Source organism: Amia ocellicauda, chromosome 5 (genome assembly GCF_036373705.1).
Source record: "Amia ocellicauda isolate fAmiCal2 chromosome 5, fAmiCal2.hap1, whole genome shotgun sequence".
Lineage (NCBI taxonomy): Eukaryota > Metazoa > Chordata > Actinopteri > Amiiformes > Amiidae > Amia > Amia ocellicauda.
This window is the reverse complement of record NC_089854.1, coordinates 38,396,941-38,469,029: the sequence shown is the minus strand read 5'-3', so window position 1 is coordinate 38,469,029 and position 72,089 is coordinate 38,396,941. Positions and strand designations below refer to the sequence as shown.

General features: G+C 36.8%; 2 protein-coding genes across 3 annotated transcripts; one reads left to right on the top strand and one right to left on the bottom strand.

The window, feature by feature from the left end:
• Positions 1 to 18,272: 18,272 nt before the first annotated feature.
• Positions 18,273 to 35,306, top strand: podxl (podocalyxin-like). Of its 2 annotated transcripts, none has more exons than XM_066705128.1 (8): positions 18,273 to 18,703; positions 28,484 to 28,810; positions 30,324 to 30,871; positions 31,630 to 31,650; positions 32,356 to 32,488; positions 32,604 to 32,647; positions 33,012 to 33,149; positions 33,490 to 35,306. In XM_066705128.1, exons 1-8 carry the CDS (start codon positions 18,664 to 18,666, stop codon positions 33,679 to 33,681), a joined length of 1,443 nt encoding a protein of 480 aa, XP_066561225.1. In that variant the 5' UTR covers positions 18,273 to 18,663; the 3' UTR covers positions 33,682 to 35,306. The 2 variants fall into 2 exon arrangements, with proteins under 2 accessions (XP_066561225.1, XP_066561224.1); XM_066705127.1 differs by having other exon boundaries at positions 18,275 to 18,703; positions 33,487 to 35,306.
• A 663-nt stretch (positions 35,307 to 35,969) lies between these two features.
• Positions 35,970 to 63,316, bottom strand: mkln1 (muskelin 1, intracellular mediator containing kelch motifs). Its single transcript, XM_066705126.1, has 18 exons — positions 63,219 to 63,316; positions 61,064 to 61,133; positions 58,688 to 58,830; positions 58,012 to 58,100; positions 56,226 to 56,335; positions 54,545 to 54,737; positions 54,381 to 54,458; positions 54,118 to 54,183; positions 51,570 to 51,682; positions 50,090 to 50,302; positions 49,130 to 49,351; positions 48,836 to 48,965; positions 47,239 to 47,386; positions 46,415 to 46,529; positions 45,366 to 45,505; positions 44,769 to 44,871; positions 44,363 to 44,417; positions 35,970 to 43,695 (listed from the first exon to the last, which is right to left on the bottom strand). Exons 1-18 carry the CDS (start codon positions 63,308 to 63,310, stop codon positions 43,574 to 43,576), a joined length of 2,202 nt encoding a protein of 733 aa, XP_066561223.1. The 5' UTR covers positions 63,311 to 63,316; the 3' UTR covers positions 35,970 to 43,573.
• Positions 63,317 to 72,089: the final 8,773 nt, after the last annotated feature.

Below are 72,089 nucleotides of genomic sequence, written 5' to 3'. Positions count from 1 at the left end.
GTGGAGGTGGCCATACTTACCCCCCACCCCTGGGCCCAGTCAATGTCCTTCCGTATTGCCCCCCCAGGGTCCAGGCTTCCCCAGGCCATCACCCCCACCCCAATGTCCGGGCTGAGGCCAGCAAACCCAGCTCTGATCATGGTCCCGATGCCGAAGGAGCTCTCTCTTGGCTTGCCTCTGGTGGGTAGGGCAATTCTCTCTCCGCGGGCCATCCCGAGCCCGCACACCCCTCCGCGGCCTCTGATCTCTTCTTTCCCCAGGATCTTGTTGGCCTGCGCGTAGGACCTCTGCTGCCTCAGACACAGCTGCCGCTCTGGGTCAAATCCTTGGCCTCCTGTTGCTTTGCGCCGGGCCGGACCTCCCGCACAGGAGACCCCCATCTGCCGCTGGAGTGGGCCCCCCTCACGGACGCCACTCTCCCTACTCTTACGTGGACCCCTCGTACGGGTGACCACTATCTGCCGCTGGAGTGGGTCCCCCTCTTGGACTCTACTCTCCTTACTCTTATGTGGACCCCTCATAAGGGCGACCACCATCTGCCCTATCACCGTGCCCCTCTTTCGGGCATGTAGAATCAGCCACAGGAGTGGGCCCCCCTCTCGGACACCACTCGGGAGACGCCCTTGCACGGGCAACCACCCTCTGCCGCTGGGGTGGTGCTTTTAGTCGTCCACCACCCATCCGCTCTCCCGCTGTGGCCTTCTTTCGGGCATGTTGAATCAGCCGCTCCGGAGGCCGTCTTGTTTACACTCATGGCAAGATGGCCGCTCTTCTGCTCTCTGTCTTCCGGCATCGCTTCGGTCATGTCGTCGCACCGCTCTTGGTCGCCGACGTTCTCTTCCTCTGCAGCACCTGTCGGCTCTGTGGAGGCCTCCTCCGGCGGAACATCGCTGTCGTAGCTCCATCGCTGCGGGTTCTCCCGGTGCTGCATACCCTTTTCGTCAGCGGTGAGCTGTGGTTGAGCTGTGCCCTCTGGCCCTGCATAGCCTCTCATCTGCTAGATCTCTTCACTTTTCATCAGCTCATTCAGCTTCTCCATGTCGCTCCAGCCACTTGCCTCCCACGGTTGCTGGACACTGCTCACCGGCGCAGCAGCTGCCTGCCTTGGGCACTCTTCACCACCGGTCCGCGGTCCCTGGAGCCCAGTCTCTGGCTCTTCACCACCGGTCCGCGGTCCCTGGAGCCCAGTCTCTGGCTGTTCACCGTCGGTCCGAGGTTCCTGGAGCCCAGTCTCTGGCTCCTCACCGTCGGTCCGCTGGGGCTTGTCGGCTCTGTGGAGGCCTCCTCCAGCGGAGCCTCTATCATACTGCGCCCGGACTAAACTTGCGGTCAGCTCTGTTCTCGCCGTGGGGAAGGCTAGTCGAGCGCAAAACAGTGCATGCAAATGAAATGAAACAGAAAACCTTCCCTTGTCTTCAGTATTTCCTTGCGAATCGAGTTTGAATCCAAAGTTTAGTTTTCCTATTAGCGGCTGTAACCCTGTAGTTTGAGCACAGATACTGTACTGTACTGTGATGAGATCTCTTGCGTGATTCACCTTCATCATTTCACACTAAGCGCAGGGCTGGTCAGTTTGACAGATTGCATTTGAATAACTCTGTGTTCCTGAATACACTGTAGATAACCATTCATGACTTTTCCTAAATTAAATATGCCAACGGCGTTTTAGCTGCAGAAACGCAAATTAAGTTGAAGTTGCAATCTCTACCTCACCTACAGTCTGCAGTCTTTCATGTGCTTGAAAAACACACGCATTGTACAGCATTACAAGTGTCCTCTTACAGCTGTAGTCACATTGAGTGGACACAGCGTGATTAACTGGCAAATGAACACTTGTTTCATCTATGCGTTTTGACTGGGCAGTGTACCCGAAACAAAATGTGATGTGTTTTATGTTCATATTTCCATTTAAATACACTACCCATTTGTGCTAGTTTTATTTGATTGTTTGCCTATCATTATTATACTATAGTTTTGGCTCTTGTAGGTAGTTTGAAATTTCGGCACTTCTGGTGTTAACCGTATAATCGCCAGTCATTATAATGGACATTTTTATTTGTTTAAAATCTGCTCCATTAATTATCTTTTATCTTTTAAGAAATATACTGTGACGACTTTGTGTTGTTGTACCTTACCGTTTCATATAGTATGCCTTCCAGATTTATGCATACCCCTGATTCAATGTAACAAAAATAGTTTTAGCAAAGAAAAGTGTACAATGTTGTTTTTTGTTTTAGTTTTGTATAAATACATGCACACATGAAACAATGTAAGACTATCAGTTAGATATCGCAAAAATATTAAAGTACAAGTTTTGAACAAATATGCAAATATGTTGGACAGATATATTTTTGCAAAGTATAATACTGAAACTAGTGTTGCTTTAATGAATTTCTGCAACAAATACTGAGTGTACACTTGCATAGACATGAGTGAAGCCGTCTGAAGCTGCCATAGCTAAATATGCCTATACAGAAAGAATTTACACTCTCCATCACACACTTCTTCATTGCTTTTCTCTTTAAAAACTCCAAACTTCACCACTTAGTCTCTCTCCTAAACGCCTTTTATATAGCGTGCGATTGCATCACAATTTCATATGATTTCACCTGTTGAAATCGGATTTCATGGACATTTCATAGTGTATCGTGGCCTTAAGGGTTGCCTCAAGCTGCTAAAACAACTGTGCCCAGGATGGAATTAAAGTGGATGGATGAGTAAAAAGATTTGAAGACACCACAGGTAGTTTCTTTCCTACTGGTGGGATGGAGGGCGGTAGTTAAAAGGGAAGGAGATCAAGGTGCTGGTTCTTGCTGTCCAGGATCACAAATATATCCCTCAACATACCATTATATCAATTCAGTCAAATTCTATTTCTGCTGCAACCGAGATGTTTGAATAATTCACATGTGGTGGAAAAATTATGTTGTAAGACTGCTTGTTCTAGATCAGTTTGTCTTGGGCCAGGTCCACGCTGGTACAGACGTGCTCAATATTATTTACATTTAGTAATGAGGTGCACTGCATAAGTCAGCTGTGGAGCTGGGAAGACGTTTTTGGGCAATGTCCTCGCACACTGGCATCTGGGCAGAGGAGCTGTCATCGTTGGCTGCCAAATGACGACCCTAGCAGAAAGTCTCTTCATAGGTTTTAACAAACTGAACTCCAGTTGCACCTTCCCAAAATTACAATATATCCCTATGAGATAAATACACATGTATGCACCGACCAAAATATACAATTTTATTGCCAAGCCCCTTCAGACCTCTCAGCATCAATGAGGCATTGGAAGACTAGATATTCTGATCATGCTGTGGCCAGACAGTTAAAAAAAAGAATAATAATAAAAAATAAAGAAAGGAGCTATGTTGCATAAAGCGTCCAGAGTGTCAAGAAGATGTGATCAGAGCAACCACTTGCTGCATTACTGAGACCAGCCAAAGGAATGTGCTGAATCGAAGGAGTGTGTCAGGGAGTTACTATTAGCCATGCAAGTCCTCTCTCAGGAATGTGGCAAACAAACAGAGATTGGGAAGGAGTATCCGGGCTTCTGCAGGGTCAGGCCTGGGAGCAGCTTGTGAGGAATCGGCTCATCTCACGCCTCACTGCAGAGACAAGAGGACAAACTGCAGAGGCCAATCATCACACACCTGACCGCTGTCTGTATTGACACATCTAAATTCCTACAACACAGCTGTTATAAAGGCCCATGAGTTCAATACTGATCGCGGGAGAGAGAGATTAAATACATCACTCTATAGCATCTCAAACAAACCATCTTTTTCACTTAGGCTGGGATTAGAGAAGAACTTTGATAGCTCTCTACATTGCAAATTATAACCCTGTACTTTTTTCCACATGCTGCAGAAATTATTATACGACAAAAACAGAAGTTGCTATTGAGTCTAGGTCTTTAATTTGCAATTAGAGGATGGGACAATCCTTTGATTTAATCCCAGCCTTGGTCTTATCAATTCAGGTATTTCTAAAATACACAAAAAAGCAGGCTACTCAGAAATTAATAAACAAGTATATGCATAGCTATGGAAATGGCCATTATAAATTGCTTATTGCAGAAGCATTTTCTGCCGTGTTCATGCAGAATTATCTTGATAAGCCTGATAAAAGAATATAAACACATTTGATTTATAGCAAGCCTTTAAAGATTCAGTCAACACTGTCAGATGTATACTGTAAAAAAGCTGCGCTGGCTTCCTTATCAACCTTCGGCATTTGTATAAACAGTGTGTGCACTTGTGTGCTTATCTGATTTCTTACCAAGAGATCACTTGAGGCCAAACTCAGATATCAGAGCTATTTTAATGCTATCTGTAAAATTGATTTACCCTCACCAAAAAAATTTTAACACATGTAACCCTGGATTGTAGATTGTTGACCCCAGTGAAATAAAGGGTCACAGTGATATATTTGAATATACAAGTAAAGTATCCACAATAAAACGTGTTTTGCAATAAGTTGATCATGTGAGCTCCAAAAACACTGGGGTGGGTTGTTTTTTTAAATACCTTGTGGTTCTGGATGTGGGCATTAAATATGTTTAGGTTTTTGTGATTGAACCCTGATATTTAAAATGTTGGGGGAGGGAGAGGGTCCTATCACAATTCCGCTTTAAATCTAAGGCCTTGAATTTCTTGATGAAACACTTTTGTTCTCATGGCTGCACGGAAAGCAGAGTGTTTTTCTTATTTATATGGGTTAGCTGCCAGACTTTTAAATAGTCAGCATCTTGGACGGACTGTTTGTCCATGGAAGGGAGCTGATATTCTCATATATCCTAGCACATCAAGTGTCCTGTAAAAGCTTTCATACTTTAAGACTCTAATAATAACATTGAACAACAGTTTAAACACAAACACAAATATATAAACAAAAAAGGTCTATTTGGATATATGAACATTTAATAAATAAGTGTCAGGCAACCGTAGTTTGTAAACTCGGCACAATTTTTTTTTTTTTAAATACCAACGCAGCCCAAGAAGTAACTAGTTGAATGTAATCAAACTATATATATATATATATATATATATATATATATGTAAAGTGTGCCTAAAACATTGGTACACATGTAGATCATAGATGTCTCTCGGTCGGGAACAACCCTCTGTTTCGACCCCATAAGATTGTATCTTTATTGTCTTTAGCGGCCCACATTTTCACGGGCGGGCTCAGACTGGAAACTGGCTCGCCGCGTCCACACCCGGAGTTTCCTCCTATAGAAACAAACTGGTGGCGCAGTGCACTGGGAAGCTCCCATTGCAGCTTCCTGTGCTGCACCCAGATTGTGCATAAACAGAAACTTTCTGTCTCTACTCTAGTAATAGTCTGTCTCTCTTCCAAGTGAATATGGCCATGCTAACAGTACTAAATCAGACTTAAACAGCAATTAAATACTTCTACCTCTTTTTTGGCAGAGGAACCAATATGTTCTTGTGTTTGTGTCGGATGAACAGCTGCTTTAGATCCCATTGAAAGGCAGGTAAACTAAAAATCTGAGAACTTTCCTTGCATGATTAATACCAATGAGCCTAAAGATCAAAGGCAATCCAGTGGCCTTCACAAAGGCAGCATTTCATTTCCCACATTATTCCTGTACAACATCAAGCTCAGTGTGAGCTCAGCACCATTGGCACCTCTGTATCAGGAAATCAGCTCCTAGCTTAGGATGGATTTGCACGTTTTAACTTCACTTGCACTCTGGGTGTTATTTTCTTTTTCATGTGCCCATCTGCTATGTATTTGGTGACACCTATAGGTGCCACTTGTGTATTTGGCTTTATCGTATAGGCCTACAGTGATTGTAGGATGTGTTTTGCTCATCTAAATATGTGTTCTGCCTTTGTTAATATTCTTCACTGCCATTCCATTATGAAGCACCTTGCATAGAGCAAAACATTTTTTTACTGACTTGAAATGAATTAACCCTTTACACTAGGGGTGTAAGGTTAACCGACAACTTAAATCGAAAATTGAGCCCGCAATATCAAATCGATCAGTTAAAAAAACGATATTTTTAGTTATTTTTGTTTGACATACAATACAATATAAGGACCCTCTGTATTATACTCTTACAACATTTTATTATCTTCGAAACCCTGAAAAACATCTGCATTTCCCCGCAACAGGTGATGGCAACACGAGATGACGGTCAAAAGTCAAACTAAAACAAAAATTAGTTATGAAATGTGCGTATGTATGGTTAGCCAAGTACACAAAATATAAACTTTCAAATTAAAAAAGATAAAAGTTAATGTACAATATTTAACTTATTGCGTGTTGATATTTCAGGCCTGAATTTTTCCACCATTGAACTGGATTGCTATCTGGTGAGAGTGGTGTCTCCTTGACATAGTACGCCATCTCCTGCATCAGTTGTATTTAATAATTCTCCGTTTCTTCTTGCTCGCTGGTGTAACTGTCCCCAAACAGGTCACCCATTGCAGTCAGTGCAGTTTTTCTGCTAGTTTCTTTATTTTCAGAAGTGTTATGTTCCTTTCACAAACCAGTTTTATTTCCAAAATGCTGTATCAGTTCTTTTTGAATATCTTCCTGCACCTGACGCTTTTCATGTTCAGATAAATGTATCAATTGGTGAAAGCGTGGGTCAAAGAATGACGTTTTGTTCAAAAGCATGAATGTTGATCATCATTCTTCTTTGTTGTACCTCAAACTTAGATCACTGTAGATTTTGTTTTTCACCTCCTTCATTACAGGAATTTCAAATGATGCAAAGTTTTTAACTTGATTGATCAGGATATGCTGAAGGAGTGAAACCACTGAAGCTGTGGGGTATTTGTCTGGTGATAATTCAGCGGTTGCCATTTTGTGAAGGCTTCAGAGTGTCACAGATATTTTCAACAACCATTGATTCATTAGTGGTTAATACCAGATGTGAGAGCTTTTTTTCAAAGATTACAGCAGCCACTGCAAGCCTGTTGTTCTGATTCTCGGCAAATCATGTTGTATGCGCTGTTCCAATGTGTAACACAGTCATTGATTAAATTGTCATTTTTTTAAGCCTAGCAACTTTTGCTCATCCTCCAGAAGACATTTGTCAGTTGCTGACTTATTGAAATGTGCAGCCGTATGTTTAAGTCGGGTAAGTGTTGTTTTGATCAGTCTAGTATTCAGTCCCTTCGGTACAGCAAGGTAAATTGTGTGAGCCCCACATGGGATGTTGACCAAATTGAGGTATCGTTCTACTGCGTTAACGTAGTTCAGTGCATTATCAGTAGTGACAGCAATTACTGACTCTCATATATTAAAATCATCTAGAATTTCGGAAATACACCCTGCAACATTTTCTGCTGTGCGACTTCCTCAAAGCTGTTTGGTTTGCAGAACAAAATCTCACATTTCCCAACAATCAGTGATGCAGTGTGCTGTTACAGTAAGATAAGCATCGGTGGCTAAGGAGGTCCAACCATCTGTAGTTACAGCAATGTCCTTACAATCAAGCAGCATTTGTTTTACATTTGCACAAGTCGTATCATACAGTTTAACTATGTTCCTTGAAATAGTTGCGTGACTTGGAATTTGGTATCTCGACTCCACTTCACTGCAAAATTCCCTGAAACCATCACTCTCGACAATGCTGATGGGTCTCATATCTTTGCAGATTAATTTTACAAGAGATTTTGTAATTGCTTCAATCCATTGTCCGGGTAATGCAGCAGCAGAAGTGTGTTGAAAAATCGTTGTAATTCGTGGCTGTTTATGACGTGAAGGCCCAGCCGTTTCTGATCCCTCTTCCTTACCGCGTATTTCGCTGCACTCGAGGGGGTGATGTTTTTCCAAATGGCATCTCATGTTCGTTGTATTTGAATGGTAGGGGAGTTCACGTTTGCATAATTTACATACAACTTTTTGTTTATTTTCAGTCTGTCCTCCAATCATCCAAAATCAAGACAGTATTTGCTTTTCATACTGGGTGATGTAACAATTGACCGCTCGGGAGTAGTACCCGCCATATTATAGGGGTTTCCCCTGCAGTGTTTAATATTCAACATATTACTCTATATTTAAGGAAACAATGCATGGCAATTGTAAACTACAGTCTGGTACAGAAATAAGGAGGATGGACCGTGCCTAAGCTGGTATATGTCAATAGTTTAGGCTACAAAGCATTCCGCGGCTTTCGTTTACAGTACAGGGTTCATTATTTACATCCCACTGGCTCCTGTGGGCTCTCCTTCGGCTCGCCGTTCCACACCGTACCAGTCTGCTGATAAGGAGAAACACTGTGTTCTGTGTCTTGTCAGAGGTATGTAGCTCCCCCTCTCTCAGCAAGGCAAAGCTTACAACCTCTACCTGCCTCCCCTCCCCAACCAGCCCTTGCATACCCTGGTTAAGAGGTAATGACAGTTATGAGATCGTTAGGCAAGCATGGTGGTTCAAGAAACAAACAATCTGCTAGGTTATGTTGGTTCACAAAACCGAGACCCTCATTAGATAGGATACATTAGGGTTGGGAAACTGAACAAAATCTCATCTGCCCAACGGAACTGAAAAAGGGATAGTGGTTTATTATGCACTCATGTCTGATTAGGGATTATGGCGGTGAAAGTATAAAATATATTGCTATAGTTCAATTAATGTTTATGATACTTTGGCATTTCAAAAATGCAATTACACTTAATTGAACATGACACCAAAGTATGTGAAATTACACACCACTGAATAATTCAGCTGTATATTTTTGCATCTGATACAGCGGTTGAACTTCCATAAAGTGTGTTTATTTTTGTTTTTAAACCTACTGCTATGTAAGTCCACACATGCAATTAAACCAAGCTTTCATTTATTGTTTCTGTTAGGAAGCACAGATTTTTATCCAAATGAAACTGTATGGTTTATAAAATCCCTTGCATAAAATGCTGAACATCTCCAGAATATTGCAAGGGAGACAAAATCATGGTTAAAAAAATAAATAACTCACTCATTAAAGTGAATAAAATTAAGATGTAAGATAAACAGAATGTTCTAAAGGTGTCATTTAAATAGATGTGTGTAAAACCGGTGTAGACAAGACACTGTGCCAACCTCTTATTCTTTGGCAACTCTTCAACATGTGAAAGCATGAAATATTTCAGGATTACCTTCCTTTAAGAAATCTCCCAACACCTTGGGAACTTTGAACCATCCTGAGCCAAGGCTATCATTAGAATAAAATAAAAAAACACAAACACTTGCAAGTTGGGTCTGTATGTACTATGGTGAAACGAGCAAGAAGATGTTTCTTTTGGAGTCTGTATTCATGGATAACCATAACCAAGCCCATTTCTCTAAGTCTTCTCATCTGTTCTGCCAATATCAGCATTTATCAAATCACACTTTCAAACATCAAATAATATAAAGGTAAGTCAAACTTCCCCTTGTATTTGACATGTTTCAGAATTCAAGATTCACACATGGAGCCTCATTTCCGAGGCTGTTTAATTATTACCCTCCTCAACCATCATGCAGTGATTGCAAGTACTTAGTCAAGTTCTTAGGATGATAATGAGGTTTAAGTAAGTTTCACATTTTCCAAAATATTTGAATACATATACACACACACTACATACATTTAAATATTTTGAAATAAATTAATCTATTTATTTCAATATACATATTAAAATTCTTCAAAAAATGTTCTAATGTATTCTGCAAATACCTCTCTGTATTTAACCTAGCATAAACATCTGAGTTTGATCTTACAAAGACTTTCCTTCATACCATTTCACATATTTCCTGCCCATTTAAAGAGCCAAAAAACAAGTGATAGCATAACAGGTGCAGCTGGAAGTCACCCAACATTTAAAGTGACAGCACATAAAAAACAGGACTGTAACTCAGTAAAGCATTAAACCAGGGCTCTACATCCCTGGTCCTGGAGGGCCCCAATCTACATAATCAGATAGGTCACCCTGAATCACCAGTGTCTAAATACTGGGAACACATGCAATGTTATTATTCAAATAAGCAAGCCAAGTAAAGGGCTCTCTGGCTTTGAGAAGCTGAAGATATTCATAATTGCTCCCAATGGTTTCTAAATGACTGAATTTACCAAACCGCCTGCTTCACTGATCAGAGTGAAATATGTTCAAGTTTTAATAAACTGGTGATAGAAGGGCAACCTCTAAACCCTGCAGGACCAGGGTTAGAAACACCTGCGCTACACAGAATGTTTATTATTATTTAGTTCTACAAAGCATAATTACTATAATCATTAAAATTACTATGATATCAGAACCACATAAATCATCCATATATGATAATGTACATAAATATATAGAAGCAGCTGAATATATTCATGTGAAATACTGGGTTCATAATTTATCTGGAAAAAATAAAAGATGTCTATTTAAAAAGAATGAAATTATGAGAAAGTGTCCTGAGGAAGATCTTTGTCAATGTTTTCCCTCAGATTATTATTTCTTTCACAAGAAACATTATAAAGCTTTACAAAGTGCAGTAATAAAATCAGTACAAAATACAATAAGCATACATCCTAGTACAATGAGTTAACAAGTGTAGACATAATAGTTAAGTCCTAGGTGTGTGCTAAAGGGAGGGGTAGGCATAGAAGACGTTGCAGTAAAACAAAAGAAGTCCCAACAATACAAGTAAGCAGGAACACAAGGAAGCGTAAGCTATTTAAAGTGTATAATAGCAAGAGTGCTGTGCAGCCCAGGAGATTATTAACAGCTGAGATTTTCCATCAGAGTTTAGGCTGAGTTAAATAAAGACAATGCTGAAGCACACTGGTAAGAGTGACAACATTATTTTCCTACTACTGATTAAAATGTGTTCCCTGCACTTTATGAAGAACTCTGAAGCGAATATGCTTTTTCCTTGTTATTACGGGTCAAATTGTGTTCTAGAGTGCTTGACAATGAGACACAATTATTTATCATACTGAAGTAAATTGAAAAGAACCAAAATGGAAATTATTTTTATATCAAAATAACTTTTAAGAACCATTAATTAGAAGGCCTTCAATTATTTGAATTAAATAATTATTTATTTATTTGAAAAAATAAGAAAAGTATTTATCCTATGTTATCTTAAATTCAATATTTTAGGCAAATGAGCCCAATGTGGTTTCTGTTTAGTTCAGATATAAGAATCAAGCTATACTGTGAGGAGTGGGGGAGACATGAGAAGAATTTAAAAAGGAGGGTTTATATCTCTGCGATGTATGAAGGAGACATTTATGGGGGAGTATAGCAGCTTAAACTGCTGGAAAAAGGTAATATCAATCTGAAGAATTCAGTTAGGAATTAATGTGCAAGAACCTTTATTTGCAAACAAGACCAGGTCCCCAATGGGCATCTAAATGTACTTTTTAAAGGAATGAGTCAACACTATTATTTACATAATAAAAACTAAAGCAACAGTATCAATATAACATGATAGGCATTTTTGTTTTCACAACTGGTATTCTTTAAGTAATCTTTATAATATTTTATATTTATTCTCAATAAACAGCTAACTGTAAACTTAATGTCACATTATGATTTTTTTAATATAATGATTCAGTTCAATAAAAAAACTTCACCATTACTTTAATTTAATGGTAATTAAATTACTTTGTCCGATTATCACTTATTGTAATTATTATACTTTTTTTCTTAGCATTGGTCACAGATTTAGAAGCTCTTTTTCTTTTGAAGCGCTCTAACTTTCTGCAGTCAGGGCAGAACTTGTCTACCAAGATGGTGGCAACCCAGAAGTAGGTCACATAACGGGTACGCTCTATTCACACAAACACAAATACACACCATATTGGCCAAAAACTGCATGCTTGTCCCATATGACATGCACCCTGCTTGAACCTTGCCATCCAACAATTTGATGAAACCAGTTTTATTTAATTTAAATCAAAGGCTGCTGTTTCATACCTTGTTAGAAAGCAGAGACATGTAGCTTTCAATTGCTGCATGACATATATCTCTTTCATGTCTCCCTTTCTCTGTTTCCCAATCATGTATATCATATCTCATCATTATATTTTAAAATAAACACATTTGTGATCATTCATTTTGTATTGTTGATTGTGGTTACTATGGACTTTTATGCACTTTCGTATTAAACTATGTTCCCTTATGCTCTTGTTTTATGTTTTTATTTATTTATTTGCATTTACTGTAACTTCTCTTATGCCAGCTCCACAGCTTAGTAACACATACCACAGACAGAACTCTACTATATCTACACTGTTATCTCATTTGTACTACAACCCCAATTCCGATAAAGTTGGGACAGTATGGAAAATGCTAATAAAAACAAAGAGGAGTGATTTGTAAATGGTCTTTGACTTGTATTTAAACAAAAAAACATATAAAGACAAGGTATTTGATGTTTTACCTAATCAACTGCATAGTTTCTTGAAGGTAAACATTGATTTTGAAATTGATGCATGCAACACGTTGCAAAAAAGTTGGGACAGGGGCAATTTAGGACTAACAGCGATCATGTAATCATGTATATAAGGAGCCTCCAAAAAAGGCCTAGTCCTTCAAGAGCAAGGATGGGTCAAGGCTCGCCAATCTGCCAACAGATGCGTCAGCAAATAATCCAACACTTTGAGAACAACATTCCCCAAAGACAAATCGGTAGGATTTGGGGCATTTCACCTTCTACAGAGCACAATATAATTAAAAGATTCAAGGAATCCTGTCAAATCTTGGTGCGTAAAGGGCAAGGCTGAAAACCACTTCTGAATGTGCGTGATCTCCGATCCCTCAGACGTCACTGTCACTGCCATCATGAGTCTGTAATGGATATCCTGACATGGGCTCAGGAATACTTTGGTAAACCTTTGTCAATCAACACCATTCGCCACTGCATCCACAGATGCAAGTTAAGGCTTTACTATGCAAAACAGAAGCCATACATCAATACTGTCCAGAAGCGCCTCCAACTTCTCTGGGCTCGGTCTCATCTGAGATGAACAGTAGCACTGTGGAATCGTGTTTTGTGGTCCGACGAGTCAACATTTCAAATAGTTTTTGCACAAAACAGCCGTCGTGTTCAAAAATAAATTCAATTCACAAAAGTAAAACATCAAATAATATATTAAAAATGTGTTTTCAATATAGTACAGGGTGAATTGAATTTTCAAACTACTCTTTTTTGTTTTCTTGCATTTTCCATACTGTCCCAACTTTGTGCCACTGAATGTCTTTACTGACTGGATATACTGCACTTCATTGTTTTGAAAATGTTTACCCAAGTCACCCTGGGTAAGGTCATCTGTGAATAAATAAGTAAATATTAATTAAAGGCATGCATGTGTCATCGGTAATAGGGACCCTTACCCCTCTATCACTGACTACACCACCCCTTTCTATACAAGAGGGGAACCTCAACCATCACCCTTTTAAGTCAGGCCCAACCCAAAAGCAAAGAAAGCCTTTGCACATCGGGACTGTCCACCCTCTGCAGAGTTCAAGGCAAGCTTAAGTCCAGGTAAGTGCCAGAGTCCCATTTTCCAAATTATCCCTGCATCATATCCTGATGTGTGGCTCCTCTCTCCCTCCAGCAGTGTCCAGCTGGCTGCTCCGTCTGGCGCTTGATGAAGACAAACAGGGTCATCAGGAAGAACAGCAGCGAACGGATAGGGCTATGCGTTTCTATCGATTTCCTATTCACTCAATCAGTATAGTTCTTTATGTACATTACCATCTCCTCTCCAGGTATCTGCACTAGGATCTGCCAGGAGCCCCACAACCACTCCTCACCATTGGACAGGAGCCACCATTCAGGATCTGCAGGGAAGTACTAAATCAGTTAGCTTAATAAAAGAAAGCCACAGACTCTAACCTTTCCTCTTCCTTTTTCAGACACAGTACACAAATACACAGTGAGCAACAGCATACGGAGCAATAAATAAATGCTTTTAAAGTCACTCTGGGTCCTGGGTCTTATTCAAGAACCTTGATTCAAAAAGACATCTGGTCTCATATGTGGAAGTAAACTTTCTGCACCAGTAGAAATCCAATGCTTTTCTTCCATCTTTCTCATCCAAAGTCTTGTTCTGCCACGTCCAGTGCAGCTCTCAGGTGAGGCTCAAGGATCAGGGAAGCCTGTTGCTAGGTAATGCCCCCACTAGCAACAGGGGAAGAAATCATGGCTCAAATAAACAAAATGTGCACATCATGAATCAATTATATACCAATAATACACACAAATAAGAAAAAGGACCCCCCCAAAAAAAAAAAAATATATATATATATATATATATATCAAATAAAGCATATAAACCCATATTAATAGTGATAATACCCAAACATATAAATAATAATTCAAGCAATTAATAATTACACAATTAGACACTGTCACCTTCTGTGGCACACGGATGACAGTTTAACAAATTATACCTTTTAACAGTGTGTAACACTGCACTATACTTGTCATTGTTAGTTTTAAATCCATGAAAGCACCCTGTGACAACTCATTGTGAATAACAACTGAAGAATATAAAATTGATTGATAATAGACATAAGTACTACTGTCAATAACCACCAGAGATAAATACATCTGAAAACCAGCACACACAAATGTAGTTATTACAAAGTATTTTTGACTGAGGTTAAAAAAGAGCTTTACAATAACTTGATCATGATTTTGTCTGAAAGTAATATTTTGAAATACTGAAAGATGTCATTTTTGCCTTGATTTAGACAATACTCTGTATGTGCAGTCTAGTGCACTCAGACAGACTCTACTATAGCAAGGGAAAGTAAGGAATTGTGTTCAACTCATCATCACATGCCGATCAGTTAGGCTATGACTCAAGTCTGCTCTTAGTAAATTAAGCTGGCGCACACGTTTTATTTGAACCTGATTAATGGAAAAAAGTTTATTACTTCCTGGGATGCATGACAGTTTGTCTTTTCAACCCACATCAGCTCATTGCTTGCTCAGCATCCCAGCAGAGCTGCAACAAAAAATGAATGCAGCATTGGCTTACCGGGAATACAGTTACAATGAGTTACAATGTCAACCGAGCATTGTTCAGCTTCATCCAATAGCAAGTGAATATTGAGAAGCACTCAATATTACCGTGTTTCAATATGAACATATTACGTATTTTACCTATTGAGCTTAAATTAATTGTGTTTGGGGGTAATTTGAGTTGATTTGTTGCACTGGTTTATCACTTCTTATGAGCTGGCCCTGTGAATGTGGTTAAGTGTGTTATGGAGCTACTATGAGGGTGGTTTAAATTGTCTTTATGAAGGCATAATGGAGACCACGTAGAGGGAGTGTAAAGTAAAATGTTAAACAATTGTGGCAGAAACTTGAAAAGTGTTTGTGGATGTCTACTTGGTGATAAACAGATTGGTGTCCTCTCAGCCAAAATCTGCACAGAGATTTCTACAGAGAAAATTGGACAATTTGCGTGACATGTCATAAAAATGTTTTAGGTGAACAACAAAAAATGCACTAATTGAATTACTAAATACATGTTTCTGGCTGACCATTATGGTGGCCCTGAAGTGCGTAACACAAACTAAAAACTCATATCCACAGTACATGCAGAGAAATTCAGAGCCACAACACAAGCAAGCAACCTCAAAGCAACAGCACAAAGGAAACCGAAATGGCAGTACAGGTATTGCGACTATGGGGGATAATTTGTGCCCAAAATTAATTAAATAAATATTTTATTTTCATAATCAATAAATGTATTTGAGACCAACTGCAATAGTTTTTACAACTATTTAGTACAATTGTTTGCAGGATTGTTTATTCTTTTTATTATTATTATTATTATTATTATTATTATTAGTAGTAGTAGTAGTAGTAGTAGTAGTAGTAGTAGTAGATAATGAAAAGTGTTAACGGAATATAGTCTATGAACTGTAGGAGGAGTTAATGTATGGATGAAGGGAAAAATAATAATCATAATAATAAAGATTTGCAGGTTATTATATGCAAACTAATAATGTAATGAAATGTAGAAATCAACATTCATTCCTAAGAGAACTCCACACCCAGCCTTCAGTGCCTGGCACTACTTCTCTACATTTTCTAAGCGAGAGCACGCAGGAGAATGTGAGCTAAAATTCCTCGCATTTTCCTGTATTGTTAGAGTCTAATGAAGCGAGTCTATTTGCTACTTCTGTATTGAGGAACAAAACCCCTGAAATACAGAGAGAGACTGAGCTAACAGAACACACATTGAATATAAAGCAGATTAAAGCATGCAAATTAATTTTATATGAAAAAAAAAATGGATTTAAGATTTGAAACCATTTTGTTTTACAAACTGCTTTCCTTCGATTTCATTAATTACTGATTGTGTCCGTTGGGGAAATTATTGGGCAGCCTTCTGATTGGTTCAGAAAGTGTCCCATACAAAGAAATAACTATATATTTTGAACTGCCACTGATATGAATTCTCCATTAGTCAACTGCAACCACCAATGCCAACAACTACAACATACCTTATATGTGTGCAAAGGAAAATGGCTAGTAAGTAGTGCAGGTTTATGTCTTTTCTTGTTTTCTTTTCCCATGCAGGTTTAACAGGGCAAAGAATCAATGCATGACATGTTATCACTGCCTTAAATAGCACCCAGAAAATCTATGTTTCAGTAACATTTGTGGAGGAGAATAAATGATGATGATTTTGCACCTGTCAATAAGCTGAGGGAGACAGAAAGACTTTGATATTTTGCTGTTATGACAGAATGATGGGGTAATGGAGAGAAAAATTGCAGAAGAATGTGAAAGTCTTCTGCCTTTATCTCTTAAATACATAGGGAATTCCTTTGGCCAGCTGCTGAAATTAAACAGTGATTGCTGTGGCTATTGTGGCAGGTCCTCTCACACACAGAGACCTGTTACTGACATGCTTTTTATATTTCTGTGTCTAACCTCCCCCTCTTTATAAAGATACCTGCTTACCAGCCTTTCACCAATAAATGCTGTTCCTAAATCAATGTGCTATTCCTGATACGTTTAAATTGTTGCATTACATACACATTGAAACATAATATTTACAGAGGTTATTTGTTATTCTACAACTGTATGAATCTGCTAAAATGTAACCTTTTCACTGCCTTAAATCTATATACATTTATTTTGTTATTTTTCTTCTTACAGTGTATCCCATAGTATCCCATATCCCTTTCACATTACACTGTTGATACCCACTATTTAAGTACAGCAACTCAGTAAAAAGTAAAATACTTTTCTAATGGCTTTGGTGAATTAAACAATAGCCTGATCAATAAATTGGATGTCTAGACATTTACAACCACAGGTGTGCAGATTTGACCCTCTAGATCTGAATAATTATACCAATTCAGTCAAAAAGAAAGAGACAAGATAAAACTAAACAGCTTTCTGGTACGAAAGTATTTTTTCAACGCATTACCAGTGTAATCCCTTTAAATTCCTCTGAATGAATTGTAGTGAGTTATCTAACTATAACTTACCAACAAGGCTTTAAGGATTGTGGGCACTGACACATTTGAGACATTGGCCGTCTATGTGAGATTGTCAGGGGCAAACTTTACTGAAAAATGACATCAATTTGCACAAGTAAAGAATCACGTTTGAACTATTAACATATTAAACTGTTGAACAAGTCAAGAAAACACAACACATAGGAGATCAAAATTATACTAACAGAAAATGAATGTTTAGGTTAGGGTTGGGGTTAGGGTTAGCCCCTTTCTTGCAGTTGTGGCAGGAGATTTATATTCCTAGATGATATCGACTATGCATGTTTCATTACTGATCATTTATAGAGGATTAACGACCTTAGACAGAATTGCCTCCTGGATCTACCTGTTATATTTCTATTGCAGCATCAGCCACCCCAACCAAACCATATGAAATTAGGTGGCTCTACTGACTGGATCGGCATCTGTCCAAGTGTGCTGTTAATCTGACGTGAGAGAGCTGTTTTCAAGTCATACTGGCAAACATCTTTCTGGGTGAATTATACCACCTCCTGTGATGTCCTTTGGCTTTAGTAATAGTATATAGTATTATTAATATAGCATATTGTTTTTATATGAAGTCAAAGACAATTTCCATTGTTCATCTCCCATGAGGACTAGCAGGAGCAGGCAAAAAAAAAATTGTTTAAATGACTTGGCTATAGAAATAAAATGTAGTGCAAATGAAGAAAGGTGTTTTTCAGTGTAAGCAGGGGGGGGGGGGGGGTAGTTGCAGAGGAGTTGTGTCCTTGTGGGCAGTGCCAGGACAGGGAACAGCTGAACTCCTAGCTCTATAAAGCACACATCCCGCCTGGCCACTAGCTTGCCTTGTGAGCACAATGACTGTAGAGGCTCTATAGCCAGCAGCAGATCTGCCCTCTCCACATGAATAGCGGGAGCCAGAGAGCCACAGAGCCACAGACGGCAGCTGACATTCATCGCAGCCAAGGAAACCTGGAAAAGCCTTCACTAAATCCTCCGGGGGAGAAAAAAACAGGAACAAAAGCATTCCTGGCTTTCAGCAAAAACAATAACCTCGAAGCAAACTCATTTGGCGCAAACAAAATCCAAGGAGATAAGCATAACCGTGCAGCCCCCTAGCATCAGCAGCAGCAAAACAGCCACTGTTTGAACTGGGGACTGAGCTACAAGTGTGTCCCTGTACCAGTGCTGGCATCTGGGTGGAAAACAGGCACAGACCATGAGGACCGTACGGGTGTTGAGTGAGATTGCGTTGATGGGTAAGTTGATTTTATGTGTCCACTCGGTGTGGTGTGGGATCTGAAGTCGTGGAAAACGTGTCTTGGTCAGCAATGCTTTAAAAGCGTCAGGGCTCAGTGATGCAAGTGTTGCGTTTTCTAACACATGAAGCGAAGTATTGTTGGCGAAACGTTTGGGGGAATTCAAATCTTTCAAGACACGAATGTGCTTGGAAACGATGCAACGTGAGTGACTCGGGTTTTAGATTGATAAAGGGGAAAACAAATAGTTGCTGATATACTAGACACACACGTTTCCTATAGGCTATACAATGACCTGTAAAGCAATCTTCTGCACACAACTCGTCTGGTCGATAGTTTCCCACAGGCTTGCCATGAATATCCAGCATGGGGGTGTAAACTCTGAATTGATGAATTTAAGACGTGCTACTGTACCAGAGCATTACATCATCTGAAGGTACACTTTACATCTGAAGTGCCCTCCCAATAAGTGTTTGCACAACACAACGTGTTTCTTTGGCCTGTATGCATAGATTATAAACTATATAAACTATTAGTATTGTTGCTTTAGTTGTAGTATATCCTGTAGTGTTTGGCATATACAAAGAATATGAAATGATACATCAAAGTATCCTGAAAGCAACTGTAAGTTCCTAATGCTGGGTATAAATGCAGGTGGTATTTGTTAAAACAAACAAAAACAGACACAAAACTGTTCATGCACTTAATGATATAAGTGGGTCTGTAAAAGCACACATACAGCAGAGCAGCACATTCTGGAATTTCTCATTTACAGCAAATTGGTCCCAGGATCTTGGGAGTTATCTGCAAATCGCAGAGTGGTCAGCTTGGGGGAGTGCTGTGTCCAAGAGACAGGGAGCAGCTGCCCACTTGAGTGTTTAAGATCTGAGGCAGTTCGCATCAGTGCTGTGATGTGAGGGGGACCTGGGACTGCTGAGGTGGTTATGTTCAAGAGCTGCTTAACTAGAAATGGTTGACAGGGGAGTATTCTTCTGAATTTAATAAGACGTGTTGCACCTGTCGCAAATAAATGCCAGGTTTTGCAAGATGTTTGTTGATCTTTCTTTCACTATTCTACTCAAATGTAACAATTGTTTACTGTGCCATGTATACTGTGATATATTGTAACAATTGTAAGTATGCTTATAAATATTATAATAATAATAAATAGCAATATATCTTTATTAAATCTCTTGTTACATGTTTCTTATAAGCTTTTATAATATGGAATTAAACATTTGTAAAGAACAGTCCACTTCTGAGAATCTTGCATTGGTAAAGTTTAAAAAAATGCAACAATGTCTTTGTGTTTCTTTGTATGCACCTTTTCTGCCAGAACAATTAAAGAGGATGGGATTCAACTGTCAGGTGGCCAGAAAAAATATACTTAAAGAGTGCAGTCAACAGTGAGCAAAATAAATAACTTGCATAGGAGAAGCTAACATTTCTGTGAAGTTGTTTGGTCAGATTAATGCAATTGTTTGTTTGTTTGTCTTTGTTTAACTCGGATTCAAGATTCTGTCTGTGGTCCATTATCAAACAAGGTAGCAATATTACAATTTCGGAGTGCATCACAGTTTCAGACCCTGGATTACATACTAAGAAAAGGCAACATAAATGGACCGTTTTCCATAACAGTCCAGTTTGATGCGAAACATCTTAGTTCAAACACTTTATGACAAAAAATAAGGGAGACTTTTGAATACTAAACCCCAAATTAATACAAAATTCTCAGCGATATTCACATTTACATAGGATTACCAGAAAGTAAGAAATATAGTACTGTGTACACATTTGTTGCACACTATATATATGCATTGCAGTATTTATGTTTTTTTTTTTTTTAATACATTACATTACAACAATAGGAAGATATTGGACTGAAATGTTATTTTTCTCTTTCAGTGTAAAGAGTGAGAACAATAGAAAGGAAAGGCCTCCGTTATCAATGCTGTAATAAGACAAGGTGTGGCGTGTCCTTTTCCAGCTATTTAATAGAGCTCCTCAAGTATTTCCTTGTGTGTCCAGACAGTAAGGATATACACTCTCTCTGTGGGCTGTTTGAAAGGGTGCCACATCAGAATGGCAGGTCTTTTTGTGAAGTATAGTTAGTTTGAAGTATAACTTTAAGAATTTAGAAGTGATTTACAACACAAAAATAACAATATAGGAGTAGGGCTGTGGCTGTGTGCTATTAATTTAACCGTATTTATTAATGCTGCAAACATTGCTGTACAGTGTTCATTTAACATCATTATTTACATCATAATGTTCATTATTTAAATTGCAACCTAGGACTATTTAATATATTTTGTTATTTTGTGTTTTTGTGGGTTTGCTCGGAATATACCTGCTTTTATTTTTCAGATAAAGCCTCTGGTTCTTTTTGTAAGATTATAAAACAACTGTAATTGACCGTAAATCTGTATTCTTGAGTAACAATGTGTTACAATGCAGGGTTTGTATGTATGTTCCCTACTTATCAAAATATCTACATTGCCTCCAGTCCTGAAGATTTTAAGGCTGCTTCTCTGAAATTATTGAATCTAATAATAATAATTTACAATAATATACATTGTAATGTACAGTATATACATATTTCACTGCAAAAAACATCAGTGGCAAGTTTTAATGAATGGCTAAAAACTTTGCTATGCACGGGACAAATGCATGTTAAGCTGAAGTGTAAGCTATAAGAACAAAGTCATTCTTATGCTGAACACTGTGCCACAGAGCAGCAAATACCTGAAATCCAATCTTACATTAAACTAGAAAAATTGTAAGTATTTACAAAATAAAACCATAATTATTGTAAAAAAAAACCTTTGCAGATGTTTAAATGTGCAAATATTATAAATTTTGCTTAATACATCACATTCTTTTCACCAAAAAATTCTGATATTTTTCCAGCAATACGTTATATTGAATCAGTGGCAATCTCTCCAGGCTTCACTTAGCTTCATTGACTACAGCTTTCATAAGGATTGTCACCTGTGTATGTAAGAAATCACACCTTCCTGTAGGAATTAACAAGGCGGTTAATAGGTACATTCACTAAGAAGTTTAATAAAAACCTGCAGGCCCCATCCCAGAACTAAATCGGAGAAAATAAACGGACAATAGAGAACATTTTCAAGTTAAACAGCACTTTGAATTTCCACATATTTGATTTAGTGATATTTTAACAAGTTTCACAAAAAACTAAGAGCGTGTCGGCCCTCCTTTAAGACAAACACATAAACCAGAAAAAAGACTGGGACACTCTTACAATCTTATTTTAAAAAAGGGCATTTAAAAGCAATGTCAGTAGCCTTTCTTCCTTGGACATATATTTGTTTTCTGTAGTATACTGCCAGACAGGGACCTGTGTGTTGGAGGCTTGTGAATGGACCACCAGTTGCAGCTTCTGACCTCAGAGAAGAATCTAGCGGCGCTTCGGCCTGACTGTAAATAGCCCTTCAAGGCCCTACCTGATGTGACTAACGACTGAAAGGAATTACTGTCTTTCAATGTGACGTGCTCAACACCCCTTCCCTCATTGTCTTTTTAATACAATGTTTTACACTTGGCGCCCATGCATTCCTGAATAGTGGCTTTATCTCCAACTGTAGGGTCTCAGATGTGTAAAGAAGGGCCCATCTATGGTGGGGCTGTGGAATTAATTCTCCATATGAACCCCTGAATGGTGTGCCTTCCCACTGACACTCACCAGGGAGGTTCTTCAGATGCCATGCGTCGCTCCACTAAAGAGATTTGTCACACCATGGGGCTTGGCTCAAAGACTATCCACTTTGGCAGTCACTTGGCAAAAAAAAAAGGGTTCATTGTTTCCAGCTTGCAATCTAACTGGGATTGTTTGTGACTGCGGGCTGTTTCACACGTGACACCTACTCTCATTATTTAATAAAGTTATAAATTAATTGATTAATTAAAGTATGAATGCATTTATGAATTTATTTATTAAAGGCGCACATTAAAATGAATCCCGTTGAGTTGTTTTCACACAATGTTTTAGCGAAGATTATTACATTATTTTTGTTTATTTGTTAGTTTGTTCTTTAATGATTGTTGGTAACATCAGTAGGGAAAGACCACACACATTCATCATTCTGGAAATATTAAGCAGGCTTTTCAACTCTCATTTGTGATTCTGTAAAATCCCAGTGCTACGCTGACCAAGCTAAAACTTTTAGAAGCATCAAGGTTACAAAACTAAACTGTAATTGTAATGTTTACAGATGTCCCTATCTGAGGGTCTGTGCAGGTTTTTTTTGTGGTTTTGAAAAAGGAGACTTCAGTAACTCAGAGTGAGGGGTTATTTTTACAACATACCCAGGAAAGCACACAATTGAATTCCCTCCCTTTGGCAGTGTCTTTCTTTAATTGTGTACAAACAAGCCTGACACAAAATAGGATTGAGTTCACTCCTGCTGTGCATAAACAGGACCTAACCACAAGGCCCTGAGCGAAGACTGGCTTTAACACACAAGGTTAATTACAATTGACCTTTATTGTTTCCAATATATAAAAAAAAGAAAAAAGTTTACAGTATCAGAAGACTTCAAAGAGTTAGTGTCTGCTTCTCGAAGGAATATAATGAAGATGGTCAGGTGACACCTCTCTGCACATTTTATTAAATAACAAAAATGTAAAAGAAACCAAGAAATAAAACAAGACTTGTAGGTCCTTTACTGAAGCATGATTATATCCTGCTCCATATGAAAATGAATTAACTCCTTAAATAAAAAAGTAGAGAAATGTAATCTGACACCAGGTCTTATGCATATTTCGTTTTATTAATCCATAATATAACTAAATGCCAGAACCTAAAAGTCAGGTTCCTGTTACACTACTTCATTATCTTTTCGCGTAATTTCAGATTAGCTGTTGATTTAATTCCCCCTGTGCCCCCGTCCCCCCGAGATAGATTAGATAGCATTAGATTTAAATATGAATGCCTCTGAATAACTGATTTAGACAAGCCAAATGAAAAAGCTACAGTCTTGTTCTCACATACAAGCCTACTAAAAAATGTTTGAGTGTCTCTTGTCAGGTGCAGCATGGTCTAACCTGTGGCCATTTAAAGTAATGAAAATGCACAACAGGAAGAATGCATTTTCGTTCTCCAAATTAACTCCAAGAATCAGGTGTTTGTGATGCACTGCAGGGCCCCGAGCTGTGGAATTCGGACAGCAGATAAAGCTGGTAAACTCCCGATCAATCAGGCTTTTGCCACCAGTTAAAAAACAGATGGCCCGGTAATTTGAGGGGTCAGTAAGGGTTATCTAAAAGATAACGGAAATCTGCTGGTGGAAACGATACAATACAGATATCTTCAGTTGACATGATATATAACTTCCACACAGCAATAATTATAATGAATGCAGGCCTATAACATGTTTGTACTGTTAATTCTTCATTTGTATTATTTATTTAACATTTGATCACAAATTTTGCTATTCATTTTATTTGATGTCAGAAATAATAAAATCTATTCTGTATTAAATCAGAGAGATTTCCTGACAGTATAGCGTGTGGAGAGCGTTTCAGTCTAAAATGGTAGTTGTTTACCCTATGCCTTGTGTGAACATCTGTACAATTATGGAGACTTAATAGTTTCCAAAGCCCGCTGTGCTGGATATTTGCTGGTATTAGAAATTTAGACCTGCACTCATTGGGAAATCTCTTTCATGGCACGCTACACAACAGCTCAGTATTTAAACTGCAAGGTGAAGGTGAATGTCTGCTGTGTGTTTTGGGTTCAGAGACCCTGCTTCTCTCATAGGGTTATGAAGATGTTTGCCACATTGTCCAGAGAGCAACAGTAATAGCTGTGATTAGTGAAGGGTGCAATGTCACGTTAAACAGGTTGCTACTAAAAGCCTACGAGTGAATAGACATGTGAATTGAGATGATAAGAGATTCTCAATGCGCAGGTTACAAATCACACACACAGCTGTAATGTTTTCCATTCTTTTGTCTTCTCCCAATTGCCAGGGCTTATCAGCAAAATCCCCCCCACCCCTACCGCTTCTGAAACAATGCCTCTGTGCCAGCTGTCCCTGTTTGATTGCCGAGCAGACAGCAGTGTTTTAATTGCACAGGGTATCTTGCACCAAGTGTCTGTCTGGGGCGCCAGATCTTATCTGTTTTCTTTTAATCGAATGGTCATTAATAAATCTGTCCCCTCACTGTTAGTCATCAGAGTATACAGTTTTAATTAATGTTTAAATACAGGCCAAAGACTGGAAGAATGTAAGACGTGGGTGCGTCCAGGCAGGAACACAATACGCACTTAAAAATGAATAGATGAGTGGCCATATGTTTTATACTAAGACATTGAAATACCACCCACTCTGTCATGCTTACTCAGGGCACCTAGTTTGGGATTAAACAATTACTTTGGTATGTTTATTGAAGAGGATATGTGGATTCCTATAATTATTCTAGTTATTCTAATGCTACGTCAGATTTATTTAAAAATAATTAATGTTCTAGTTTTGTAACAAAGTATCAACATTGCCTAACCTTGTAAGATTCTGATCCCTAGATGTATCAGATTGATCACTAATGATCTAAAATTGCATTTGTAAACCAGACTGATGGTCTCTTCTTGTTTAGGCTTGGAGTTTGATAGGGAAGTTCGCACAAAAAAAAGTTTACATGGGTAAATTTGTTCCAAATCACAGAGGCTGGGAGAGATAGGGGATGAAAATACAAGTTTTACAAATTCAAGCTACCTATGTTTAAACTTATCATTACTATGCCTATAAAAGTATCGGTTCAAAATAAAATGGGAAAATGCAGACGTTTTGTAAATGTATTGATATTAATTTTCAGCACATTTATAACGGAAGTGCCTAAATGATTGCTTATGATTCAGGCCCTTGATCCTGTAATATGAAAACGTCTCTGTGTACAGCTTGTGATTAGAATGCAGCTTGAATCATCTGTTTGCAGCTTCCCTAGACCGACCCGCTGCTTATGCACAACAGAGGTCGAGTCTTCTGGGACTCACAGCTTCAGTTCATCTCAAACTAAAATCTAGATTACATTTTACATTCTTACATTTTATATTTCATCCAGTCATTACAGGACGGGACAGCAAACACAGGTATAGATTTACACAAAGAAAATAGGGTCTCTTAAGTTCCACCATTTTGCAGTTAAGTTCACCCTTTACATTTTTTTATTTTACACACATTATTGTGATACATGTTGCAGAGTTATGATTAATGTTATCCCATAATAAAGTCTATGATTATGTTGACTGTTTTTTCTGATTAATTTATGTTTTATGGGTTTTACGGATAAAAGGTCGCCCTTCTGACGGTGGGGTTTGTACTCTCTGCCACCTTCTTCCCCCAAACGTGAATAACCTTTTTTTTCTGCCAGCTGCTTAATTGGAAAGGAGAGTTTATGGAGAGTCGTGGGAGTTTGGAACAATCTACCCTGCCTGACATTCTGTCCTTGTTTGACTTCGAGATCGAGAACAGCAGTTTTATTTTTCTCCTCTTCATGCTCGAAATGAAAGAAGCAAAGCTACTGTGAGGATCATAGGCAGCATAGTACTGCAACCAATACGATTGACATGGACCAGTATAGGAGAAGCATACTGTCTATATTTCCTCTCAAGGAACTCCTGGTATTAATGATACATTGCTTGACTATATACAGCCAATAGCAGTCCCGCCCTGCCTTTTTCAGTTATGGAAAAGTACATAAAGTACACACATGCTGCAAGCTGAAAAAAGACCAATTGGCCACTAGAGTTACTACAATGGTTTAAGAAATGTCACGGGTACCCTGGCCCCCACTTATTTCCTCCCTGTGGTATTCAACCCAGAATGACATTTGCACTAAATAAAATAAATAAAAAGAGTCCCTCCCTGGCTCTGTTCTTCTTTTCTCATGGCTCTAGGCACTATAATCTGAAGGGGAAGTAAACACAGCTGGGTGGTGTTTATCAAGCTACTTATCAGTGTGACATCCCATTTGGGGAAAATAGAAATAGTTTGCATGTACCTACGGATGGGAAGTGTCAAAATACATGTATTTGAAGTATGTGTTTTCATTACATTTTTGTAGTTTTGTCATTTGTATTTTCAAGACTATTTTGTAAGTAATTCATATTTTGTATTAAAAATACTAACTTGAGCATTTTGTATTTGACAAAACACTCAAAATAAATATGGTTGAAAACATTGATTTCAAATGAAAAAAGAACAAGAAAAAATGTTATGATTTCAGCACAGCAGGGAAGAAAAGTTACGTGAAAAGCATTTGTACATGCCTTAGTATATGGTGATAACCAGAGGGGGTGTCCTTTAAGCCAAAATGCACATTAAAAAGTGCTTTGGCTCTACAAATTCATAACCTCTTCTTGTCTGAAGCCATAATCAGCCACACTGTCTTTGTCAAGAACAGTGGACAAGTTTGAGGCGACCTAATTCCAGAACATGAGCACATCAGGGCCTTCCCATAACATGTGCAACAAGGTCCCAGTGGTCCCCTGAGGACATAAATTAATCTCCAAATGGCATTGTTTCAAATGGAGGGTGTGATTGCTAACAAGTATACCATTAGTGGCAGCAGTCAGTCAGTCTTTCACTCCTCAGTGCATGAAGCTTTGAAAAGACAAGGCAGACTCAGACCTTCAGAGCGATTATTTTTGACATCTTCTTTTGTTTGAAAACAACTTAATGCTTCTTTTGTGAATATACATTTGGTTTGAGTAAGACATTGTTCTAAAACTCAGGGGACCATTTAAGACCAGTTAGGAGTTCTTGCCAGCATTGTTACTATTTAGTTTATTAACGTAGTCGGAATGGGTGTGTTTGACATCACTTCCTACGTTATTATTTCAGACATCCTGTGAACTATAATTAGATGCATAGCCCCTGTTCCTTGGAGGAACCCTGTTATATTTTAGGTGGGAGGATTACCACTGTTACAGCTCTATAATTAAAGAGAGATTGCACAATTGTTCTCTAATTTTATCAAAAGATTTTCCTTACTTTTGGACTGAGTTAGAGTATAAATGTGGCGCCCAATGCACCCCATCTCTCCAGCAGGAATGTGACTGATGGTCTATGGCAGGAAGTTCATGTTCTCCCACACTCTCGCTTCTCCAAAGACTACAGTTTAGCTCTGGTTACCTATAGACTAGCAGCCATAAGAGACTCCAGAAAGATGATGCTGTTGGGCATTTCTTACAATACAGGCCCACCCTCCCTTTTCTCAAATACATTGATCTGTGCATTATGTTTTTATTGAACACAATAAAAAGTTGCTATTTCGGGTTTGAAGAAAAAAAGAAAAACACATGGCAGCTGTATGTCCTCTTCAGGTGACTGCATTTTCTACATTGCTCTTTTACAAGACAGTGGAGTCTTTTTCAAGTGTTTTGTGTGTATCAGTCACACTGGTTGTTGTTCTGTAAGCCTTTGATCTTTACTTTCCAATAAAAAGTGATGACAATATTGTTGAAACACCTTTGTGCCTTTACCAGTTGGAGGAGAAATCCAACGCTTTCTCGTACTTCAAAGAAGTGTCCCATTCTGGTTCAGATCAGAAAGAGAACATTTCCACAATGAGACTGATTGTTGTGGCATCTAGCTCACTGTACAGCTTGATACTCATTATCAAGACATGATATTAGCCCATGCCAGGTTTGTATTTTAAATAGAAGTTCTGTGTTCAATGATTGTTTTCTAATTTATATATATATATATATATAACTTACCTGAGATTTAGATTTGTGTCATTTATGTTTTACAGGGGTTTGGGTGCTCTATGTTTGTGCAGATGATACTGAAAATTCAATTATAACAGCTGGAACTGCCACAACAGCACCTGCATCTACTACAAAAAACATTTCAGCATCACCAAATACCTTAATGCAGTTTTCAACGAAGACACCTACAGTAACTATAAGCAGCATTTCTGCTGAATCCACCACCAACAATACTGCAGAAAGTACATTTGCATCTACAAGGGAAGGCCAATCCAGTACAGCAAAACCACAACTACAGGGTACAACACTGGCTTCAAATACAGCTACAGCCACCAGTAAAGCAAAGGACAATCCTACACCAGTAACTCCTTGTAAGTAGCTCCTTAATATGTTCTATTTTTTAAGTTTCACCAGTATATTCACACTATGATTAAGGCAAAATCCATGGGAGAATTTTCATAATCTCATAACTCAATTCAGTTTAATAAATACATGTTATTTAATAAACAAAACAAACACAAAAACATAATTTTGCTTATTATTTCTATTTTGTTTATTTCTATGATGTAATTCTGGAGGTAAGGGTTCCATGAAAACACATCAATTAGATATAATGCCTAAATTGTAATACCTTTCAGTTTATAATTAGCCAATTATTGATTACATAATATTTTTGTCACACTATACCATAATGATATTGTTAATTAATTGATGTATGAATACTACAGGAATAACACATCCATGCCTCATGCACTTCATCCAAGTTAAGCTGTTAATCACATGTATAACAAGGTGAGGGTCAGGGCTAGGTTTAAGGTCAGGGTTTATACATGTGATCAACATCAGAACTCAGCAGAAGTTCAGGAGGCATTTATACGTCACTCCTGTGGGAATCAGACATTAATTAAAAATTGATGCCCATTATTCTAAAGTGTTACCAATAATCCTTTAGATCTACTCCACTGGATTGCATACATTTCTTATGTAAACTGCCATACAGCTATCAAGTTATCCGAGATTATACTATTAATAATATGTTTTATATGTTGTTGTTTTTTGTAATCCTTAGTTTCTTTCTTGATTGTTTGTTTTCTCTTTACACATTCTGGATCTGTGTTTTTCATTCGGTTAAAATAAAATACTTAGGCTAAAGCAGACACAAGTAGCAAGGCATTGTTGTTATAGTGCCCTCTGTTGGATGAAAGCAGAGGTGCACCTAGGTTTTGCCATAGCATGTAGCTCTTACATAGAGCAGGGGTTCCCAAAGTGCGGCCCGGGGGCCAAATGCAGCCCTTGAGGATGTTTGGTGCGGCCCCCCAAAGCCAACCTTCAACCACCCCTTTTCTGAACTATATTTTTACACTTTCTGTACATTTTCTGTTACGAATTGCACATGTAATTTAGGGAAAAATAATAAAACAACAATTAAAGTTCATAAATGTTCCCTAACAGAAATGTATAGGAAATAAAAAAGGTATGATTTGGGACATATTTTGTTTTCATTGGTGATTCATTTTCTACTGCGGTCCCCGCATCCCATGCAACCCTGAAATTGGCCCTCCATCACCAGACATTGGGAACCCCTACTCTAGAGTAAGGATTAAAAACCTCTAAAACTGATATGGAAATACTAATGCAGCAGGAGAAGAGAGTGCACTCTAGCCACCAGGGCTGATCCTTTGATGATGCAGTCATATCGCCTCCATCTGCTATGGAAAACTTGAAGAAGAAAACCCAAGATTAAACACACCAACACCAAATGCAGCTTTCATGGGTGTATTCTGTGTTGCAAGGTGTTATATTTGTGCAGTGATGATATGTGATGTAAAACTGTAAACTGAACTGGTAGTAAAACCATGTTTCCTACTTTTTTTGTCCTGACAGCAACAACTCCCAATCCAAATTCAACTGATCGAAAGACAGAGACTTCACAGTCAACCTCTTTGGCTCAAGGTCAAGCTGTTGTAGCTACTGCTGTTAAAACTGCAGCTACTACTACTATTACTAATCCTAGTACTACTATTACTAATCCTAGTACTACTATAACTAATCCTAGTACTACTACTACTAATCCTAGTACTACTACTACTAATCCTAGTACTACTACTACTAATCCTAGTAATACTACAAGTAATCCTAGTACTACTACTACTAAGCCTAATATTGTTATCAATAATCATAGTTCTACTACTAATTATCCTAGTACTGGTAATACTAATCCCAGTACTACTAATATTAATATTAATAATGGTAATGTTAATTATGCTAAACCGACAGTTTCACACCCTTCACCAAAAACAACTTCTGGCAGGCAGTCTACTGAAACAAAAAATACAGAAATATCATCACACCCTACTTCTGGGAAGTGTGAATCTACCACTATCACAATTATTGAAAAGACATGGAAAGTTCTTCCCCTCCCCGGAGTAATGGTAAGTTTGCTGATTAATTAAGATGGTTTAAGTTTTTTGTGATGAAAGTATGCCCAATGCTTCTTTTTTTTTTTTTTTGCAGTCTTCCTTTCACAGTTGTATTTGAGTACAATTTCCCAGTGAGATCATCATTTGAACCACCTGTGTATATACAGCATTGATTCAGTGACAGTTAACACTCCAGGATTACACATTTTTACTTGCAGCTTTCAAAGTTAGGTCAAGGAAATACATGCAATAGAATGTGAATTCTAACGTTAGTTAGAATAGCTATGATATGCTGCAAATCTATCATCCTGTAGTAAAAAACTTCTGTCAGCAATGAAATGATTGGTGATTGGATTATCTTTAGTAAATGAGTGCAAACATTGGTAGATATTTGTCTCACTGGTGCATTTGCCTTGCTATCAACCTTTCAAGGCACTGGCCACTTGATCCAGATTGTCTCATTGTTGCACTTATTCTGTGATTAGGCCCTATAAGTTGCATGACTGAGCTTTTCTAAACTGTGTCAGTCATGCCAAAGCTCTCTGCTTATGTGAGGATCTACACTCTGCCTATGCTGTCTACTGGGGGAGAAAGGATTACCCAAAGTCTACTGTCTCTTTAATTTCTCCCTGTATTTATGAGATTTTTCTAGACTCTGCTGGAGCATAATACATTAATTATCTTGGAAAGAATGGATATTACAGTGTTGCCATGGGGATTTTAATTGAACTATATCTGTGTAACCCATTTTGCTTTTGTTGCCCCAACAGCTCTCCAAAGACTGTGAACTGGTAAGAGCACATTTATATAAATATTAATAATAGTTATTGGGAATCCCCACCCTCCTTGTTGTTTTATGTTAATCAAACTCTTTTTTATATAATTGCACATATACAGTATATTGAATTTTAGTGTAGTGATACTATATATAGGGTGTTTTGGGCGTTGTTTTCTTTCCCAGGACTGAATTTGAGTTGTTGCTCACTTTACTTTTAACACTTATTTTTATGTTGTTTTAGTCAGTTATAGGAACAGGAAAAGAGGGAACCATGTTTTTAAAATGATCCCACGCTCAGTTAGTGGAAAATATGCTTCCATGGAAAAAAAAAACAAAAACTGTAACTGTTTTTTTCCTTTTATCACATCCCACTGGGGGAGATTGATAATTTGAAACCTGCTGCGTTCAGATAGGATATTTCCTAAAAACAAGTGTAGCCACAGGATATGTTGTATTTCAATTTCTTGGAAGGAGTTTTTACCTGTCTTTGGTATGTTAAAGATCTGCAAAGTGGGTAATGCATTACAAAATACATTAATACTAATCACTCAAATTCCTTATTAATGAAACATTGTTTGTTTGTTTCATGGTGTTTTGGAGGTCAACTGTTAATGTATTGTCCAGTTCTTGAAGAGATCTCATTGTTTCCTTTGTCCCTGTGACATCACTTTTAGGCGTATACTACTTCAGGTTGTGCATTTCTTCTTTTTCTGTCTAGAAAGACAATGATAAAGAACATGCTATTGAAGTGTGTAAGGAGCTGAAGAAACAATGTACCTTTGAAGTGAATTGCATCATGAACGTTACAAAAGTAAATGGGACACTACAGTTTTTGTCTGGGGACATTAGAGGTGGGTTTTCTCCTCTTTTATTTTTTATTCACAATGATAAATAATTACTTTTACTAATAATGATTCTAACTTAATGTGTCATTAAGCTTTTTTCTGTCTGTTTTTGTCACTGCAGTCAGCCAAAGTCACCTGGAAAAGATCAGCCAGCAAGTGCAAAAGGTTAAAAGGACTGCTCACTTTGTGTTCAGAGTATTTTATTTGCATTTCTTTCACTACTAACAGAACATTAATGGTTTGAGTTTAGATTACATTTCCTAACTCTGATCCCCCCCTCAATTGTAAACTTTCTGTATATAGCTGCCTCTCTGTATATCACACTTTTCTTTCCCACACATTCCCAGAGGGAGTTTATATTCATTAACCTGTTGTACAGTAATCGACATTATAACGCATTGAGCATGTAACACAAACACATTTCAACACAAAGATACAGGGTTAATTCTTTTTCTACATGACAGGATTGTGTGTGTGTGCAGAATAGGCTGAGATCCATCGTGCTAATGTTCTGTGACTGTCTCCATAGAGGAATGAAGAGAAACAGAAACAGCAACAGGACCTGACACTGATCGCTATTCTTGCGTCTTGCGGCGGACTCCTAATCATAATCGTTGGATTCATTATGTATATTCTCTGCCAACGGAAATCCTACCGAAAGAATCAGGTGAGCACGGATTTGCTTTTAAATGTAGTAGTACAGGTGTATTTATGTTATTTTCAATCAAGTCATTTTATTTCACTTGTCACCAACATGAAGTACAACCCTTTCAATACTGTGTCTGGGAAAGCTGTACGTTTTTGTAACTAAAGAAAAGAAAATATATATGAAGAAGTTTATAACCATGTTCAGATAGAATACACCACTGACTGAAACTCCATAACTTGAAAGTGAAATGTTAACAAAAACACATAAATACGTGTCATATGTCTCCCCTCCCCGCATACTAGTGGGTTTTTGTAATGCACCGTAATGTATGCATACTCTTTCCTGGTCTGTGCAGCAGCAACTGACTGAAGAGCTGCACACAGTGGAAAATGGCTATCATGACAACCCCACCCTGGAGGTGATGGAGATTCAGCCCGAGATGCAGGAGAAGAAGACCCACATAAACGGGGAATTCAACGACAGCTGGATAGTCCCCATCGACAATCTCATTAAGGACGACCACGATGAGGAAGAAGACACCCACCTGTAAAGCAGTGTGATCGGGGGCACGGTTGTAGGTGTGCAGAATAGACTTCATCACACTTTTGTTTGGCATTCATTTGTCCATTAGAGAATCCGATGTAGACATTCTTGGAAATATTTCAATAAGATTCTCTTTCGTTTTCTTTATTATTTTTCTTCTCCGACTTCAATATTTCTCCACCGCATCCTCTGCTGTCGCCACAATACGGGACGACGAAACTCGAAGAAGGTGATGATTAGTGTGACTGGATGAACTTGATCTCTCTTGCATCGCATCCTCAAACAAAACGAATGCCAACACTTACAGCACTGTTACAGACGCCAGTATATGTGATGCATCATACTGCTCTGAGGTGTTTGGCAAGAAGATGCAATTCACACATGACATCACAGACTTTCTGAACAATAGCATACCTTCCCTCTCCCTATTTTAAATGTTTTTCAGGTGATGTTTTTTGGAATATATTTGATAGAAAATGCATTTTTACATGAAAGCAGCATTTACTTCTGTGTATGTATTTCCAGATACCATTTTCTTCAATCTAACATATCTGTGCACATTGTATCATTACTGTCCACGTCAAAAACCTTGGCCACACATCTTGAACACAGTGATGAGGACTTCTTGTGTAAGCAACACAGGGGATTTTAGTAAGCCATCAACAACAATATTAATAGACCTTAAACATATGTTTTTAGGTTTAGGTTTAGGTTTGTGTGTGTGCCTATTTGTTACACTGGGAAAAAAGACACTAAGTAGACACAGAAATACTAAGCAGCATTGCATGGGCCCAGGGAGTGGTTTGCATCTCACTGCTTTTTTATTGCACTATGCTGCAGAAGTGATGTGTTCCCTCTGCAAAGTGTCGAGTTAGATTTCCAATGGACTGTAAAGCATGGGGTTTCTACTCTACCCTTCACATCACAGATTTACCGTAGAAGGGATGCTGCCTTCTTTCTTAATCTAGACGATCGATATACAATAACGGAGTAGCTTGTGCCTTAGAGACTATCTGCTGACGTCTGCCTCGAGTTGGCCTTCTGGCTTGGCTTGCCCCAGGCCTCTAGCTTTGCATGTGCCTGTGACTAAAGCTGGAATCTCAAAGGGTGTGCATTTCCAAACGTCACGTGTCCACTTCTGTACACGTGCATGTCACGCTTTGGAAATCTGACCAAACACGCCAGGGAACACCGTGGAGACCGGTCCATTTCTCCTTTATTGCACCCCATGTGTTCGGACTACTTGCACGTAAAAGACATTTAAAACTCCTGAAGCCGCAATCCACAGTATTGTACGGAGAAGACATTATATATAGAAAAAAAAAGATTCAGATTTTTGTAATCTAACAGTTTGTATTTAAAATATTAAGAGAATACCACAACAAAAATAAACAATCATATTCAAAATAAATATTTAGTATTAAATGAAGGATCATTGTAACGTATTTTGTACAGAATAGATGAAAATGTTTTGTTTTATATATATACGTGTGTGTGTGTGTGTGTATATGCTATACTAGCATAAGGACAGAGGTCTGAAACACTGGAATCTGTAGTGAATACTGATTTTGACAAGGACAGGTGTCTTCATAATTTACTTGTATACCAATAAACATTTTTAGCAAAAACACAGATTAGGTGTCAGTGGAGTGTTTTGTAAAGTGTTACTGAATGATTACTGGCGAGATTGAAAAACATACTTGACAGAGAATGGGTAGAGGTCTGCATGTGCTGTGACAAATGCACAACCCCTTCAAAGAACAGAAATAAAAACTACAAACTCTGAAGTGATCAGGGCATCTTTATCATAGAAGTATTACTTTAAAAAAACACATCACATACATGTGCAATGAAGGAATGTCTGCAGTTAAAAGCTGCCACCAGGTGGTGAAGAAGTGCATTGTAACATGGTATTCAAATTGAATCACAACTGTCACCTCACCTACAAGCCTTTTTCCATGTAAGCTTTTGATTGCCATTAAATTCACAATATTACAAGACCAACTTCGCTTGATAGAAGATGCCCCCTCTTTCTGTGTTCAAAATATAAATGAAGATATAAACACCCTTTCAAAATGTGCCTGGTTTGCAATGGCAAATTCAAATGGCAATTAAGTTATAAGGGTCCACCGTTTTATTCAGCTAATTGTAATAAAACCTGCTGTGAAAATAAGTATCATGAAATCAATGCAGCTTTATACAATTATGTACATCTATTAAGCAGAAAATAAATATGAACAATTTTTTTCTCAATACGAGAAGGTTTTGGTGTATTTATAAAAAAGAAAAAAAAGAAACCGTTTGTACAATTTTATTAAGAAACCTGAACAAAATACAATCTTTCTTCATATTTACATTACATACAATGTAACTATAATTGCAATTGTTCTACACATTCACCTATTCACAGAGTAGCATCTACAAACCAGATGTCCAAGGATTGTAAAATAAGGTATTCTGGGGAGGGACAAAGACTTCAAATAAAACAATGAAAAGTCAGGCCAACATTTCTTTCAGTCTTAAACTAAAACTGGAAAAGAAAAAAGCACAACAAACTGGATTTGGCAGTGTGTTTTAAAAGGTGCTCAATGTTTTTCAACCACACGAAACCAAAAGGAAAATTTAAAATGAAAAAACATGCAAACAGGGATGCAAATACACTCGTCAGTGACAATAGCCACTACTTGAGAAGCCTATTTATCGTGCAAGAGTTTTTGGAAAGAATTCAGACTCCATTTAAGGTCTTATTACTGAAAGTGCCGTAGCATGGTGCTGCCACTAGGGTGCCTGGAGAGAGAAAAAACACAACAAAACACACCCTACTAAAAGACCCAGTCTTCTATGATCTTTCACATACAAAGTGAGGCTCAATGTTTCCTGCCAAAATAACACTTTTTATATTAATATTAAATTATAATCGTAAACACCAATATCTGATTATATTAAAAAAAAAAAAAAAAATTGTGACAGTAATGTAACATTTCAACATCATATTAACAAGAATACGAATATAGCACAGAAGTGGGGTTTTGGGGTTTTGGACTGCTGGTTTCCCTCTAGATGGGGATATGTATGGGATTTAATTGCAGCCTTAACAATGAGCAATTGCAATGAAACTGAACAAATGTAAGAAATCGTGGAAAATCACTGCATGGCCAATAATCAAAGTAATTGACTTATTTTGTTCTTCATTTTTGTTATCAACCAAATTGGTATTTTGTATTGCAAAGACATTTTAGGAAACCACATACAAAGGCTAGTGAATTGATTCATGTATCTTATTAACCAATAAATGTTTCCCAGCATGAGATTAACCCTGAGTTGCATTTCACCTTCAAAATCATAATAAAATCATGAAAATTATTTAATTTGCCAGGAACAAACCAAAAAAGTTACAGTGCTATCTCATGTCCTAAAGGCGCGCTGATGACAACACACTGTAATAAAACAAAAACAAAAAACAATGAGGTGGTAGTCTGAGAAAGTGTATTTTGTAAGTAAAAGCCAATACAAATAGATTAAAAAATGTATTGCACATCCCTTGACACTTCAATGTTATCTCGTTAAATTTAAGATGCATTTCAAAGCTAATATCCCTTGAATTGACACTAATCCTTTTGAGGGTCAAATCTCACTAATAACCCCACTGAGTGCTAAAATATTCTCAAGATGAAAAGTTACCTTTCACCACACTAAAGAAACACAGAACACTAGTAAATATGTAAATTGTTTCATATTATTTTCTAATCTTATTCCCATTTAAGAACTGGGTAAGGATGCCAGGTTGAATATAGAGAAGTAACTTCTACTATACACCGGATGACAGCATAATTAGTGACATTTCTTAGCACACTTGATTAACACAGAGGTTAAAATCAGCGTTTCACACTAAAAGCTCTGTAGTGGCGTTAGCAAACGTTAATGGAGAAAGATCTTTGAAACACATTCTCCCAACAACTTTCTTATGGACTGTCACAGTAGCAATATATTCTTCAAGACACAAAATGAACGAAAAGGCATTAAGGACTAAAATATTCGATTAATCTGAACTGGTTTAATATTACACACACATGTATACATATACGTCACAAACATTCAGGATCGGTAAGAGGAAGAAAATCGCCATGAACCCGATCACAAATCTGAGTAGGGTTACCATACCAACTAAATTCAAGGACTCAGTCTGTGCCTGAAGCAAGGACTCCAACAGATCATGCTGCTTAGGACTCGGGGTGCAAACATGGCGGCTGGGGGCAATGGGAAAAGTTGTATGATGAATTGACGTTGAGCGAGAAAGAAAGAAGACATTTCCACAGTGGTACCAGGGGGTATGACTGGGGCAGGCTGCAGTGAAGGACCTGGGGGAGTAAACTGTCTCACCGAAAGAGTGAAGCAGGATCTGGAGAAGCGCTGTTAAGCACAAGCTTCAGCCAAAAGCAGCAGATGACCAGTAATGTGCGTAAAACCAATGGGATATCACAGCAGGCATAGCGCTTCAGTGTAAACATTGAGGCCGGGCTACACGCACAGACACGGTACACAAAACCCAGGGTTTGTCAGAGAACCAGAAGCCACGTGAGAGGCCAGTGTTGTGCCAAAAAAAAAAACAGGCTGTGTATCCATGGACCCCCGTTCTTCTGGGCAGTTCCAACAGTGTGAAGAAGCATTAAGTGGCTGTGAAATGCCTTTTAAATGCATGTTCAGTTAAGGAGACGAAGAGTTAAAAGCAGTGTAGCCACTTCAGGCGTCACATGTTCAACAACTCCAGTTGATTCTCAATAAAACTGCTATTTAAAGCATTTTCCCCCCTTTTCTATTCCCCATCTCTGAGTTCCGAGAGTTTCCCCAACATTTTTCATTTTCAGATGAAAGTATACTAAATCAAGGGTTTACTGTATTTCCTTACAGGCAAGTAACCACCCTTTGTAATTGTTCTCTACAGAATATATTTTTTGGTGTAAATATATACACACATGCACATCAAGTACACAAATACATATACATAGGGGTCAAAAAAGCAAAAAAACATTTAACTTACATTATAGAATATACTGCTGTAAAAATTATCTTTAATAACCGAGTTATTTCAGACAATTTAATATTTTTTTTTATAAAGAATGCAAGTGGTACTTTTTTAAGATTTGGACAAAATACACATGAATAGCAAATCATCTACATTTCAAAAAATGAATGAAATTGTTAAACTACTGTATTTTGCATTTTGGAATGTAATTATTCCATTCGGGACACATTTCACACTGCAGAAAAATTTAAGTTGTCAAAATTAAGCACCTTTCCGCAAGACAGACTTTTGTTAAAACTTTCCGTTGATGGTGACTTATCCTTTTGATCTCTACAAGCTCATATAGACAATTTATGTAACCCTGAAGACTCCTTTTGTATTCTTACAAAGAGAAATCTGCAAAGGGAACCTCAAACGCACCTGTTCTCCACTAATGCCAAAGAGGAGAAACTGGCCACATCAAGTCTGTATTACATTCAAAACAGTATTTATTAAATTATAATTCTGCTGAATTGAAAATTAAATATGAAGTGGAATTAGCCCCCCCCCCCCCCCGAATTTCTCTTTATTGGACTGTACTCATACGGCCAAAACCAGTTACAAAGCACAAACCCGCTCTACTGACAAAATATAAATCTGGCAAAAAGTGCACTTCAGCCATGTGTATGATCTGATCTTCACAAGCCCTCCATTACATCACTAATCCCCAACAGAAGTGCCAAGGTAAAGAAAAGCTGGAGGCCTGTAAGCTACCATCCAGTTGGAGGAGCCTCATATCAGAAGCGAGACGCGTTGGTCATCATGACCTCGTTACCCCCGACCATGTTAATGTATGCCACATAAAGCAAGAGTAACAGCTGCTTCTCTCTCTAACATGCTGATATAATTAAATGCCTCCTTCATGGGTCCATTACTGATCAGAGGAGTAGCTGCCTCTCTGTTAGTGGTATGAAGGTTAACAAGACTGGAAGTGCCCATACATAGGAGATTGTATCTGTGATTAGACTACTTCAACTTGACTACAGTAAATTGGTTCTTCTTGGATGGTAGGAAAATGCTTTGCATTCCAAAAAAAGACAGACAGGCCAGGTTCAGAGAGTGCTGAATAAAGTCTCTTCATCATTAGTGACAAACTCCCACACCACAAACATTAGGAGACAGGGGATGATGATATGAGGAAAAACACACATTTAATATAGATCATTAACTTAGCAGTCACTTTCATTTATCATACAAAATAATTACAGCGCTTGTCACAAATTCACCTTTAAAATATTCCATCATCTCAAAAGCAATGTAAAAAATATATGCTGCAAATAATACAAAATCCCAGCAGTTCATGTTTACTTAAAGGAATAGTCAACCCATTCACTATGCAAGCATGGACTTTTTTTTGCTCTATTAAAGTTCATTCCACAGCCATCTTTTCACAGACTATGATGTGCCAGTATTAAAATGTAGTATTTTTGGTCAGCAATTAACACACTTAAGTACCTACTATGAGACTAGTGTACTATATATTATATTATATTATATATATATATATATATATAGTTTCTGCCATTAAGATGAAAACTATGGATTTGGTTTGAAAAGGAAAACATATGTAATGTAATATAATATTGTAAAATAAGTACGCAAGTTGGGAAGGCCCACTAGGTACAAAAATCAAAGCACTTCATTGCACTCCCCCTGCTTCACACTAATATTGTGAAATTCTTGCAGAACCTTTATATGCGAGATGGTTCTTCCTTCCAACAGTGGAAAAATTAAATCATATTGCATAAACCTGATTTTCACAGTTTTCTTGTCAATACATGACTGAGGTACCATTGGATGGAAGCATGGCAAAAGCCTAGGATAGCTTTTTTTCTCTCACTTCTGTCTACAAAGCCTGTTGACATTTTACGCATTTCCCCTCTTCAGAAAACACTTTTTTTTATTGAAGTCCACTCAAACTATCTTGACAACTGCTAGCAGTCACACATTAAATATAACACTCACTTTCAGTTGTTCACCAGCAAATGTGCTCAGCATTTTTCTCTCACGTTAAAATAACGGAATAACTCACTTTATGAATGAGAAAAGAATGGTCCACTAAAAATGCTAATTGATTCTGCTTCAGGTTCAACCTCAAACTCTGCATACAGACTGATTTTGTATACATTAAGGAAGGCATGTTTTATTCTTATTAGACGTTTTAAATGTGCAATACCAAATTATATCTGATCAAGAAGAAAATCTTCCAACAATATTGCCAAGTATAAATTGAACCTCTGAACAAAGGAACTGAGCTCAAGCACGTCAAACCCCGAAGTCTGCAGTTACACTCGGGGCGATTCATGAGTTATGGTAGACCTCAGCTGGACTGATGCATGCCTTTAGATCTGTTTCAAGAACATAAGAAACCACAATTTATTTTAAACTAAGTTAAAATTCCTGAGCCTGATTTTATTTTATTTTTATTTAAACGAAGACTTTGTTGGCTGTGATACATTTTTTTCCGTTCAATATCAAAATGTCTAAAATACACATAAGGAAATGATAAATGAATTTGGTTTCAGTGAGAAATTACTCCACGGTCACACTCTACGTAGATATTATGCGCCACAGCACATGCAGACCTCTACCCATTCTCTTCTACCCGTGAAGAGGTGAATACATCATAATGAGTCTGATGTTGCTTCACACTTCTGAACGTGGCCTATTTAGCCTACTGAGTATGTTCCCAGATCATTCTGGCAAACAACCTGACCTCCCCCTGCCACACTTTACCTCTTCACACACTCACAAAACAGAAGTGTCAGCTCCGTCCTCATCAAAGCATTGCAGATATACTGCAAGGCAGAACTTATCTAATGGAGATTGACACACGTGCCCATATTAGAAGTGGCGCCTAATTGTTTTCAGCATTATTCAAACAGTCGACTTCTTTTCTGAACTGAAATTAAGATTCTCTAATCTGATTGATTTTTAGATGACAAAACGCAATGTCAAACTGCAGGAGTTTGACAGCCAGGGATCCTGGCAGAATAGCGGGTCAAATTACTGTGTCACAGGATCTGTTTAAGGTTTAATGCAATTTTCATGGACAGGTCCTGGTAAGTTAAGCAAGTAAATTAAAGTTACATTTTGGTGATACAAATTAAAGATCTTTTATGCTAAACTTTGACAATGAAAATCTCCAGTCTCCACCATTAAAATTGTAGAGAAGAGGGGAAAGCAACATTAGGCTAAAAGTATTCTTTTCAAGAATCAATGCTATCAAGTCAGTCTGAGGGGTCGAAGGCAGTGAATAAAATGGCCATAAAGTGCATTATTTTATAATTACTACTTTGGCCTGGTCAAGATCTCAGATTATTTCACTGGACTGATACACCCAAGAGAATGTCCAACTAGCACTTACTGGAAAATAATAGAGCTTCTGCAAATAACACTATCTTCCTATAACAGGAAATACAATGCAAGTCAAAGGGATATCGGGGAAAAAAAAAAACTGCCAGGTTTCTCAATAAGCATTACACAACAATTTTATAGATTTCTATTAAAATTAAAAGCAAAGTGAACTGTTTCAGAAAAATTGGCTATTAGTCACTGGGTGCAAACTTTACGGATTTTTGTTTTGGATTTATTGAACGGGAGGAATATTGACACTCACGGTCAAAGGTTAAGATTTAAAGTATTTACTATGAAAGTAATGAAAGCCACATACTGCAATCACTTAATGCACCATGCCAACGCCAGGAAAATGACACCCAAACCAAGTCCTCTCTCACATGGGTGAGACCCACAGCAGCAACAGCTTTGGCCATTTACACACCGACCTAATACCGAAATAGTTGGAAAGCTTCATTAACATTTGAGATGGCGCTTTGTCCTGGCTCTCCCTATTTGTGGCAGAATGACCTTATTGTTGAGTATTAGATACCCGGGGAAAAGTACAGGTGTAGAGTTTCAATGCAAAGTTTACAATATTGTTTTGAGAGTACACCGGTTTAAAATTGTCTTGATTCCATGCAACTGAGTGATGAGAACATGCGTTTATCAAAAGACTCCTTTTATATAGCATCTGCCAGCAATTTTCAAAAGCACTTAAAAATTAGACTTTACCCTGTGTAACAACCACAGTTCAGAAGAGCATTAACATCTGAGAGGTGAGTGTTTGATGAATCCCTGCAGGCATTTTAAAACTAATATTTAAAAATGATATGTTTTTTAAAGCCCTTAAAAATAAATAACAAACTGGATAAAATGGGAACGAGATCAATGACATTGCAAAGTCTTGACATTCGTGAAATCTGAAGAGATTCCAAAATGGTGAATGTACAGTACACACTGATTATTTTTATTTTATTATTATTTTTAAAGATACCTGCAGAAAACCACGAATCAAATATAGCTCTGTAAGCAAAGTAACTTTACAAATCAGAAACATTAATGAAAAAACTCAAAATCAAAACCTGAAGGCTTCTGGCAATTGGTGAACTGCTTTAGGCACCTAAGGCCTCACCCAAGACTGTCTTGAAAGAAAAAAAGATCTTTGCACATTTTGGCTTTTGTTAGTTCAGGTGTATCAATTTGTTCCACACTTTAGTTTACTATAAATGCACATGTAAATAAATGTACACAGGTCAAGTGCATTCCAATTTAAAATTAAATGCATGATGGGATTATATATCAAATCCTTAGGTATTTTTCTTTAAATACTGATAAACAGGGGTAAAAGAAAAGGGAAGAAAGGGGAGAGAGGGAAAAAAAAAAAAAAAAAATCAACCAGCACTTCAGAACTAGAACACTTTATAAAAATATTTCTAGTCACTATTAAATAAAATCTAAAAAGGTTTCCGCTTGAGTAACCAGCAGGAGCTTGCCTCTGCTACAGCGTGATGAGGTCGACTAGGTTGCCTTTAGGAGGAGTCATGCTGTCAGGGAAGAAGTTGACCAGAGTGTCAAACAGTTGAGTCCGCTGGGCATAAGTCTGATCCACATCTGAAAACCCTGGACAAACAACAACAAAACATTAGTTTGCAAAACAGGTTTTCCAAGATAAGCATTTACCTGCCACCAGCCCTGGCCCAAACAGTACACCATGGTTGCTTCATGTCGATTCCCAATAACACACAATTTATAGATTATATTCACACAATTAGAATTATGGTACAGGACAAAAGTTTGAGAGCACAAAACAATATATGGACTGACTGTGGGAGAGAACACTGCTAAAGGCAGTGCTAAATAAGCCATCTGAGGAGTCCTAGAGAAGCTGTATGACAATCAACTTTCAAATTTTTCAGGCAAGAGAAAGTGAAGCACATAAATTGGTTAGTAATCCAGGAAGTAGAGAGAATAAGTATATATAAATATATAGCCTCTCCCACAGCCATTCTGTTATATTATGAGCTTTCTATCTTTGGGTCTGTTGCGCATCTCAGGACAGAAGTGCTACTAGTGCACTGAACGATATGAAATTAAACAGTTTTAACATCGTGCAAGAATCGTGCCATACAGAATTACATCAGCACACAGCTTCAAAATGTTACTTGCATGAAATCACAAAATCATGTTTATTTTTTTACGAAGTATATATTGTGAGGTGCACAATCTACAAAAACAAAACATTAACCAAAGTGTACTTTTACAGAAGATAGTCACTATGGTCACTTACCTAAGGGGATGAAATCTGAGCTGGATCTGAAAAGGGCAGAGGCCAGGAGCTGAAACTGCATAAAAAATAAGGTCAAATTGAAATGTCACATAAAGAAGAGCTTACTTTGCATTAATGTAATATGCAAAAACAGTTCAATACATTCCACAGATTCCTTTAATAAAAATACTGATGAGATGTTTGTTTTCTGGGCAGAGCTGAAATACAATCCATTTTCTTTTCAGTATCATAATTGTTCCACATGAAAAGGTTGTACAACTGCAGCATTTTCAGCAATAACAATGCAAGACCTCAGCACCAGATCAATATTGACCCACCAAAAAGGCAACTTGCGTTTACTCCAATTACAGGAAGTGCTTATCAGAATGATCTTTGCAAATATCAGGCCTTGTTCTTGCATTTGTACCTCTTTAGTTTCCTCAGGGTCCGAGTGGTCCACAGTTAGAGAGAGGTCATTCTGTAAATATTTCAGTGCACTGAGAGGTTCTGTCAGAGCTCTCTCTTCAAACCTGTATAAATAATGGAAAAAACAAACCAAAAAAGACAAGAGGTAAAAAATCAAGAGCTCTCAGCAACAATTTACAATCACACAGCACTTTGTAACACTATTGCGTGTCAGATGAAATATGACGCAGTCCCACAATATTAATGGTAAAAAAGGCACTAGAGACTGAAGCTTGCAATTATGGAACATGACCACAAGGTGTCAATAAATAGCAGCAGGAAAGAATACTCTGCTAGACTTGAGAAGACATGCATGTTAACTATTCCTTCATAACCTTTTGTAGCTCCAGTAAATAGCATCTGATACATTTTGGATGACACTATCACTATAAATGAAGCCAGGCTTTTTCCACATGCAAAAAAACCCTCTTTGCCTTTCCAAATAGCTTTCATTCTAAGATACAAGTGAAGCACCTTTCAGCAGCCTCCCTCTCTGAGCACAATACAAAGTGTTCCCATTACTGTGACCCAGGAGAGCTCTGAACGCACATACACACACCTGTACTTCCTGATGAGGTATTTGCAATGTCTGAGGAGGTACTCCTTGGAAGGACGGCAGAGCTTCAAAGACCAGAAATCATCCAGCCTCATTTTGGGGGAGCAAGACTTGCCGGGGTTGCCACCAAATAAATAGTGCACCTGTGGGGGGGGGGGGGTGAAAAGGATTTTATAAACCAGCGAGCTAAAATGTCAATGCCAAGAGGAACAATCAAAACTTGATCGTTGGCTGGACCAAATTAAAAAAAAAAACTCTGACCCCCACATTGAATAGCAAAATACAAGGATGTACTCAATCGCATTTTGGTTTATGAAATGGAGGAACATGTCGTCTAACTATAAATTACACCAAGATGGTACAGTTTGCACTTTGCGATTCGTGGGGAATCAAAGTTTTGATTGGGTCAAGTCAAATGTCTGCTTAATAAGCCAGCAGATAGATACAGACACACACTGGATAAGAATAAAACCAATAATGACTGTATAATCATAACCAAAATTATAATCTGCTCTCTCATCAGTATATTTACATTAGGATTTTAAACTGTTCAAATTAGTCAAGGTGTTTAAATAAATGTTCCTGCTTTCCTTCACTCCTTAAAGACTCTGCTCTGCATTTAAACTAACAGAGCACTTAATGACCTTGTTGAACTCTGTAGATTTGTTATAGTGGCCAAATAATGGGCCTTTTTCCAAGGTGCTGAAACTGCTGATCTAGACAGATATAAAACTGTGCAGACTGTAGTCCTCAAGGAACATAGTAATGCGCCACTGCTTCAAAGACAACACCCCCCACCCCCAAACACATTTTTTGTTTTGTTTTTGTTTTAAAATTCTAAAAATGAAGAAATATCTGCATGCCACAGGCAAGGAATCACAGTGCAAGTTGTCGAATTATAAATGGTTTCATTGTGTACACTGTGCTCCGAGAAGGACACAGGTTGTTTGCGGTGAAGCACGGCAGAGTGGATGAGAAAACTCTTATCCTTCAGGAATGCCAAATTAATATCCAATTCAAGAGATGCAATGAGAGCAGCGTGTTCCAGTAACCTTGTGCAGCTCATCATACACCAGCTGGTGAGCAAAGCGGGGGCACGGCTCCTCCTCCTGCAGGGTTTTACTGGAAGTCTCCTTTACAGACTGGTCATTCTTGTACACGCAAGACCTGAGCACAACAAGACACATGGACACCATTAAGTCTGCTGTGCACCAAAGAAGCTGAAAAGAGGGGATTACACAGGCCCCAGAAAACTGCAAATAGAAAGCTAAAAATTAAATAAAGTAAAAATACCACTTTTTGTCCATTTATTTATTTATTTGACTAAACAGTCACAGGTTAAGGAAAATACTGTGGTCATGTAATTTGCAATTTAACATGATTGTTATTTCAGATTAAACACAGCAACTATTTAAGTTCAAGGTTTATTTTGATTCGACACAAAACTGATTAAAAAAAGGAATTTTACCTTTGCTCTTCCATTGAAATTTAAATATACCAACAGTCAATGGATTTCATCTACGTTTAAAATTACTAGTGATGGTGCATATAATCTTGTCCCTAACTCGAAACAGAATTCCTGAGAAACCTTTTTGGAAGAATTGTTGACAAATAACTACTCTACTATGCGCAGAACTCAGAAGTTGAAAAGCACTATCAGCATTTCCCGTACCATTACACACATGCTCTGCCCCCTACTCATTAACAACGCAACCTCCCCCATTCAACGATCCGCTAGCACTGCCCTCGTCAACAATTTGGTAACTGACCACCCTGCTTATGCAAATTTCTGGTGGCATTTCTGCTGACTACTATTACCCACACCCCCACACCACCTCCCCCCCCAAAAAAAAGACTTTTAGTTGAATTGTCTCACCAGCTATTGCGGGCAATATCATAAATCCAAAAGGAGTTCCTAACATTTTCTTCCCGTTTGTCCTTGTCCTTGCTGAGCCCAGACAAAACGTGGATCTCATTCAGTTCGGGGTCAATGGTGGCCCTCTGTGTAAAGCCAGTCATCGGGACTGGGAGGAAGAGCACAAACACGACATAAAAAAAAAAAACAACAACAACAAAGCTCTAAACCACAGTCATTTCACATTAGGAGGTTCAGTTTTGTCAGACACAAAGAAATCATACACTGCCTTAACGGGATGTTTCATACAGCAATGACAGAGGGGAGGTGCAAGATCTGGAGTATGAATATTTCAAGCTTGCATTGCATAAATGATTCGATATATTTCCTGATCATTCAGATGGCGAGGTATTCATACCCCTCCAAGTCAGCAAGCAGGGAAACGCGACTTCTCTGCGAAGACTGGGAGATTCTGTGGGTGATCCAGAACTCAATACTGACAAACATGTGCACATGATTATGAAAATCCTGCTTTGAACGACTATTTATTCCTAGTACATTTCCTTGCCAAACACATTCCGTTCTTAGCACTCATTAGTAATCAGGATTACCAATGTAATACAAATATTTATACATGTTTTTTTGTTTTGTTTTTTTGCCCAGACTGTTCACTGAGATGGTTCAACTTGTTCACAAAAACAATGTCATTTTGTTGTTCTAGAATAATTGTCATTTTGTGGTTTTGTTGAGTAAACCTTTTGTGCACCTGAAGTGAAAGCTCCAGTATATAACATTGGCCCCCCACCCCAGAAACAATCCAAACACATTTTATGTATTGGTATCAACAAACCGCTTCCTATTTCGGTAAATTCTGTTTTTACTTCATGAAAGGCCAATCAAACTAATGTGCATGTGTGGTTTACAATTAACTGAAATGAGTGGGTGGTGTTTTACTAAGAAGTGAAACTGACGTTTGGAAGAAATTGGATTCTTGGAACATGACCCAAAGTGGCACTTGCATTCTTCTAATGTAGATTACTCCATTCGGAGGTGCTGGAAAATAAAGTGTTTATTACAAATAGAGTTTTGCCACTCCAGCATGTCATTAGTCTTTTTTTATATATTTCTAAAGGATTGTAAATTTAGTTTCTATTGCACAGTAGTATTTAGTTTTATTAAAATTCATGTCCCATTTAATCTAATGACCTGATTAACTCTTGCTTCCACAGCGTTTTTAAAGTAAAGTTGGAAGTAGTCAGGCCCACTTGTGAACAAAATCCTTGCTTAACAACTGTGTTTTGAAGTCAGTTGTGTTTCTTTTACTATTTTACTATTCACAGTTCAGGACCACCCACTGTTCTCTTACTCCCCTGGCTATTTTCCACACACACTTGCTGCTTTCGATTAGACAGTCAAAATGATCCCAGACTGATCTCCCTCTTCAGAGGCCACCAGTTGTTTTTGAGAACATTTAGTATTTAATAGCAGATCGCATAAACTAATACAAGAACAATCAAAGCATAGCAGAACTGACAGTGTAGCTAATTTATGTTGCAATTATATATATATATTTAAGTGTATGGACTAAAAAAGGCAAGACAAATTAATGCCAACTCACCCATGCCAGAGTCTTTCTTCGTGCCATCCGATATAATCTCAACGTGATCATTATCCACGTCGTAACTGAAGAAATCATTCAAATAGGTTTTGGATCTCTGGCCTCCAAAGACGTACAGGCAGCGGTTTCTCTGAAGAGGGAAAAGGATAAACAAATAAAATATGGGTTATACTTCACAGGGAAATATGAAGAGAACATTGTCCTAGACTTTCAAAGAACAAAAATAACTCTCTTTAGGCAAGTATAATTTAGGATGCATGATTTCACTGTTCACCAAGGACTGACAAGACTCACTGTGTGGAAGAGCATACAGTGGCCTATCCTGGACTGGACATCTTCCGGCCCAGCATTGCAAGAGTCCTCCCGCAGGAGCTTCCAAGTGTTAGATTGGCAATGATATGCAAAAAGCCCGCTGAACTGGGGATCGGATGTCCGACTGTCATCTACATTCCCATTGCACGTTAGTATTCTTCCCCCAAATGTGTAGATCATGTGTTTTTCAGAGTCCATGCACATCTGTAATACGAGAGCACGTTTTAATATTCACCAATTAATCAAGTGCTTTGACTCAATACACAGGTCGCTCATGTTGAAAGCAAACACCGCATGCATAAGTACAACAGTCGTTCTGTTTTTTTGCCCCAATAGTAGCTGCTAAGTGACAGTACGTTTGTATTCCCTACCCGGAATGTCACGTCTTGGGAACATCCCAACTCTGTCAGCATGAGAAATGCATTAGGAAATGAGAAACTCTGTTCTGTCATTTTCACCATGTAACGCCAATGCTGTGGATTATTAAAGAACGTACCAGATGGAACTTTTAACAGTTCCTCCACTGATTAGATAAAGTATTAGAGCAACAGAAAAAATACCACACAGCAAATCATAATGTAGGGCACAGACCCAGCCATTCAATTAATGACTGCTATAAGTCTATGATAGTCTATGATACCTCTCTGGAGGTATACTAGTACCTGTAAGAGGTAATCTGCCTGTTTTAGACAGATTGGGGTTAAACACACGCACACACAAATACCTTTTGCTTTAGCTGAGAATTCAGTTTTTTTTCATAGTAGGATTTAAATAAGATGTAGACTAACAGACAGTGTGTGTGCACACTTGGCAATGATCACACATTTTGTATAATGATCAATAGAGGTTCTTTTGACTCATCTGTCAGTTCCCCTGATTCCAAGGTGTATAGTTCTGTGGTCAATAGCATCAAAGCATTACATGTACTTTAATATGCATTACCTGATGATCAAATACAAGCTTGGGCCCACCGTCCGCTGAGGTATCTTCACTGAGTAATGTCCATGTGTTAGTGTCGATATCATAGCGATAGAAATCGCTTTTTAGAGACTTGCTATTCCTCACAGAGGAGTCCAAATAACGTCCTAATGTGTAAATCTGTCTCCTCTGGGAGTCTATACACATCTTATGGCAGGATCTGGCACTGGGACCATTCTGTGAATAAAAAAGTTCAATTAGAAATCAGTGTGAGGCATGCAAATAAAATACGTAAAATATTATCAAACATAGGGGGTTTCAACTTGCTGGTTTGGACGGCAACACAATAATACTCCATGAAGCAATATAATTTTAAAGATTGAGGAAGGAAAAAAAAAATTAAAAATCTTAAATAAATTTGAAATCATAAAAAAAAAACATTTAAGAACACTATTTGCCAATGTAATCTATAAGGGGCATAGTGCTTACATTGTAGTAACATACGTATTTCAAAGTTGTATGCAAATTGAAATATGGAAGTAAAATAAGATTTTGCACAAATGTTCTAATTAACTAAATAAAATAAGTAAAGGAGATCAGACACTGCTGGAATATTCAGAAGAGTCAGATGCATTACATAAATATGAAATGGCAAGTTTCACACTGACAGAACAGTGAGTCACTGTCACCGTGAAAAACAGTGACCGGAATAATGCACTGCTAAAGACGAAGCTATTGTGCTTCTGGCCAATTAGTCTGGACGCCTCTGCATTTCCGCTTTCATATCAATGCCTTCTGTATTGTGCTAAAGTACAAGAGGCCTGATTATTTGCAAAGGAGGCACATGTATTCTTTTTGTTGGATAACAGAATTACGGAGCTAGAAAGTGAACAAGGAAAACAAGGGGCGTTTCAGTTGGCCTTACGTAAAACACATTGTGTGCTTCAAATCAAGCAAAGAGGTATTCAGACTCCCCCAGAAGTGTTCTGCATTTTCACTCAGCCTTCCAGGGTGGAATCACGCTCTGCAATTCAATTATCCAATGGCAGAACAGCAGCAAAGGGTAAACATGATGACAATAAAATGTCAACTTAAGAAATGGTCTGTTAACATCAGGCAAGAACCATTGAAGAAAAATATTGCTAAAAAATATATCTGTACCATCTGCCTTAATTGTTACAATGCTGGATGAATGTCTCCCCGATGTATTTGCACTTGTTTTTGCAGGTCATGGCCAGCAAAGCTGACAATTTCATTTTCCACTCTTTTATGTGGTCCGGTTCTAGGTCTATTTTCATCTCTTGGGATCCATTCTTTGGTTTATTTCATTCATCTTTGGTTGGTTCTTCTTGCCATAGATGCTGTCCATTGCCATTTTAACATTTTCACTCAATTATGTAACATGCTTTAATTTCTTCTCAAATTAATTAATTTGTCTGTTTCTTGCAGTTATTCCAAATATTCATACATATATAAAAATCAGAACATAAATAATTGCACAAACCTCTTTCTCTGTATCTCTCGAAATGCAAAGCCACTGATTTTCTTGAACACTGTATGCCCAGAAATCAGCCAAATCCTGGGTACCATCCCAGCCACCAAATAAATACACGGTTTCTAAAAAATAAAAACAATTATCACCATTATCATCATCATTATTATTATGATGGTGAAGGATAAAAAACAAGTATTCAGACAAAAAGCCTGGTGCAGCTTCATTTCATTTTCTATAGTTCTGAACTTTAAAAAATATATAAAAAATAAATTAAAATCACACTTTTGTATTAAACACAAGCAAAAATAGCTAAGTTAAAAAAAAAAGTTTCCAGATTTCTCTAACTCTTAAAAACTCGGTGTGATGTACATCTCACAAACATTTGACGGGCTCAACAAAAATAGATTATGCCTAATTGCCAGGTCTCTGTATGTGACATATATGACACACAAGTCCCCTGAGGGTTAATGACAAATAGGCCTGAAATAGTTACCATCTCTAAACAACAACAACAACAACAGGAACAGAGGTCAACAGTCTGTTGCTGCAAAACAGGTTATTTGAGTTCATTAACTCCAATTACCTTCCTACTGGACACAGAGCTCAGTGTTTCGGCCCCAGTTAGCCTCTGTCATGTATAAATTCTCACAGCTCCAAACATCCACACCACAACAACAGCTTTATTGAAAGCTTGGGCACAATACAAGATCTGGCTTTGTCTGTACATCCTGCTGGGGACAAGCCAAAAGGGTGACGGCCACATGTAGATTTATTTTCCATTCTAGGCTACACACCATAGCCAGTGGGATAATATAGACATATTACACATGAATAGTTATGTATTAGGGCTGGGCAATATGACTTAAAAATTATAATCTCAATATTTTTAGAAGTTTGGGCGATACACGATATATATAACGATATTTATTGTTTTTATCCAATCAAGCCACAAAATAAGACCAAAGACATTCAAACTACAAGTATTTCGTTAATCCCCCAATAAGCAAAACTAACAAATACTACATGCAGGCTGTAACAGTAAATATATGCAGAATGCAACACATTACAGGGCAAGTGTTGTGCGATTACTATTACATGTGTTATGTTGTTATGGGATATATATATATATCCCATAATATATATATATACACACAAGTTTAAAAATAGCTGGCGTTACAATAGTTTTAATAAATCTTAAATGCGGGGTGCCTTATCCCAGGGATTTTATATAGAACACTTATCCGGTCAAGAAAGGACAGCAGCTCCCGTCTAAAAACAGTCCATATTCACCGATGTCTCAAAAATTATTTATTAGAGAAAAAGTGAACATCATAATGCTTAAGCGTTTCAACTTATCTTCCTCAGAGCACATATATACATATATACATTATGATTTACTGTCACATAACAACAATAACACAAGTGATAGTAATCACGCAACACATGCGCTGTAAAAAGTACAGATTCAGGTAGATTTAGCACAGCCGGGTTTATAGTGGCGCATTAACATCTCCTAGACAGAGACATTTCTTTCTGACTGTCGCGTCTCGATTCTACTTACAAGTACAGCACGTTGTTAATACAAAATAGTTATTATAATAATAATAATAATTATTATTATAATACAACTGTTGAACCACTTCACCATCTTAATAAAAAGAAAATTATACTTTCTGCATGTGTTTGCATTGCTTTCCAATTCATTAAAATGCAAACAAACGTATTCATTTTATACAAATGATATCAATCTAATTAGTGGGGGTGGGGGTGCTTGCAGATCGAGTTCAGCCCGGTGACGAGAGCGGGGCGCAACGTGTGCGCTTGTGCACTAAAGTATCTCTTGGTTGTGTTGGTTATTGTGTGTCACTTCTCTCTCCTCATGTCTGTCTGTGTTCCTGATGCACATTTCTTGCCGCATCTGACACGTGTGGAAGAACTGTGAAGAACGCAAAGCGTCCTAATGACGAAAAATACTGCCGTAAAGACTGCAATTTGCGACACCACGATATAAACGATATAGCATAATATGAAACGATAGACGTTTTTCTATCATCATACGATATATATCGTCATATCGCACATCCCTATTATGTATAAAATCCTATGAAACATGTATGTGTAACCCTTGACAACCTGCACACAGAAAGCTGACGGAGCAGCGATTGAACCAGTATGATTATCAATGTATATACCAATAACATAAATACATAATCTATTATATTGCCTATATATACACATGTATATATGTTTTTAATGTTCTAAAATATTAATATGCTGTATAATGGAGTCCTGACCTACTTTTTGTTCATTTGGTAGTTTAGTGTGAACTGTGGGACTTCCTAACACCTACTGGAGCTCCCCTTAAGCAACGCAGTCAAAGCCATTCATAATCATAATGTTCCAGAACTGTCTGAAGATCTCAGGAGAGAGAAAGAGAGAGGAGAGAACGAAAGAGCACATACCAGGACATATTCTGGCAGTTCGATCTCTGTATCAAGTCTATGCCGGTAAGGGAGTTCAGCTGCTCCACAAGCAAGCACCACGGGTCTGTTCTTACCTGTCTGAACATCAATCACCATCTGATGTCCTCCCCTCATCCCTGGACGGTTATCATCGCCATCACCTGGAAATAGAATGACGTCAATGTGCACAATTCCACTCTCTCAGAAATCCCTCATAAAACAAATGTTTGGTCTTTGTTTGGGTTTGGTCATATTTACATACATGCACATACTTTCAAACAAACACTGAAATAAATATAGTAATTATGCACTACTTGTTTTTATTATAATTATCATCTAGAATTATTTATAAATGTACCTTTGATGCTTTTGGGTATAATCTGACTCCATCGTGGCTTGTACTCCTGCTGGCCAATATACTGGTTAAATAAGCCATCTGAAAGAAAAGCCAAGATAAATTACATCAGTTTATGTTAAACAGGATCAATAAGCCAAAACATGGCAGCCCATAGTCTAAATTACCGTGCACAGCTTTGTCTATCAGCTCCTCGCAGGCATCGAAGTCTCCCTTCAGCACTAGCTTGTCGTGCAGCTCTGTGAGCATGGGGTGCTCCAGCGCAATCTTGGTCTTCTTCTGCAGCGACTCGAAGGCCTCTGTGTAGTTGTGCTGCCGGAAGTGCTTCAGACACAGTCGAATGGCTTCCTGTTCACGGTACTACTAGAACACAAGGGATGCCTATAAATAGGGCTTCTGGGTGGACCATTAAGATAAGATTAGCACAGCAATGACTATGTGCATTTGACATTTATATCCCTATACAGTAAATACTAATTTATTACCCAGGCAGGAACAAGCAGTCGCAATAAATGTAGGGTTGGAGAGAAATTCTGCTGTCTCAACCTATTCCTGGTCTTTATGTTGCTTAATTGCCCCCCCACATAGCATTATCTTTAACCTATCCTTGGTGGAATCGATGGAGAAACTTTCAGTGTCAGAGGGAAGAGGCAATCTTCTCATCATAGAACTTAATCCCAGATGCGTCTCTGGGTGTTCCAAAACATGTAGAGGAAGCAAAGTTTTGCAATATACATGTCTTTTTAATTTAAAAAAAATAGACAATAATGGGAGAACTCTGTGGAGGATATCCTCAAAAGAAGAAAATGATTAAGTTTGATATAAGAGGGAAAATAATGATTCAACTCTTATAACCCTGGTTCAGTTGTTTCATGGTTAACTGTAAAAAACGTGCACGCACTCACACGTAAACAATGTCTATTTAGGGGATGAATCTGACATCCTGTTTCTTTGTTAAAACACTAGGTGGCATCAAAGAAAAAGTGAAATCCTTGTTAGATTTGTTTGAGGATACATATATGTATGGTTCAAAAATAATTGCCATCTGAAAGAGTTCTCAAAACTTTTTTTTAACCAATTCATTAAAAAATGTTCTTGAATGTTCTTCTTCAGCTCAAACAAATAGGTCATTTAAAAGTAAGAGAAGCCGGGCGGGTGCGGTTCTGCACAGCCTACAATCAATAGAAAATTGAGTATACTGCAATGATATTGGATGCCTGCAGTTTAAAATTGCACCAGGTATTGCGAGGTTCACTGGAACATTAACGTTCAGTACTGACTTTTTTTTTTTTTTTTTTTTTTTTTTTTTTAATAAATTAAGCTCACTAAAGCATCAGCACCATTCCTCACATAGAGCAATGAAAATAGTTCATGCCCTTTCCCAATGTACTGCATTGACTGATGACAAAGCAACTGTGTGAACATAGCCTCAGTATCCTATAACCTTGAGAAAATGTATACAAAAATGTTTAGATTATATTGGTTTACTTTGTTACTTTACCACGTCGGTACTGCATCAATTAACTCCTTAATACAATTTCCATTTCACTTCCAATGATGTTGCAAAGAATAAAAGAAAAAACGGAGGACACATAAGCACTGAATCATCCTTGGCAAGTGTTTCTCTCTCCCTCCAAGGACGAGCATAAGTAAATTGATCCGATTCTGGCAGTGAAATGAATCCACATGGGGGTTTTGAGTATAAGGTTAAATTGAATAGTGTGTATTGTTGGTAGGAAGTATGACATACAAAACAGCACAGAATAAATAAAAAAAGTAAAACTGAGAAAGAGCGTCACAGTATTCATCCCAAGTGAAGATGATACATTTACAGAAACGCAGGCCTACCTTGCTGTACCAGTCAAGGCAGGGCTGAACCACCTCAGGTTCATCGATCCCGTGAAGCTCTATATACCAGATACTGAAATTGAAACTGGGCCCCCAGGACATCAGTGGTACTGTTATGAAGAAAGATTTATTCAGTGCAAGAAAAACAAAACAAAAACAGTGAACCAAAAACACTAATCTAAATACAGTACATAACTTGTTCCTGGGCTAAAGAGAAGGACAAGCCCAATCATTTTCTTGAAATGTCTACTTGTTGTTGATTGTAATCACAGCACATGTGAATACATTCAATAAACTAAGTCCCAATATTCTCTTTTTAGAGTGATGAACAATTGGATCTGATTTTGTTAGAAAGTAGTTCCAAAAAGGATTCCAATTAGTTGTTTTTGTTTTTAAGTATGACAAAATGTATAAATGACAAAAAAAAATTTGATGACACTTTTTGATAAATAAATTAGAAAAATGAAATGGCAGTGTAGACTATTACTAGAAAATGAAAAGTAAAGCTAACCACCCAAAACACCCCCCCCCAAACAATCCTACTTAACACTAGGGCTGGGTTTTAAACTTTAAAGCGCATGTGGATCACCCCACGGCTAAAGCCAATACGCAAGCACCCTTGACAACATGCGATTGGCTCCCCCCTGCAAAACACCAGTCGGCTGTTTTGCACACACTAAACTTAGCCTTGCACGATTTTGAAAGTTAAGGTATGCTTACTTAACCAATTTTATTCAGACTGTAGTGAAATAGAAAATTTAGCTTTTGAGTGATAATACATCAGGGAGCTAAATTTTATTTAATGGGGGGGGTGCAGTTAATACATGTGGTGACATTTAAAAATAAATATTAAAATGCAGTTTTTTAACAACTTGCACTATTTTGAAAGACACAACTCTAAGCCTTGGATAATTTGCCTTTATTTCATGGTAGTTTATACATTTGGTATTATTATTTTTTGTGTAAAAACAAAAGCAATTTATTTTAGTTATTTATATTTGTTAAATAAAAAGCAATTCAATTTAATATTTCAGGCCTGGTCATCAATGTTTAACATTAATCTTTATATATTAATCATATTATAGAAGTTAGATGGTTCCTTGTACAGTTCATAGCATGAATTCTCAATCTCTCTTATAAGCAATATTGGTATTGTAATTATCACTATTCCCAAATTAAATTGATATCAAATCGAATCAGGAGATTGGTGCCAATACCCAGCCCTACTTAACACATCCTAAGTTAACAAAACAGTGTAATTGTGAAGCGCTGTAACTGGATGCTGAATACTGACTACAAATAGTAGCTTGGTATAGTCTATATTTGTCTTCGTCTGCAGCAAAACTGGAGACATAATTAGTTCCGTTCCTCATTGTTTCTCCATAAGCCAATAAGCACTAATAACATTTTTTAAAAAAGAGTGCACACACACAAAATCACCTAATGTTTTACAACTGGTTAAAAACCAAGTTCATCAACGTGTCTGCAGGCGTTTTGAATAATATTTTAATACATTAGCGTGGCTGAAATCGGTAAAGTAGAACTAGTCAAACAACAACTAATTTTATACTGTTGCTTGACATCAGCACCCATGAACACAACTGTGAATCCGCTGACAGGTCATTCTATCAATAAAAACAGACCCTGCACAGTTCTAATTTACAAATCCAAATTTAAGTGTAGATATAACTCATTAATCACAAGCACTTGCTTTTGATGCTTATATAAATAGTTGACAATTTGCAGTTGTTTTTTTAGCATTTGGGCATCCGCAGTACAGCCTTACCTATCTTGATGAATCTGCAGGGGAACATCTGTTCATCAATTTTGTGTTTTAAAGTAAACGTCTCTTTGTTGTAGTCATTCTTAAGGCCACTATGAAAATACATATGCAAATAAATAAGACAAACAGCACTGGGAAAAACCAAACACAAAAGAGTAAATTTGAAATATAAAATGACAGACATTTGTCAGATTTAATACAGATTCTAATCAATATTGCCTTTAAAATGGGAGAATTTAGGCATTAAGGATTTTAATTGGCAGTGACATTTAATCTCAAACACAAAACATAGAAGCAGAATGTGTCAACTCAAGCAGGCTTATGAAGGTTATTCCCAACCCATCGAAATTGCATTATAGTAGAATTTGAAAAGATTTAATGGATATAATAGTGAAAACATTCTCCCTGCACCATGAGTATGATCACATTTCAATATTTTTAGGACTTATTTTAAGTAATTTAAATATTTAGGACTGTGAACATGGAAACAAATTATTTTGGATTTCAAACAGGATGAAAAACAAAATCCTCCCTTGCTTGCTTAGCCTTTGTATGAACATGCATACTTATACATTTAACCAAAACTATTCTAATAATTTATGCATACGTGTTAAGAGTACGATAAACAGAAGCAAGACTATTTTGTTACAACTTCAGTTGATCCGTTCCCCCCACTTGCCTCGATAAGAGTTCAGTCATGTTTTCCTCACTCATCCCTCCGAAAACTTTGAATTTCTTCAGGTTGCAGACATGTGTTTTTTCATACTTCCCAAAGGTAACGCTTTGCACTATAGCGGGCCTTTCCATTTTTAAGATTAAGTACTAATAAGACAAAAAATAAACAATAAAAAGTAGTTAGTAGAAGAAAAAAGAAAAAAAAAAAAACCTTCAGGAATGGATGTATAATCCCAGTTCTCTAATGCTCACTGTAAACATTATATTAATTCATTTTTGGAAGCCAAATTCCAACGCATCTACTGAACACCTTACCAGCTGGTCTAAATCACAAGGTCCCAAATGTTTATGCCTGTAAGTCACCCCGGATAAGGGCGTCTGCCAATAAATAAATAATAATGAAAAAGGATACATGTTTCTACTGAAGCCAGAGGGCCAAAATCTACACCAATATAGTATAATAAGTATTTACTTTTAGTGACATTTTCAGTTGAAAGGAATTGACTTACTGTAGCAGTCTTGTGCTTAAATATAAATATCACCCTCTCATCAGTATGTTTTGGGCTTTGGGCTAGCAAAGTTTTTTCATTGTATTTTCCACTCATAGTATAATGCTGAATTTGCATCTGGCTTTTCATATTTTAACACAGTTTTCTTTTTTTTCCTTTTTTAATTAAAAATATTGATGAAAAAAAGTTGATATATTTTTATTCTACCCTTCCGTGGAGAAACCCAGTTACGGTGACAGGCCTGATTTGTCCAACAGGCAGCAGTTTGGGCATCTATTTCTTCTCAAAAAGGAACTTATTTTTAAATATGCCATGTCAGATTCAATAATGTCCAAAAACAAATGGTAATTCTGATGGCTTATCCAAGTGTTTCCAAGAAGTCTAATGTGTTTAACCCAAGGTAATGGATATTCAAATCGATCAATTAAAACAGCTGATAAATTATTTAAAATCAGTTTCAGGCAGAGGCATTTCAGCCATCATTTTTCAGCCAGTAAGATTAACAAATCAAAATGATTTAAAGTATCATAAATGTTAAAACATAGTCAATAGGTAATTAAAAGAATGAAGAATGGCTTTTTCTCATGTTCTTTTCACTGTTCTGCAGTGAATTCAGAGCCCCTTGTGGTTTAATAATGAGTAATCAGGAGATTTCACCTTAAGCTTGTTAAATACCAAAGGATTTTTAGAAGATTCTTCATTAGTTACAGTCTGCAGCAACATTAAGATTTATATACAGATATATGTATGCACACTAGACCTAAAAAATACAGGAACTTTGTTGCTTGAATGTACCAAATATATTCAGTTCAGTAACAATTAAGCAGTAACTTAAACACAGAGCAGCATAAATGATTCTACTACTTGCTCGATACCTAGTAATGATGGCAGTTACAATTATAGATAATATTTGTAACAATAACAATTGTTATCATAATTTTATCATGATGTTACTTATAAAATATTCCTAATTTGTAATAAATACTAAAAGAGTCCACAATTATTTGAAAATTCCTTATCTAATGGTATTAATGATATTTAGATGTCATCTTTTCAAAAGTATAATATGGGGAAACAGTCAATCCTGTGTTCTAACGTCACACTTAAATAAACTAGAAAATAGATGCACTCGGGAACACTATGTTAAGATTAATTTTGTCCTTAAGTTATTAAAACACTTCAATTCTGTGTTAATTAGATTTTCCAAATACAAAGGAATTTAACTGAATCTTTGCAAAATAAATGGATAAGCTTACTTATTCAAAATCAAATCAGATTTACACAAAATGCACCTGAAATTTGCAAACAAATAGTGTTGCTGAACACACACAAAACACATGTACAGTAAATGTGACGTTAACATAGAAAGGAACTTGACTATTCTCTACTGAGAAGCCAACTTCCACTTTCAATTTCCTTTACCACGAGTCTTGTGTTCACAACATCATGGCCACATAGACTTAGCAGTCAAATGAAAGTGTCATGTAATCCTTTTAGATTAGACCTAACCTACCAGAGGTTTACCAGAAAATAAAATAAGGAAGCAATGTGATGAAGAAAATGGAACAGCCTTTAACTCTTCAACTATATGTGGCAAGAAAATAAGCCTTGAGATATGTCAGCAAAAGAAGATTGTAAAGCACAAAGCAAGCGAGTTGAGTAACTGCTGTTATAAAAAGAGAAAATTATCTGTCACCTTAATTTAACTGGAAATCAATAAAATAAATATTTGCAGTAGGCAAACCTCTGCCACAACCTGAGCCATGATGGATTTTTTTTTAAATAATAATTTAGAAAAGTACTTAATTATCCAAATTATCAGACAATGCTACCTTGTGTGTAACAGAGATTGAGCAGTAATATGGATTTACCTGGGGGGGGTAATTGCTCTCCGAAGACCACCTGGAAGACTGGTCGCTAGGTTTATCCACCAAAATATTCCTTAAAAAATAAAATATAAGAGTCAGAAGTGAGGTTTACAATAAATAGCACCCAACAAAAAGAAAGGTCTATAATCGTTTGTTTGTTTGTTTTTGTTACAAAAGTCGGTTGGTGGAAATGTGATGCAAGATTTGGACAACAGTTTAATGTTATGTTCATTTTCATACACAAAGAATTTTAACAGACATAAATAAGCACTTTGTTAACAACCCAGGAGGTGTTTTTTTCTAAAAGAAATAAACAATAATCATTACTTGCCAACAAATAAATAGCCTACATAAAAAACACTGGTGGTTGTTTAATAGGAGCTTGCCTGGTGTTTATAGCAATCATAGTCTCTCGCTCTGAATTGGAGCTTCTAGACAAAGTCTACTCCACAATCAGAGTTTTGCCAGGAATTTGTTTTGACCGAAAGCTGACCATAAAATCACTTGACTTCACTGCAAATAAATAATTTTAAAAAACAATCACCTAGATTGCCATGAATTAGCTTCTTTTCAAATAACTTGAGGACTGATATTATAAGCCTGGTGTCAAAAAAAAATTAAAAAAAAAAAAAAAACGATTTGAAAAGTACCTTAAACAAGACAGATAAAAAGCACAGAGCAAGACTTATCTGAGTTAGGCTTCATACAAACACTGAATAGTTTACAAAGCACTCTCAGCACCAACCATTTCATAAGGATTCCTGTGATGTCACAAATATCACAGAAAAGGAATTGGGTTTGTTTGCAAAAGCTGAAATATATCTATTTGACTAATATCATGAACCACAGAGATGATATAAGTAGGCTGAATTCAAAAGTGTCTTGAAACACTTGGGAGAAGTCTTGTGCGCTGGAATAGAGGAGGTCAAGGAAGGGGATGAATTTCAAGAAATTGAGCCTCACAGACACATGCTGACCAAGAGATCATACACAGAAGCAACTGACGTACGTACCAATGACGTGATCACCTTGATTCAGTTAACATAATGGCTCAAGACATTACATTTTAAAGTAATTTAAGGTGTTGACACCTATGCTACCAAAAAGGATTTAAAATAAGATTCTTACAAAAGAAAAAAACAACAACAAGATGGCAACATTTAAAGTTTAAATGCATTTATTTCTCTGCATTATTAAAGGTTATATAATAAGAAATATTCCCTGTTTATTACTTCATATAATAAAGCTCTGGTCCTGCATATCCAAAACACTGTAAGGACAACACTATACCCATCAAAGATCAACATGAACAGAATGATCAGTATTGTTAATGCCTCTATTCAACATCTTCTGATTATGATCACGTCAGGTTACATTATGTCACAATGTGAGTGAAGAACAGTAACGTTTTCCAACATATTACTGGAAAAGATCATGTGAATAATTATATATCTCTTGGTACAGTATTTGAATGGTAAAGTATAGATCTTTCACCAGTGGGTCGAATTATATCGATTAGGCTCCATTATATAACAGGCATTTCAGAGCTACGAGTGAACCGCACACTGTGGTATCTAACGTGGTTTTCTTTCAACACCATTTGTTCAAGTATATTTGAATTGGCTTGCTATACAAGTATCGTCACGAAGTTAAATTAGCGAGAAGCGGTCAAAACAGCAGGTAAACACTGGGCAAGTGTCAAGAGCTGTAAACAAGCGGCAGACTGACGCAGATGGACAATTATACACTGACGCCGGTTCCGCGTTAAAAACGTGAACACAAGAGGAATATCGGGTTCAGAGATACAGTCAAACAGTACGTGTTTATATACACTTGGCCTACGTAGCTGCCTAATAATAGTATGCTTTAGTTTGGGTTTGTTTACCCCCGTGCTTTTTAACGTGCTAAAACACCACCTGTATAGTTTATTAAATGCATTTCGATCAAGATGAACAGCGTATTATTTCATAATAAATAAATACATATTCTCATAGTGCTGTTGTTGTTTTGGGGTTTTTAACAAATGCAAAAGGCCAGACTCTGGGGGGGATACTAGGCCATGGATGCATGTTTTCCTCCGCACTGACGACCGGACACGACACCTCCACCTGCAAACACCACAGAAAGAAATTAGACCTTCAAATGAAGCATTACTCACTCTGGTAGGTACGTAGAGGAGTACGAGCTCCATTTAAAGACACTGTAGGAGAGGACCCTGTTCTCTGGAACAGCCGCCATCTTGTTGAGCATATAACGAGCATCGGTGATGTGCAAGGAAGGGTATCGACTCTTAAAGAGACAGCGCACTCTAATGTGATGACATAACAGCGAGAGCTACACACAGCGCTCAAGGTCAACGCAAAAAATGCGGTGAAATCTGGTAGTGTCTACTAGTTAACCAATATTATATTTCCTTTCAGTTTATTTATATGAGATTGGAAATGGGGTTGCTAGGTCGAGGCCATAGATTTTGCTGGGGCTGAACAAAAATAAGAATAGTGAGAACATGTGCAACCATTAACTGGACAGTTATGACTGAAACATGTGCAAATGTTAGTTGTTTTGTTACCCTGTTAAACCTGTGTAATTTATGTAACCATTTGAAGTTGCATTCACGTGTTCTTAAGAACTGCTCAGTGTGTGTTGGTAATTTTGTATCAGCATAACACATCTTCCCACTTTTGTATATGTCTGATCTGTTATGTAACGTAGGTATGCAAGTTATACAAGTAGGCTACATAAAAAATTAAAAAATAAAAAAACATTAGTAAACTTGGCTTAGATTTTATACAATATGCAGGCCTGTTTAATTCAAGAATGCTCAAGCAGGTAAGTTTAGAATGGAATAAATCCTACATAGGTTGGATTGCTTCAATGTGAATGTTTATATCCTGCGCACAAAGCTATACAATATACAATACTAAATTCCTGTTAGGCTTGAAGTGAACAGGTAGGGTTATATTTTGTGAACATACGCATATCAGAATGATACACTTGCTTACTTAGGAGTACTCCAAATATACTCCTATATACTCCTAAATATGTGTTTTGAGGTCCAAACTGCAATAAAATCATACATTTCCACAAACAAGCATTTTGATTGTGTGTTTATTATTTTATAATTCCATTTTGGAATTTTGCACAAAGATAGGCTTAAGACTATTTTATTGTTTTGTATTTATTTTATTTTATTTTATTTTATTTTATTATTGCCACTACCTCAAGTAATTTTACTATTAAGTACTTGTTTTATGACATTACAGTTCAGTAAATCATATTTAAGTGAACATTAGGATCTTTTTTATTTCAAAGTATGTTTCCTTTCAGGTTAGATTTCTGTAATATCTTCTGACTTTGACTGGAAGTTTTTTATACAGTAGTAAGTGTTTTCACTTTGCCAGTTTAATAAAATATAACACCTTCCATAAAATATGCAAATGCTTTTAAAGTTTTAAATTGAAACATATTGTTTCAATCTGAGGCAGTAGTTACCATTTTAGATTCAGTAAAATGATCACAAATATTGCAGTTTACATATAAATAACTGGCAGTGCTATCTGTTGCCCTGCAAGAGTAAATGAATGAGATTTGTATTTTGAAGTTGATCATAATGTTTTTATCCCAGCTTTAAAATCAGATATTCAGTTGTATGCAATATTGTTTCAGATATAGATTATTGACAGATTTATTTGTCTGCTTTAAAAAAGGGAATGTTTTAAATTATTGAAATTATTTCTATAACCTACATTTCAATTAATGTTGCTGTGAGAAAAATAAGTAAGGTTCCTCAGAAGACATCACCTGCTATATCATATGCCTTGTTCAGCTTCTGTGTATTGCTACTTTGTCATGCAATCCAGTTGTAATCTTTGCCAGATCATGATGACTAACAATGACAGCATACTCTACAGGACACGAAACAACAGGGATGCTAATATTTACTAGATAATATAGTTAGTTCCAGTCAGTGCTTAATGACTCATCCTGTTTGTAAAATCTGCTGCAAGTGAATACGGTATTATTGGAACTCTTATTGTCATTAAAAGTGTACTAAACTGATAGGTATACTGATGATTTGTGGTTCTCTCTTACAAATAAAAAAGATTGGCCTTACATTAAAATAATTCACTGCATTCAGTGAAGACAACATCTTACCTATTATTATATTATGTGAGCCATGCCTTTTTCTTTATTTCTGTCTTTTAAAAAAGTGCTTTCCATATTCTTGGGACAATGAAACATGTAAACATGTTTTTGAGAATCTCATTGAAGGTGGTTTGCTCTTTTGGTTGGCTTGTAAACCTTGTGTTTCCTTTACTGGAAATCCCCAAATATAAGTGTAAGTACCAAACATACATGAAGAAAACATTATTGTAAATTACAATTTAACCATGTGTTTGCTGGAATTTAGAAGTCCCCAGTATTTCCCTGATGAAGACAAAAACTGTGAAATGCAACCCAATAGTTATTGAATGCTAACAGGAAGAAAAAATCAGGGAGCCTTTTGTCAGAGCAACCTGTAATCCCTAGTAATTCCCTGTGTGGGGGGTCTTGGGCAAGAAACCAATGGGATTCCTATAGTTTTTTTGTTTATTTTTTAACAGAGAATAGAAACAGACATTCCTAATTCCAACAAAGCCAAGCAAAGCTTATTTGAAGAAATCTGTGAAAACATATAAAACCTTAATTCTTGAAGAAAATATAATTTCACAAAACTGGGTCAGATAATTTCATTAGTTCGAGTAAAGATCAAATTTACAAGTAATTCCAGAGTAAACATCAAATTAATAAACACATTTTTAGAATGCTACAGGGGAAGGGAAACACCTCGGTGTATACTGTGAAAAGGGGATCAGAAATGGAGAGCTACAGGCATATTACAATCCTTGTGTTTTAGACTATGGGCCGGATTAAATCAAAATTTTGACCCACCTGCTAATAGCAAGCTACAAACTAGTACATCATAGCAGTTACATTTATGATTAGAAGAAAGTGGCATCTTACTAAAAATGAAGCCGCAACTGAGTACAGTTCTGTAGTTTTCTATTAGCTGGTGGGTCAAAGTTTTGATTTAATCCGGCCCTATGTCTATGTTGAGTAACTGGAATAGTGGTTTTGTGGTATTTCCTTACACTTCACAAAATTTTGACTGTGCTTGTACAAATATTGTGCAGGGGCAGTAGTAGTGAAATGGGGATCCTATTTCTGACTATAGATATCCTGCCTTTCAGAACATGAATATATTCAGTTATTTAATTATTTATTTATACTATACGGATTGAAATATTAATTTAAATGGTTGATTAGTATGGCAACAGAATATTTTCAACATTATTTTTCAAGTAATAGAAATTAATAGAAATGTGATTTGAATGGCTGCATTTCCATTGCATTAAATTATTTTTTGTATTTTGTTTTTTAAATACATTTGAATGCTTTAGGAGAGAAATACAATGATGCAAATGTTCATCAAGAAACACGTTGTACTTTCATGAGAATATTTTGATGTACTTCAACCAATATGTTTAATGTGTGCATAGCAAACTTTTCTTACAGAACAATTGATTGATTTTCCAGTGTTGTGTGTGGTCCTGGGGAGCTTGATTTATTGACCATACATGACATTTCCTTGGAAAATTAGGAATGTTACAATGATTACTTTGACTGGCCTAGACTGTGTTTCATGTAATTCAACTGATGGAGTTCAAAACTGTTTTTATTATAGTTTATATTACATTAGAAATCCTAATCAAATCCAAATAAGCAAAGTTGAACATTACAACCATTTAAATACAGTTCAGAAAGCGTGTTTATGCCCCTAAAACTAGAATCCTGGTAATTGGATTTGACAGCATGGGCTACCCGGTTTGGACACGTTTGTTCAAATCTGGATTTAAAATCCGATTGGATTACAACGCTTTGTCAGCAGCGCACAAATGCAAGGAACGCGATACACAGCCTTTTTATGTACAATTATTGTGTGCTTGTCTGTAGCTCAAAAGCAGCAAAACCATATTGTTGGTAGTATTATTAACACTTCCATAACATATTATAATTCTTGCAATTGTCCAAACCAAATTTGCCACAGATATAAATTAGTATTTACTATTCAAAGTATACAATTCTGGATTAATAATATACATAAGAGAAATGTTGATTAAGAAATACTCGAGAAATTGATAAATGAAATATATTTATGTCATTCTTCAATAAATACATATATTGTATTCATGTGTTACTGTATTTAGCCAACCCTAACAGTCCATGTTTATAATACAGTACAGATATTACACAGTCCCTACCTTACCTAAGGTCAATCAACTCCATCAGACCTAGGAATATGGTTATATCGGTCCAGCTGAGTGAATAATTATTTCAGATGTAATGAAAAACAGAAGCTCTGGCCCTGGAGGACTGGGTTTGAAGAACACTGCTCTACATAAACCCATCAGGTTTCTCTAGCACCACTATAAAAGAGAAAAAGCAAAGGAAAATGTGTTACTGATTCACGGACAGAAACCAGTCTCTCTCTAGAATTTAGCACTGCAGTACTGCTGTGACATTGTACAGGAAACAGACTGCAGCAACTTCCACAAATACTAAAATAACTTCCAGACTGTGTAGGTAATCCTTTCATTTGCCTTCTTCTTTTATATCCCCTCATTATAAACAAAAATACATGTTTGATGGTAGCCTAGAACTGAATTATAATTGTGTGATCATCAATCCATGTCTGTTTTTTTTTAAACACAGAAACAAACATGTATTTCCTTTTTCTTTTATTGAAAATGTTCGCTCCCTGTACTATACAAATACTTGTTACACATTATATGGATTATTTTTAAACAGGAAAAAATGTTTTTATATAAATATTTTCTCATACAAATGTTCTATAGTCGACCACATAATTTACTCCAAACAGTTTATTGGAAAACACTACTGGCTACCTACCCTTTTTAATCCCTGACCTTCCTAACAGGAAAAGCAATTAGACAGTGAATTATTGGCTTCAGTGTGAGATGCATTCTCTCTCAGAAAGTGGCCTGATATGAGGAATAGTATAATGTCATTTCTTCTAAGTGCAGACTCATGCAGGGTGATGTGCACCATGATGTGAACTTACCAGAAATGATGGTACCATAATTCAGGCATATATTTCAAGGACGTGTTCTGGAGGGAGAGATACTGTTTGTTGTTGTTTAATTTATAATAGATAATTAATAGTTCCTGCATTACACTATATATGACCTATTATGTGTGATGTAATTTGTTGAGGAGTTTTTCAGTATATCTTTTCAAATCAAATTTACTTGTAATCAGATCTATCACATCACAACTGACCACTACAAAATTCATATAAATTACCAAATGAATAATCCTCTCAATTTTGAGCTCCAGTTGATAAAATAAAATAAAAAATTCTCAAGGGAAATATGGATTCAATGTTTAAATTATGTATTATTTTTCCATTACACTTTTTTTTTAAACAATGCATACCTTCTACTTATTATCATCTGTGTTCAATGAATGTCAAATCGCATTTTTTTTCATATTCTAAACTAACAAATTGAGACATCAAGTAGAGTACTATGTGAATAATCCTCTCATTTGAGCTCCAATGGATATAATTAATGGTTAAGGTAGATATTTATCTTTAAGGGAATTATTAATTCAAGGGTTTGTTTAAAATCTCTTTCTCCCACTGAATTACCATCAGAACTGTATACCCTCTATATTTTTACTTTTATTTCTATGTTCAAGGAATGTCAACTCATATTTCATTATCTCAGTAATGCTGAGCACTGTTGACATAATTGTACACTTTTATCTTCTGTGCTCTATTTTTATCACTAGGGCAATAATTTGTTTACTCCAATTACTTGTAAGCATATTTATTTATAAACTATTATACATTTTTTAATTCAAATTTCTAACATTATACAGTCATTATCTTATCTACAATTTAATGTATGTTGTTTGTCTACAAAGTATCTTACAGTAGCTCTTTCACAAATGTATTGTTGAATATGTATTAATTTGAGTGTAGTAGCAGAAATTAGATGATATCTGGAAAAAAGCAGTGCAATAGGTATCAATCACTGTACAAAATATTAATAATTATTATAATAAAGACCCTGCAAGAGAAAAATGCTATATGGGCTTACATAATAATAATAATAATAATAATAATAATAATAATAATAATAATAATAAGTATTATTATTTATATCATTATTACTATACCTTTTTCTTCTTCTTCTTCTTCTTCTTCTTATTATTATTATTATTATTAATAATAATAATAATAATAATAATAATAATAATAATAATAATAATAATACTATTACTACTACTACTTATATTAAATATTAAGTATTTCAAAGAATGAGAAACATATGACCTCCATTAATATTGTAATGAACTCAAATGCTCGTCTCTATGACAAACACCTTTCACAAAATATGAATGTAAAATCAAATGATTTCTGTTGTTTTTCTGGGATGGCTGAGGAGCAATAGATGACACAGTACTGATGGGGGAATTGAAAATCTTTGTGTGCAGAGAAGCTCTGTACAGGAATTCTGTACTAGAACTGCTGTGTGCTTAACAAGACTGAATCAAGCCCTGAATCAGCACATTTATACTGCTGTAGCAGTTCACTGACACATTACTGAAAGGCAGGAGAAAGCTCTGTGCTGAATAGAAATGTCTCAGGTCTCAATTCAATTAGGTTTCTAGAATGAAAAAAGCTTTAAGGAAAGCAGGTGCTGCTAGTGAGAAACTGCACTAGGCCTCACATTCTGGTAGCAATTATAGAATGTTTGCTACTGTGCCATGTTGGAGCCATGTGAACAGCCAGTGCTGTTAATGGGGGATAAAACCAAAAAAGCATGCGGTTTATTTGATCCTGCTCCCCTAGCTTAAGAACAGAAGGTCAGAAATGACATGTACTTCCTTTTGTATTCTTTTTTGTGGGTTTCAATGGCCGTCAATGCAGATTTCATGGAGCTGTAAAGACAAGCAGAAGGATTCACTTATTCAGTTGATGGAGCCCATTGTTAGGTTTCATAACCGGATCTTATTTATATTGAGGTTTAGACCAACTGTGGAAAAGGGGATTTGTTATCTGATTAGGCTGTGTCTTTATTTGGGAGAGACATGCACCTTGTGGTCAAAATAGAGAAACTGAGACTTTGTATCCTCAAATGACTATTCTGTTTACAAATTAATTTCTCACACCCTTTGGTTGATTGTGTTGTGTTACTATGACAAGGCAAATTATAATTTAGAGATATCTTTAAATCATTTAAAGATATCTGCAAATATTTAAAGATATTGCATTTAAAAGGACATTTAGAGATATCTCTAAATCATTTGCAGATATTTTTAAATAATTTAGAGATATCTGCAAATCATTTAGAGATATCTGCAAATCATTTAGAGATATCTGTAAATTATTTCCTGTTTATTTAGAGATATCTATAAATCATTTTGTGATCATTCCTGTATGTAGCCCAAGATTATCACTTCCTGTTAACTTGTTAATTCATTTCTATGTAACGGAATGAGGAAACAGGAAGTGATAGCCTTAGCCAAAATACAGGAAGTAATTTGAAGATTTCTTTATATGATTTGCAGATATCTTTAAATGATTTGCAGACATATTTAAATGATTTGTAGATATCTCCTAATCATTTAAAGATATCTTCAAATCATTTTGAGATATCTTCAAATCATTTTGAGATGTCTTTAAAAAGTACCTTATTTAGATATCTAAATGGTTTGCAGGTATCTCTAAACCATTTAAAGATATCTTTAAATTATTTAGAGCTATCTCAGAATATTTGAAGATATCTTGAAATGCATTTAGAGATATCTCTAAATGATAATTTGGCTTGCCATATGTTGCAGCCATCAGCACACTGCATCACGTGGGCTGATTGTTCAAGTTTAACTTTGACAACTGGAAACCATTGTAACCTATGTAGTGGTGCTCTACATCTGACTCCTCCTGCCATGGAATAATGTCCTTGAAATGAAATATAATGGGAGAACAGCTTCTAGGTTATTGCCCTTTTGTCTTCTCTAATGGACATGCTTCTCACGATAATGCAGCTGTCAGGCATTGCAGCCCATCGTCATCTGCCAGTGCATTATAATGTGACTTACAGATTCATTCCATTAAAACAGGGTGTTTAATCTGAATGATCTAGACATACAATGCGAAGGGAAATTCATAACTGGATGTCAAAATGGATTAGCAATAGAAAAGCAAATTTAAATTCTGTACCTATGGTTCACTGCCTGGCTACTTATGTTCCGATTCCGAGGTCCAAACATATTTTAGTTAATTAATAATAATAATAATAATAATAATAATAATAAAAAAACTGGCATTAGCATTAGTAAATGTTTCTCTGTAACACACAACATACAGCTCTAGAAAAAATTAAGAGACCACTTAACATTGATTTCTGAACTTAGAGTGGTCTCTTAATTTTTTCCAGAGCTGTATATTATAATCATTAAAAAAATAAATACATTTTAAAAACAACTCTATATTGTATGAATCGAGTAACATATTTTTCTCCCTCCCAGGATAAATGTAACAGAGATATCTCTTGATTGTGTATGTAGAGGGATTCCATTATAAAGCCAGTAAGACCTTTCTTTTTGATATCATACTATAGGAATATCCTGTACAAATACTTGTCAGTGTAAGCACAGGCTAGTGGATTATATATACTTTATAGATAAACTATCAGTTCATTGAATTTAATCTAACTGAGTGGAAAATACAAAAAAGAGAACAAACAAACTATACATTATCACTATTTAAAAAGAACAACAAAGTTTACTTTGAACAGTGATAGCCTTCTATTGCACATTATAATTTCTCCTTGAAATGCAATTACATTGCATAATTGCATTACACCTCGTATTACAAGGTTATAGTTATGGCTTGATTAATGTCTCTGTCCCATTCTACCCTATTTGCCTCCCAGTACTGTATTCTTAATACTAAATA

Bases quoted from the DNA above. Each gene is read 5' to 3' on its own strand.
- podxl (XM_066705127.1), top strand. From the start codon at position 18,664: ATGAGGACCGTACGGGTGTTGAGTGAGATTGCGTTGATGG. The intron at 18,704-28,483 runs GTAAGTTGATTT...TATGTTTTACAG, and splicing joins GAGTGAGATTGCGTTGATGG to GGGTTTGGGTGCTCTATGTT. The intron at 33,150-33,486 runs GTGAGCACGGAT...TGGTCTGTGCAG, and splicing joins AATCCTACCGAAAGAATCAG to CAGCAACTGACTGAAGAGCT.
- mkln1 (XM_066705126.1), bottom strand. From the start codon at position 63,310: ATGCTCAACAAGATGGCGGCTGTTCCAGAGAACAGGGTCCTCTCCTAC. The intron at 56,336-58,011 runs GTAAGGCTGTAC...TCTTCATAACAG, and splicing joins CTGCAGATTCATCAAGATAG to TACCACTGATGTCCTGGGGG. The intron at 48,966-49,129 runs GTGAGTCTTGTC...TTCCCTCTTCAG, and splicing joins ACTGTATGCTCTTCCACACA to AGAAACCGCTGCCTGTACGT.